Source organism: Micromesistius poutassou (genome assembly GCF_964030765.1).
Source record: "Micromesistius poutassou genome assembly, chromosome: 10".
Taxonomy (NCBI): Eukaryota; Metazoa; Chordata; class Actinopteri; order Gadiformes; family Gadidae; genus Micromesistius; species Micromesistius poutassou.
Window position 1 is genome coordinate 5,359,867 of NC_140280.1, and position 65,866 is coordinate 5,425,732.

General features: G+C 50.1%; 4 protein-coding genes across 4 annotated transcripts in view; 1 reads left to right on the forward strand and 3 right to left on the reverse strand.

Annotated features, from left to right (window-relative positions):
- The first annotated feature begins 6,332 nt into the window (after nucleotides 1-6,332).
- Nucleotides 6,333-19,003, forward strand: coro6 (coronin 6). The gene is made up of 11 exons (XM_084473764.1): nucleotides 6,333-6,579; nucleotides 8,553-8,752; nucleotides 10,323-10,445; nucleotides 13,868-13,997; nucleotides 14,659-14,837; nucleotides 15,446-15,565; nucleotides 15,785-15,889; nucleotides 16,618-16,763; nucleotides 17,180-17,237; nucleotides 17,474-17,701; nucleotides 18,440-19,003. Exons 2-11 carry the CDS (start codon nucleotides 8,555-8,557, stop codon nucleotides 18,560-18,562), a joined length of 1,410 nt encoding a protein of 469 aa, XP_084329890.1. The 5' UTR covers nucleotides 6,333-6,579; nucleotides 8,553-8,554; the 3' UTR covers nucleotides 18,563-19,003.
- Nucleotides 19,004-20,561: 1,558 nt separating this feature from the next.
- Nucleotides 20,562-31,398, reverse strand: LOC311353879 (von Willebrand factor A domain-containing protein 7-like; the record flags this gene model as incomplete). Its single annotated transcript, XM_084473680.1, has 16 exons — nucleotides 20,562-20,969; nucleotides 21,125-21,418; nucleotides 21,602-21,858; nucleotides 22,432-22,524; nucleotides 23,133-23,279; nucleotides 23,739-23,871; nucleotides 23,954-24,136; nucleotides 24,220-24,336; nucleotides 25,035-25,147; nucleotides 25,412-25,587; nucleotides 25,730-25,916; nucleotides 29,015-29,149; nucleotides 29,239-29,332; nucleotides 29,421-29,693; nucleotides 29,801-29,887; nucleotides 31,027-31,398. 16 exons carry the CDS (start codon nucleotides 31,396-31,398, stop codon nucleotides 20,562-20,564), a joined length of 3,069 nt encoding a protein of 1,022 aa, XP_084329806.1.
- Nucleotides 31,399-43,302: 11,904 nt separating this feature from the next.
- LOC311353979 (serine/threonine-protein kinase TAO1-like) lies at nucleotides 43,303-56,478 on the reverse strand. Its single transcript, XM_084473761.1, has 23 exons — nucleotides 56,343-56,478; nucleotides 56,041-56,104; nucleotides 53,589-53,736; nucleotides 53,020-53,255; nucleotides 52,548-52,619; nucleotides 51,677-51,778; nucleotides 51,321-51,366; nucleotides 51,135-51,231; nucleotides 50,850-50,963; nucleotides 50,411-50,502; nucleotides 49,993-50,086; nucleotides 49,833-49,914; nucleotides 49,409-49,573; nucleotides 48,835-49,056; nucleotides 48,530-48,652; nucleotides 47,952-48,188; nucleotides 47,390-47,518; nucleotides 47,153-47,236; nucleotides 46,906-47,025; nucleotides 46,294-46,533; nucleotides 45,761-45,973; nucleotides 45,481-45,663; nucleotides 43,303-44,022 (listed from the first exon to the last, which is right to left on the reverse strand). The coding sequence occupies exons 4-23, from the start codon at nucleotides 53,149-53,151 to the stop codon at nucleotides 43,555-43,557; spliced, it is 3,015 nt and encodes a 1,004-aa protein (XP_084329887.1). The 5' UTR covers nucleotides 53,152-53,255; nucleotides 53,589-53,736; nucleotides 56,041-56,104; nucleotides 56,343-56,478; the 3' UTR covers nucleotides 43,303-43,554.
- A 2,756-nt stretch (nucleotides 56,479-59,234) lies between these two features.
- Nucleotides 59,235-65,866, reverse strand: part of smg6 (SMG6 nonsense mediated mRNA decay factor) — a gene marked incomplete at its 5' end in the record, with an annotated part of 13,135 nt that continues 6,503 nt past the window's right edge. The window contains 7 exons of the mRNA XM_084473681.1: nucleotides 59,235-61,459; nucleotides 62,605-62,683; nucleotides 62,982-63,208; nucleotides 63,609-63,753; nucleotides 64,178-64,339; nucleotides 65,149-65,325; nucleotides 65,792-65,863. Of these exons, the coding sequence (XP_084329807.1) occupies nucleotides 61,329-61,459; nucleotides 62,605-62,683; nucleotides 62,982-63,208; nucleotides 63,609-63,753; nucleotides 64,178-64,339; nucleotides 65,149-65,325; nucleotides 65,792-65,863 (993 nt within the window). The 3' untranslated portion in view covers nucleotides 59,235-61,328. The remainder of the gene's footprint in view (nucleotides 61,460-62,604; nucleotides 62,684-62,981; nucleotides 63,209-63,608; nucleotides 63,754-64,177; nucleotides 64,340-65,148; nucleotides 65,326-65,791; nucleotides 65,864-65,866) is intronic.

The window sequence follows — 65,866 nt, forward strand, 5'->3', positions numbered from 1 at the left end:
CCAACTGTTACTCATAGCCATTCAAATTAACAAATTAATTAATGATTCAAATTAAATTAATGATTAGAATTACATTCTGCGCCAACGTTATATTCGTTGTCTAATTCTCTGTGAATGTCTAACCTTCATTACCTAATAATAACACGTCCATCTAGCCTCAGGGAGTTTCAGTCGGTCTCTTTTCTCTGTGGCACTAAGACAAACACCGCCACCTAGTGGTGACGCGTCGTCCTCTACAGAAGCGTAAATTCTGATTAAGGTTTAAACTTGCGGGAATAGAACCATTTTCATTGGTACACTGTTCTGTTCTAACTTGGCTCCTTTATAACTCTGGTCCTTCCTCTTCCAGTCCTTTCTGAGACGACGGAGTCGACTGAGGAGGAGTGGCAGTCCATCGCTGACCTGGCCGCTGCCTGTCGCAGCATCCTGGAGGCGCTGTCCCGGGAAGGTGAGGAGAACCGTTCAGTGACAAACAGGGCCACCACGATGGGCTAACAGGGGCTAGTCTAGGGTTAGGTCATAATGGGTTGATGTGGATTATTGTCTTTCTGTTAGGGCTCGTTTGTGGGTTTTAAAGAGAATGAGGAAGATGGTGAAGATGATGGTTTTTAGTATTGAGTATTATTTGTATATTTGATTCTGCCGTATTTATTCTGTCTTTTAAACAATTGTCTCCTTAAGCACTTTGTACGCTGTCAGACGAAGTATTTGTTATGATGATGATGATGATGATGATGACGGTGTTGATGATGATGATGTCGTGTTCTGCAGACCGTAAAGCAGCCGACCAATCGGGATCCGACCCGTCGGGACGGCAGGCTGAGGGACTCTAAGGACAGGTGGGTGGAGCTGTTGCCACGACGATGTCAACCTTTGTGTGGAGCTGTTGCCACGACGACGTCAGCTTCTGTGTGGAGCTCAAACCAGTGTCTCCCTTAAAGACCAAGGGTCTCCTACTGTCCTGTCTGGTTTAGACTGGTTCTGACTGGTTCTGGGCCGGTATGGACTTGTTAAGACAGGTTTGGCAGGTCCAGACTGGTTCAAAATGGTAGAGACTGGTTCATTCTGGTTCTGGACCAGTATGGACTTGTTGAGACTGTTTGGGCCGGTTTGGACATGCTTGTAATGTTTACTGTTGTTATGATGTTGTGATCTCTGTAGAGGACACAAACACACACGGGCACACACACATATACACACAACCACACACACACACACACACACACACACACACACACACACACACACACACACGCCAATACATCAACACTTTGTTCGTAGGCTCTGTGTAAATGGGCTGCATTCAAGATTCATTCTTAATTAGATCCACGTGTAATTGATTAATTGATAATAGAAGAGATGATTGATGTCTTCTCTGGTGTGTGGTCTCCACGTCAGGAAGTGAGAGGAATTCTTTATCTGAGCATGATGATATATATTATATATACATAACGATCACATCAGTGATGATGACGATGAGGATGGGGAGGTAGATAATCAATAATGACGATGGTGCTGAGAGTGAGATGAAGGGGATGGTGATGGTGATGAAGGTGGTGATGAAGGCGTGTGTCCGTGTTGCAGTGACTCCCCAGGCCACCTGGAGGAGAAGGTTTCCCAGCTGGAGAACATGCTGAAGAGACTGCAGGACGACCTCCAGAAGGTAAGCACCTCCCGGCCCTCACAGCTCCAGTGATAAGGTTCAACCAGCCAATCCCCCCCCCCCCCCCCCCCCCCCCCCGCCCAAGACAATATCCATCTTTAGTGGACATCTGTGGTGTCATCAACTGCCCCGAGCTTTGAGGAAGAACCTAGCTGAACCTCTATGACCAATTAGTAGCAATATTCAATATGCATGTCAGGGCCACTAGCCCTACTGGTGACCACTAGCCCTACTGGTGACCACTAACCTACTGGTGACTACTAGCCCTACTGGTGACCACTAGCCCTACTGGTGACCAATAACCCTACTGGTGACCACTAGCCCTACTGGTGACCACTAGCCCTACTAGTGACTACTAGCCCTACTAGTGACCACTAGCCCTACTAGTGACCACTAGCCCCTGTTGACTGACGTGTTGTGGTGTCTTTCTGTCCCCAGTGCTGCGTGATGTACTGCTCAACAGTATGTGTCCCCCTTTTACTCCCCTCCTCCCTCCCCCCCCCCCCCCCCCCCCGTCCTCACTATGTAGCTCCCAGCCTGCTTACTACAACCCTCACTTACCCCCCCCTCACCTGTGTGTGTGTGTGTGTGTGTGTGTGTGTGCGTATGTGCGTGCATGTGTGTGTGTGTGTGTGTGTGTGTGTGTCTCTCTCTGTATGTGTGTGTGTGTGTGTGTGTGTGTGTGTGTGTGTGTCTCCCTACAGTGATGCGGCGGTCTTCTTCTCTGCTGTGTTGCAGGAGCAGGAGGCGAAGGCGGCGCTGCAGGCCGAGGTGCAGAGCCTGAAGCAGAACAACCAGCGGCTGCAGGCCGAGTCCCAGAGCACCGTGGCGCGGCTCATCAAGGTCACCGAGCTGCTGTGCAACGTCAACAAGCCCTGCTAGCCCCGCGCCATCCCCAGCCTGCACACGCACACACCCACACACACATCAGTGTGTGTGTGTGTGTGTGTGTGTGTGTGTGTGTGTGTGTGTGCGTGTGCAGGCACCACCCCCCCCCCGCCCCCCCCTCCCCCCCAACCGCTGCCGTCGCTAGCCTGCATACGCACGAACGAACGCACACACACACACACACATACACACACACACACACACACACACACATACACACACACACACACACACAGACATGTGTGCGTGCGCATCCACGTATACACGCTTGGAGGTACCTGCAGATGCACGGCGGACACACACATAAACACACACACACACACAGCCTGATACAGAGCCTCAACAGAGACCAGAAACAGGCCACACACACACGCACACACACGCACACACACACACACACACGCACACATGCACACACATGCACACACACACACACACACACAGAGAAAACAAACAGACCCACTCCAGTGGTCCGGATCCCGGGCCCACGGCCCCCCAGGAAGAAGAGGTGTTCAGACTGACTCCTCCAGGAGGAGGAGGAGGAGGAGGTGGTGTTCACACTGACTCCTCCAGGAGGAGGAGGTGGTCTGACTCCTCCAGGAGGAGGAGGAGGAGGTGTTCACACTGACTCCTCCAGGAGGAGGTGCCGTAGCAGACTGTATTCATGCTGTACTGTGGACTCGCCTCCGGGCCGAACAAGTATGCAATCAAACTCCAGATCTCAACCACCTGACGCATCAGAGACCGACCAATGGGAGCGAGGCCTGCTGCCGTGGCCTGGTGTGTGTGTGCGCTAGTGTGCGTGCGTGTGTGTCTGAGTGTGTGTGTTAGAGAGAGAGAGCTGCACATACGTGTGCACGCGTCTCTTGCCATGCTTCAAATACTTGACAAAGCAAACGGCACCTGCATACAAACTAAATGGAGGCTACTATTTAAGGGACTCTTAGAGACGCATGTGTTAACTGTTTGAACGACCAAATCTGTAAATATCCCACCTCTAATGTATAGTAGTATTCTTTATTGTTCCTCAGAGAACTCTTGGTGTGGTTCTGGTGTGGAACATCAGAAGGTTCTGGAACGAAAGGGGGGAGGTGTCATGGCCGCCTCTGCTTCAAAACGAGATGCAGGCGGACGTTGTCTCAAAGGACATTAAGCATTCTTCACTTCTCAATAGTACTGTAATCGACACATTTATCTGTCTGTTGGTTCAAAACGTTTGCCTTCCCTACAAAAGATGGGAGAAATGCAATATAGAAAATCACTGGAAATAATTAAACAAAAAAAATAGATTTTGTCTAAACGAATGGTATTATATTTAGTATTTAAGAGTATTTTAGATGAGGATTGGAAAGGCGCATACCGATAATGATTGGCTGATCTTTGTTTCCTTCAGTGTGGCCTGTAGCCGTCTCTCTCCTCAGTACCGTAGCAGCCATACTGTAGAAGCGCGACCCCTACTGGACAAATACACCAACTGCCGTTAGGCAGCTTTCCTATCCGCTGGAAAAAAAAATTGCTTAGGCGTCTGAAACCGACACCTTTAGCTAATAGCAGTACAGGCTCATTGTATTTAAGTATGTTTTGTGTCAAGATTATGATCAAAGTGACTATTTCGGGTAACTCTTTCAGTATGGCTTATCAGTGGTAGCGTTGAGGGCAATAGGAGAGGGCCTTGTCATTCTTATTGCGCGTGTGTGTGAGTGTGAGTGTGAGTGTGTGTGTGTGTGTGTGTGTGTGTGTGTGTGTGTGTGTGTGTGTGTGTGTGTGTGTGTGTGTGTGTGTGTGTCGTTATTGCACTTCGTCTTTGTATTAAACGCATCGGACAAGGCCCACTTGATTTCGCCTCCCAGGTGATGCAGTCTGCGGACTATTGATGCGGATCGCAGAGATCAGTCCTTCAGACCACCTTACCTCACTGTCCACTCCCCTCCTCCCCCACCCTCTCCCCCAACACCTCACCCTGCCAACCGCGGCAATAAGGAGGAAATAGGAGAGGATTCTGAAATCTGCTACGCCAGTGCCAACCCCCCCCCTGCACCCCCCCCCCCTCCCCCTCCCCCGGCAGCTCTTCCTCACTCCGCCGCCGTGAAGACCACGGAATAAGAAAATAGGAAACCGAGCGCTCCTAGGCCTATATAAGAAAGCTCATTGAATCCTGCAGCTTCGGCACGCCACCACAAGGGGGGCGCGTCAGACCCTCGCCACGCAGACCCTCGCCACGCTGCCCCCTGTCGGTCACCGTGTGCATCACTCCTCGAGATGTTAGAGAGTCACTGTGAATACCTGGTACCAGCATATTAAGATACAGTATATTCAGATTAAATGATACAGGAAAAAGTCTAAACTTTTATCAGTATGTGAGGAGATGTTCATGGTGATTGGTGATTGCTGACTGCCCCCCCCCGCCGCTATTGCAGAAGGATGAATATGCAGCCAGCGGAAGTGTTGGTACACAGACGGGTATAGGAGTGTGTGTGTACAGTTAGATTGTAGGGCGTTGGTCAGCATGAGAGACACTTCCAGCTACCTTCATGTACGTGTATGTATACAAAAAAATGTAACTTATTAATCATGCAAATGTGACATTTCTTGTAGCTGTTTTAATTTAAAGAAGGGGTGGGGGGGGGACACATTGAGGGGACAATGTTGATGAATTAACGCAAACAATGTAAAAGGTTTGGATTTGGTTACTATGCTTTTATTTTGTAGACGACCCATGGACCGCCAGGAAGACACAAATGATGAGTTCAACAATGTTGTTTGCAAATAGAGTTTCTTGGTCAAAGTGACTGTGGTCCTCTTCCTTGTCTGATTGGAACTCCACATTAACGAGGTTCATCTGCAACCTCGGACTCTAGTGGGATGGCCTCTCTTCAACTCTTCAACTCTGCACCTGACAGCTGGTGATGAAGGGTTAGGGTGAGGGTGAGGATTAGTAGGGTTAGGGTTAGTAGGGTGAGGGTCAGGGGGAGGGTTATGGTTAGTAGGGTGAGGGTTAGTAGGGTGAGTGTTAGTAGGGTGAGGGTTAGGGTTAGTAGGGTGAGGGTTAGTAGGGTGAGGGTTAGTAGGGTTATGGTCAGTAGGGTGAGGGTTAGTAGGGTTAGGGTCAGGGGGAGGGTTAGTAGGGTTAGGGTGAGGGTCAGTAGGGTGAGAGTGAGGGTTAGCTTACCCTGTCCGAGGTCCAGGACACGGCTGAACCGTCACACCTCTTCTTGAACTCCTGTAGTCTGATTGTGAAGCGCGCGCCGTGGCCCCTGATGCGGACCCGTCTGCACGGAGGGGGAGAACGCTCAGTGAGGATCACCGGCAGAGCCGACCTCTGGTCAACACATCAACACACGCGTTATTTTCATAACAGTGAGAAATAGAAAAGACGACTTGGATAAATATGGATTTTAACATGACAAGTTGCTGGAATAGAATATCACTTGGATGGTCTTTAGTGTGATATGTAAAATAATTATTTGTGACGCCATCGTGAATAATTCCTCAAAGTTTCAACCTAAATCTAGAAAGCGTACTAAACGTAGCCGGATATTTCATAAGGCGTATAAGTCTGGACCCTGTCACTTCAGACCCTCAACCAATCAGAGGTGGAGGTGGTGGAGGTGGAGGTGTGATCTCGGACGACAGCCTCGGACCAGCCCCGGTGCTCGGTGGGCTCGGTGGTACTCGGTCGGTGGTGCTCGATAGTATTCGGTGTTACTCGGTGGTACTCGGTCGGGGGTGCGCTCCATGTGGGCGCGGGTCCTGCCGCTGGGGCGCGACAGGTTGCCCTCGCGCTGACATTCTGGGCGGTCGGTTCGGAAATAGACGCACCGCTCAGAGTGTCGCTCCCACCCCCTACGACCACAGTCCCTCTCTCCCCTGCTCTCCCCCTCCTCTCCCCTACTCTCTGCGGTGCGTCACGGAGCTGCTGAAGTGCGTCTGTCCACGCGCTCCTGAACCCGGGCTGTAGTTCCAGTTTACCGGTAAACAATCGAGATCAGGCGGACTCGGAGCCAGGAGCTTTATATTCACAACCTGAGGTGAGTTGTCTGTGCACTATTGGCTTCCATCAGCAATTGGTCTGCAGTTTAGTACAGTAGTAAAGTAGAAGTGCGTTCGCTTCTTTTGCCGCACTGTTCAGCAATCCGGTCCCCGAAGGAGCGCTCACTCTGTAACGGACTTTTGTAACCGGACCTCCGGAGCAGCTGCAGACCTCGTCCCGGGGCAGGTTGGAGGGGAGACACACCTCCCCTCCCTCCACCCCAGTCCGGGTCTATAACATGAATGATCCATGCTCAGAGCTTTATAGACCTGTAGTATCAGGAGCAGACAGCGAGGTTCTCATCGGAGCGACAGTCTAGGTCCCGGTGGTCTGTGGCCGGAGGAGGGTCGTCTGACATGTCTATATTAGGAACGTTTCCCTGTGCGTCTCTGAGCACAGTTCTCTGTCCGACCTGAATCGTGAATTCACTAAAACAAGTGAACCACAGTCAGACGTCAGGTGTGATGGGCGAGGGTCGATCACAGGACGTTTATTATTGGAGCCTCCATGATACAGCAATGCGTCCATAAAGCGACCGACGTCAATACATGAAAGTCCCTTCATTACTGGGCAGGCTCCTTCCAGGAAAGAAGGCAGAGGGTCGGTGTGGCCGACAGCTCAGCGTCAGAACAACACACGGATTCAAACCTTCTTCTGTGTGTTTATGCTCAAATGACTATAACTTACAAACACACCATACCCTCACATTATATCATGTTTTACGTCTGCTGGGCCTCTCTAGATCTAAAATAATGCAAGACTGGGAAGACTGGAGGCCATTCTCTGTGTACTCCATTCCTCCCAGTATGCTCTATGGTTTGGAACACTGGGAACAGAGGGACATACTAAACGTCCCCAGCCTTACATTATAATCGAGTCGTAGTCTCCAGGCACCTGGTCAGTCTAATATCTGATCACATGGTGATGCTGGGACAATAGTCTAATAATAGCTGCTGGGATGCTCTCACGGCCAGAATGCGTCCTGGTGTTGTTTCGGGGTCCACCGTTCGTCCCACTGCCGTGTTGCCCGGGGCAACAACAAGTCATGGAGATGATGGAAACAAACATACACTCAAAAGACTGTGTGTGTGTGTGTGTGTGTGTGTGTGTGTGTGTGTGTGTGTGTGTGTGTGTGAGACACACAGAGAGAGAATGTGTGTATGTAGCTTAGTACAGAGATGATGGACACAAACACAGACTCCAAAGTTTGTTTGTGTGAGAGAGAGAGAGAGACATGCCCCCCCCCCCATGCCTCTCTCTCACACACAAACACACTTTTGGAGAGTGAGAGAGAGAGAGAGAGAGAGAGAGAGAATGAGATAGAGAGAGTGAGTGAGTGAGAGAGAGAGAGAATGGGTGTATGTTGGTTAGCATATAGTCAAGCACTTCTTGTTGCTTGTTTATAAAAAGCGACCAATGACCAAAAGAGTCCCCAGAGTTCTCCAGTTCTGTAGGACGCTCTTCATCCCCATCCGCTCCTCCCTCTGTTCACCTCGGCAGAGCAGACCGCTCCTCTGTTCACCTCTCACTGAGCGGACCGCTCCTCTGTTCACCTCTCACAGAGCGGACCGCTCCTCTGTTCACCTCTCACTGAGCGGACCGCTCCTCTGTTCACCTCTCACAGAGCGGACCGCTCCTCTGTTCACCTCTCACTGAGCGGTTCCTCCCTCTGTTCACCTCTCACTGAGCGGGCCGCTCCTCTGTTCACCTCTCACTGAGCGGACCGCTCCTCTGTTCACCTCTCACTGAGTACTTCCTCCCTCTGTTCACCTCTCACTGAGTGGTTCTCACTGAGTGGTTCTCACTGAGCGGTTTGTTTCACTCGCTCTCTGGGGAACCGTTCTGCCATCGCTCTCATTTCTTCTGACATCCCTGAAGTTCTGCCTCATCATCCTGCAGCGCTCTAACTGTGTGTGTGTGTGTGTGTGTGTGTGTGTGTGTGTGTGTGTGTGTGTGTCTGTGTGTGTGTAGCGATGAGTCGCAGCATCGTGCGTCAGAGCCGGTTCCGCCACGTGTTTGGCACGGGCGTGAAGGCGGAGCAGGGCTACGACGACATCCGCGTCTCCAAGGTTACCTGGGACAGCAACTTCTGCGCCGTCAACCCCAAATTCCTGGCCGTCATCGTGGAGTCCAGCGGGGGCGGGGCCTTCCTGGTGCTCCCCCTGTCCAAGGTCAGCGGGGGGGGGGGCTAAACCAATCAGCATGATGGTCTCTGTACGGGTCACTGGTTTACCGGCGGCGGCAACGTTTCCAAACATTACCGGCTGTTTGAATAAAGAACAAGAAACCAAAGCATTGACTGACTGGATGGATGTTGTACTGCCTGGTGCTTTGGTTGACTGACTGGATTGATGTTGTACTGCCTGGTGCTTTGGTTGGCTGACTGGATGGATGTGGTACTGCCTGGTGCTTTGGTTGGCTGACTGGATGGATGTTGTACTGCCTGGTGCTTTGGTTGACTGACTGGATGGATGGATGTTGTACTGCCTGGTGCTTTGGTTGACTGACTGGATGGATGTTGTACTGCCTGGTGCTTTGTTTGACTGACTGGATGGATGTACTTTCTGGTGCTTTGGTTGACTGACTGGATGGATGGATGTTGTACTGCCTGGTGCTTTGGTTGACTGACTGGATGGATGGATGTTGTACTGCCTGGTGCTTTGGTGACTGATGTGTGTTGATGTGTTTGATGATCACTGTTGACTGTGAGTTCAGAGAGTCGCACGCATGAACCGTCAGATGGGCTGACCTGGGACCTGTAGTCCCCCCAACCACACAGAGAGAGAGGGAGAGAGAGAGAGAGAGAGAGAGAGAGAGAGAGAGAGAGAGAGAGAGGCAGACGGGGGGAGAGGGGGGGGGGGGTCAAAAGGAGAGAGAGAGAGTCAAAAGGAGAGAGAGAGAGAGAGAGAGAGAGAGAGAGAGTCAAAAGGAAAGAGAGAGAGAGAGGGAGGGGGGGATAGAGAGTCAAAAGGAGAGAGAGAGAGAGAGAGAGAGAGAGAGAGGGGGGGGGAGAGAGAGACAGAGACGCAAGGAAAGAGATAGACTGAGAGACAAGAGTGAAAGATGGAGGGAGACAGAAGCAGTGGGAAAACTGCAGTCAGAGAAAGAACACACACACACACACACAGAAAGACATGGTCATATTTTAGAGAGCTGGTGGACAGACGGGTCTATTTATACCCCCTGACCCCCTCCCTGACTACTCTACTGGTCGTCTGTAGGGCCACAGAAAATCTCCCCTTTCACCGCCTCGTCATGCAGCTATTAATACACACTCGGCAAGGGTGTGTGTGTGTGTGTGTGTGTGTGTTATAATAGGACCCTGATACACGTGTTCACACCAGTAAGGAGGAGTATCCCTGAAGTTAAAGCAGGAGTATAGAACTTGTACATCGTGACATCACATCAAAATGGCCGCCACCACTTGGAGCCATTGCAGCATTGGAACCTTAGTTATTGTGTTGGTAGTCATGTTTTTTGGTCATTGTTTAGTAATTTATCGTGGAGAATTTATCATACGAGACGTAGCAAAAACAAATTTTCATTAGCCTTGATTATGCTACATTTACTTATATATGTGTTGATATGTACCTGATGCTAACATGATGCTAACAGGCTGCTACTCTCCTGTATGTGTTGATATGACCCTGATGCTAACATGATGCCAACAGGCTGCTACTCTCCTGTATGTGTTGATATGACCCTGAGGCTAACAGGCTGCTCATGTTCTGGGTGCTGTAGGCAGGCCGGGTGGATAAGAACTACCCGCTGGTCAACGGCCACTCTGGACCCGTGCTGGACATCGACTGGTGCCCTCACAACGACAATATCCTGGCCAGCGGCTCAGAAGACTGCAGTGCCATGGTATGGACATCCTCTTGGTGTGTGTGTGTGTGTGTGTGTGTGCAGTGCCATGGTATGGACCTCCTCTTGGTGTGTGTGTGTGTGTGTGTGTGTGTGTGTGTGTGTGTGTGTGTGTGTGTGTGTGTGTGTGTGTGTGTGTGTGCGCAGTGCCATGGTATGAATGTCCTTTATGTGTGTGTGTGTGTGTGTGTGTGTGTGTGAGCTGGATAGATGAAGAAAATGAGAAGAGGTATCCAAGAAAGATGTGTGTGACATTTACCGTGTGATGAGCAAAAATGTAGTGGGATTTACTCTGTAATATAAGTTTTATTGCGCGTCCATCAACTAAACAAACAACAGTCAATGAAGCTGAAAAGCAACACAATAGTTGGGAAGAATAGTTCACATTTAGCAGCAAGCTTAACATGTGCTTGATATGTGAATGTAGTGCTATTGAAAATAGTGCACGCAATCATTAAGATCAAATTAGTTGAACAAAAAACTAGCCGTTTTATCATTTATTTCAGCTGCTGCTTATTTTCAAGACTTCCTTTCCTGCATTACAGTAAAATCGTTTAGGGTGTGAATAAAAACGTAAGAAGCAGACATCAACTCAGTTGAAAAGAACAATATAGATACACAAAAATCAATCTCTTTTATTTTCTTTGTCTCCATTTTCATGCACCAAAGAAGTGTTTCCTCCAAGCGGACCCTTCTGACCACTAGCAGCCTTTACTCCTGATTAGGGCTGCACGATGTATATCGTTTTTTATTTAAATAACAATGACTTATCTACAAGAGAAATCTGTCATATATAAAATAATTGACTCAGATTAAGGGTCTGTTGCTAGGGAGTGACATGCAGGCTCTGCATGCACAGCGAACCACCAATCACTGATCAGTTTATGTTCAGATAACCAAAGCATAGCCAGCCCCCGCTAATCGTAGAACAAAATGAGCAAAAAGAAGATTGAATTCCAAAGAGTACAACCACGTCAGTTGTATGGGATTACAGAAAAGACGACTTTGACCAAAAACAGGAACTTTGTCAAGAGTACCTTGCAATTGTTGCCACAAAAGGCAACGTGATCAATTTATTTTCCCATTTAATTTGCCCCCTTAAAGCTCTGAATAACGAGGGTACAACGCTATAAGGCATCACTCAATGGAACTACCGGGAGAGGACCGGGGAAGCTGGGAACCTCCCTGGAAAATCAGGAGGGTTGGCAAGCATGAAGGCCACAGACTTTCTAAACTTCCGGTCGGCCGTTTGGACACTAGAGGGTGCCAAGCTGTTTCCAAGAGTTCCCCACATTCCATAGTATGGGGCTGATATGAACAGAGCTTCATTCTATTCCAGTCAGGAGTCCAGAAGCTCAGCTGATTGTGTTTTCTGTTTCTGCTGTGTACATTCTGAGTCGAGGGGTCACTGATGGGATCGCCACATCACGAGTCCTCGAGGAATCACATCTGTTCATATGTGTTCTGGATTGACTGTTGAGTCTATGTTCCTGTAACGATCAAAACACTGGACGGACAGGACTGCGGTCTGAGCTCACTGCCACGCCCTTCAGACCCTGCAGACTCAAACATGTGTCCATCTACGTGTGTGTGTGTGTGTGTGTGTGTGTGTGTGTGTGTGTGTGTGTGTGTGTGTGCGTGCATGTCTGTGAGTGTGTGTGTGTGTGTGTGTGTGTGTGTGTGTGTGTGTGCGTGCGTGCGTGCGTGCGTGTGTGTCTGTGTGTGTGTGCATGTCTGCGAGTGTGTGTGTGTGTGTGTGTGTGTGTGTGCGTGCATATGTGTGTGTGTGTGTGTGTGTGTGTGTGTGTGTGTGTGTGTGTGTGCACGTGTGCACGTGTGTGTGCCACCATCTTAAGGCCCCCATGTGTTGGGCGGCGTTACAGCAGCAGACAGACGCTGTTCTCTCAGAGCAACAGCTGTCTGAGCAATGTGCCGTGTGGTGGAACACATTTGTGGGACTTTGTGTGTGTGCGTGTGTGTGTGTGTGCGTGTGTGTGTGTGTGTGTGTGTGTGTGTGTGTAAAATAAATAAAGTTTTCTTTATTAGTCCCACACTGGGGAATTTCACTTGTTACAGCTGCTCAAGAGTCAAAAGTAGAGGAACAGAGTTATTTGCAGCTGATAAATATTATTTTTAATAAAAATATATAATATAAATAAAAATGGTACACCTTTCATTCATACAAATATAACCATGATAGTTAATAGCACAACATAATTCTAAAATGTAATACATGGTATGTAGGATTATACAAAAATATTTAATATTGCTGTAAATTCACAGAGATTGGAAATTGGAGGGATTGGATTACAAAGAATACAAGGTGTTTGTGTGTGTGTGTGTGTGTGTGTGTGTGTGTGTGTGTGTGTGTGTGTGTGTGTGTGTGTGTGTGTGTGTGTGTGTGTGTGTGTGTGTGTGGAGGTGGGTCCACAGGACAGACAGGTTTCCCTGTAGCTATAGTGAATGTTGTGTAACGATGATGTCATCCTCCACACATCACACAGGGATTAACGGCCCGCTCAAAATGGCCGTCACAGATTGAGTTCATGCCTGTGCGAATGAAATGGCTAGGGATAAAGTGGTGTGTGTGTGTGTGTGTGTATTTAAGTCAACACAATGCAACCAAAGACAAGCAGCATTACATGATACAAAGAAATGTCAAGATTAGACCCATGCAATTTGATATCCATGAATAGTGATCGGCAGCTCAATCATGAAACTCTTTAAACTCGCTTTGTATAAGATGAATAAAAGGTCCCATAGTGCTCACAACAACACCATATGTACCATTATGTAAGGGATAATGTATAGAACGCTGGTCATTATCGGGAAATAAGCCCCGACAGGGCGAACAGGACACCGACGCGCAGCGGAGGTGTCTTGCTTCGCTCTGAAGGGGCTTATTTCCCAATAATGACCGGCGATGTTCTATACATTATCCCGGCTACCTGCTCAAACAAAAAAATAACTTCACACGGTGTGTCTTTTTACAATTTATTTGTTACCAGCATTTGTAGTGTTGATCAGCAGAGAAATAGTGCCCAAAGACGTCGACGTCGCTTAGCAACCGAGTACGCTGGGGTTGATAAGTTACCGGACTACTTGCGGAGTGATACGAAAGACATGAAAAAAATCCACTTTCCTTGACAGTGGTCATTATATGCTTAGTCATTATTGAAAATAATTCACCACCGGAAGTCGGGAAGGCCCATGCAAGTGAATGGGAGCGTTCCACTGCATTGAGAAGAGCTGTGTAATATATGTATATATATACTGTATATCTGCACAACATGCATCCACAAAGGATCACATTAGTTATTTAAATGTCATTTGACATTGACGATGTCAGAAACGACTTCAGACGGGGTCTAGGAGCAGTGTTAACAGACCTCCTCCCCCCCCCCCCTCCTGGTGTGGTCCAGGTGTGGCAGATCCCAGACCAGTCGCTCAGCCGCCCGCTGTCGGAGCCCATCGTAGTGCTGGAGGGCCACTCCAAACGGGTCGGCATCGTCAGCTGGCACCCCACGGCCCGCAACGTCCTCCTCACTGCCGGTACGCGCGCACACACGCACACGTAAACACGTAAACACGTAAACATGTAAACAGACACGCTCACACGCACGCACACAAATGTAGGCAAACATGCACATGCAAACACGCAAAAATGCGCACGCAAAAATGCGCACACACTCACGCACGCGCGACTCGCAAAAACGCACGCACACGCACGCAAACACACGCACTCCCTACTGCCCGCAACATCCTCTTCCATGTGTGTGCAGGTATGCACACACATGCACGCACACAGACACACAGACAGACACACAGACCACACACAGACAGACACACACACAGATACACAGAGATATACAGAGATACAGACAATATTGTCGGGTGAGAGTGGTCTGCACCCCTTCCTGTCCACACCTCAGTCCTAGGCTGGGCCTGATGTTGGAGGGTAAGTTGATCTCGTCATAAGGCTGTGAAGACCAACAGCAGCAGAAGGTCTAATAATGTGGGCTCTGCCTGAGCACACAGGACCAACAGGTCACCTAACCCTTACCCTAACCCTAACATCCTTCTTAAGTTAATGGGACTCAACAAAACAACACCGCTGAATGACAGCAGAGAGGACAGCGTGTCCATGTTGTGTGTACACTTCCTGATGCCCCTCCTCCTCCCTGCTGGCTCCGCCCCTGCCCCGCCCCTCCAGGCAGTGATAACCTGATCATCGTCTGGAACGTGGGGACGGGGGAGCCCCTGGTCTCCATGGAGGACCACCCGGACCTCATCTACAACGTCAGCTGGAACTACAACGGCAGCCTCTTCTGCACAACCTGCAAGGACCGCCGCCTGCGGGTCTGCGACCCCCGCAAGAGGGAGGTGGTGGCGGTCAGTGTTCCGCCCGTCGCCGTGGGGACGGGGACCTCTGGGTTAAAGCTGCACTATGTACCTGTTCTACCCCAGCCAGCGACACAAAGAGCTGAGCTGCAGACGTTCTCTAAGATCAACCCCTCGGGGTTCCTTCTGATGCAGCTCTCACTGTAGCTGCCCTCCCAGCTTCTAGAGGCTGCTGACCGGGCTACTAGAGTCATAGAGGCTGCTCTAGAGCCCGACCTGTTCCTGACGAGTTGCCGGTCGGGACCTTGCATGGTTGACTGTGCAATCGGTGTGTGTGTGAAGGTGTGAAGTTGTGTGTCAAAGTCAAACAACTCCCTCTAAATATAAATGTAGAGGCTGCAAATGGCAATACTTGAATAGTGCAGCTTTAAATGATTGATCACTTCTGAAAAGAACAGATTGATGTGAAGATGAGGTTTGGGGGATGACTGTACTTGATGATAAACCAGTAACTAGTTATCTCTATACCATTCATGTATTCATTACACTCACCATTTAATGTCAACGATTAATAAATATTAAAGTTCAGAAGTACCTGTAAGTAGTGTACAGACCATCATCACTCGGCTAGTAATGTCTGTTCTGCTGTTGACCAATAGGAACGGCTCGCTCCACACGAGGGCATCCGGCCAATGAGAGCCATCTTCACCAAAGACGGAAACATCTTCACCACAGGCTTCACTCGGATGAGCCAGAGAGAGCTGGGGCTGTGGGACCCGGTAGGACGCTCATAGATATATAGTACAGCAACGGGAAATATATGGGAAATACACGGGATATACATGGGAAATAACTGCTATAGTCATAGTAAATACATACTAAGTACTATGTACTTAGTATGTATTTACCATGTATTTACTATGTTTGTTCTTTGTTAATACACATATTTACTACTTCTAAAGACACTTCTAAACACTCCCTTGGTTCTTTGTCCCCAGACCCACTTCGAGGAGCCCATCGCTCTGTTGGAGCTGGACACGAGTAACGGAGTCCTGCTGCCCTACTACGACCCTGACGCCAGCATGGTCTACCTGTGTGGGAAGGTACCGCACAGTGGGTTAGGGTTAGTAGGGTTAGTAGGGTAAGGGTTAGTAGGGTTAGTAGGGTTAGTAGGGTGAGGGTTAGTAGGGTAAGGGTTAGTAGGGTTAGTAGGGTAAGGGTTAGTAGGGTGAGGGTTAGTAGGGTGAGGGTTAGTAGGCTGAGGGTTAGTAGGGTAAGGGTTAGTAGGGTTAGTAGGGTAAGGGTTAGTAGGGTGAGGGTTAGTAGGGTGAGGGTTAGTAGGGTGAGGGTTAGTAGGGTAAGGGTTAGTAGGGTTAGTAGGGTTAGTAGGGTGAGGGTTACTAGGGTAAGGGTTAGTAGGGTTAGTAGGGTAAGGGTTAGTAGGGTGAGGGTTAGTAGGGTGAGGGTTAGTAGGGTGAGGGTTAGTAGGGTGAGGGTTAGTAGGGTAAGGGTTAGTAGGGTTAGTAGGGTAAGGGTTAGTAGGGTAAGGGTTAGTAGGGTGAGGGTTAGTAGGGTGAGGGTTAGTAGGGTTAGGGTTAGTAGGATTAGGGTGAGTAGGGACACATGGTGTCCCTACTCACCATGTGTCCCTATGTGACACACATGGTGTACCTGTGTGTGTACTCATCCTCAACTAACATATCACTCAGAATCAGAACTGGCTCTGAGGCGCTCCTTACCCGGACCTCACCTGCTCTTCATCAACAGTAGGAGGCGCTACTGGGCCTGGTAACAATGGAGTGTGTGTGTGTGTGTGTGTGTGTGTGTGCAGGGGGACAGCAGCATCCGGTACTTTGAGATCACAGAGGAGCCGCCCTACGTCCACTACCTCAGCACCTTCAGCAGCAAGGAGCCCCAGAGGGGCATGGGCTTCATGCCCAAGAGGGGCGTGGACGTCAGCAAGTGTGAGATCGCCAGGTAGGACCCGCCCCCTTCCTTCCGCCCACAGACACCCAGAATGCATCTGGGTGACTACACAGCAGGAGGCATCGCAGCGAGGTTGCACACCTGTGACGCTAAACGTTCACACTTCCTCTCCTCCCTCCCTCCCTCTCCTCCCCTCTCTTCCCTCCATCTCCTCCCTCCTCTTCCCTCCCCCTCCTCCTTCCCTCTCCTCCCTCCCTCTCCCTCCCTCTCCCCCCTCTCTTCCCTCCCTCTCCTCTCCTCTCTTCCCTCCATCTCCTCCCTCCTCCCCTCTCCTCTCCTCCCTCTCTTCCCTCCCTCTTCTCACCTCTCTTCCCTCCCTCTCCGCCCTCTCTTCCCTCCCTCTCCCCCCTCTCTTCCCTCCCTCTCTTCCCTCCCTCTCCTCCCTCTCTTCCCCCCCTCTCCTCCAGGCTCTACAAGCTCCATGACAAGAAGTGTGAGCCCATCACCATGACGGTGCCCAGAAAGGTAAGTTCTGCACACACACATGCACACACACACATCTCTACTGTTTCACTGTGGCCTAGGCTATCATTGTTAATGTGTGAGGTTAGTAGGGTGATGGTTAGTAGGCTTAGTAGGGTGAGGGTTAGTAGGGTGATGGTTAGTAGGCTTAGTAGGGTGAGGGTTAGTAGGGTTAGTAGGTCTACTCCAGCCCTCCTCCAGATCCAGCCCAGTAACCCCCCCCCCCCCCCCCCCCACAGTCGGACCTGTTCCAGGACGACCTGTACCCGGACACGGCGGGGCCCGACCCGGCCCTGGAGCCCGAGGAGTGGATGGAGGGCCGGGACGAGGAGCCCACGCTGGTCTCCATGAGGATGGGATACGTGCCCCCCAAGAGCCGTGAGCTCAAAGTGGCCCGCAAGAACGTCCTGGACTCCAGACCCAGCACCCGGCGCAGCGTGTCCGCCTGCGACGCCAACAGCCTGCCGGTAGGTCAGGGTTCAGGGTCAGCGGGGCTGGCTCTCTGGGGCCGCGGGACTGGCTCTCTGGGGCCACGGGGCTGGCTCTCTGGGGCCACGGGGCTGGCTCTCTGGGGCCGCGGGGCTGGCTCTCTGAGGCTGTGGGGCTGGCTCTGTGGGGCCACGGGGCTGACTCTCTGGGGCCGCGGGGCTGGCTCTCTGGGGCCACGGAGCTGGCTCTCTGAGGCTGCAGGGCTGGCTCTCTGGGGCCGCGGGGCTGGCTCTCTGGGGCCGCGGGGCTGGCTCTCTGGGGCCGCGGGGCTGGCTCTCTGGGGCCGCGGGGCTGGCTCTCTGGGGCCGCGGGGCTGGCTCTCTGGGGCAGGGGAACGGGGGTCTTGGAGGTCACATGTTCTTTTGATTCTCGTCAGTGTTAACGTCTCCTTGAAGGTTACATCAGTTCACTCGTCTTGTTCTGCTCGTCTCCTCTGAACCACTCTGCCCTCAGCCTGTCTCTCCTGCTCCCTCAGTCTGTCTCTCCTGCCCCCTCAGTCTGTCTCTCCTGCTCCCTCAGTCTGTCTCTCTTGCTCCCTCAGCGTCTCTCCTTACCTTCCCTAAACCAGCCTGTTTGGTCTGATTTCACTGTTCTCCATTTACCGTCGTACTGTTGATCATCCAACCCTCCTTTCCTTTCAAATCTCTTTCCTTTCTACCTCTCTTCCTTGGCTGGTTTCCTCCCCCCTCCCTCTCTCTCTCCCTCTCCTCCCCCAGCCCCAGGTTCTAGAGCGGCTGCTGGAGGAGCTCCAGAACCTCAAGTCCACCGTGTTGTCCCAGGAGAAGAGGATATGCGACCTGGAGAACAAGCTCTCCCAGTACACCAACGGCACCGCCTGACCACACCCACCAATTAGTCTGAGTTATATTCATATTTGTAATAATCCCAATGGATCTGCATTGACCCCCCTCCCCTACATTACTCTATACTCATATTCACACCTTCCCTTCCCAGCTCATCTGGAGAGAAGAGATCCATATTCTCATTGTTTGAGAGGCGGGCGGACTGGGAGGAGTATATTGAGGACATGTTTAGGATTTGTTAAACATTTATCAGTTGGAAAATGTCACACACCACACACACACACCACACACACACTCCGGTCCCATAATTTAATAACTGAATAACACAACGTTTTCAAACCTCAGATAATATGTAAATAGTGATACAGCAAAAGGAGAAGTACAATCAAAATTTTAAAAACCTAAATGATTTTTGTGTGTTCCATAAACAAATGTACATGAGACAAGTCGTAACATCAATAAAAACAATCCTGTTTTTCTAAAGAGACCCCTTGCAATCTCTTAATTCTGCTGTAGTGACGTTTTCTGGGTTCTTCGTAAACCCGCTTTGAGTGAAGAGACTCGCCGCCTCCTTTCAGATGCTGGAAGAGATGATGGCCAGTGTGTCGTTCAGGGGCAACGCGGGCATCAACAGGAGACAGTTAAGGCCTGCATTACAACAGTCTGTATGAACAGGAGACGGTAAAGGCCTGCATTACAACAGTCTGTATGAACAGGAGACGGTAAAGGCCTGCATTACAACAGTCTGTATGAACAGGAGACGGTAAAGGCCTGCATTTCTGACGAAATTTGAGACCCCCTTCAAATTTTGCTTTTGAGGCTTTCAGGGGGTCTCATGGGGCCTGGCCGAGCCCCCCCGATTAACCCATGAGACCCCCTGAAAGCCTCAAATTAACCCGATTAACCCCCCGTATTTCGCACACTGATTACCACAGTCTGTATGAACAGGAGACGGTAAAGGCCTGCATTACAACAGTCTGTATGAACAGGAGACGGTAAAGGCCTGCATTACAACAGTCTGTATGAACAGGAGACGGTAAAGGCCTGCATTACAATGCCTTCATCAACAGGAGACGGAGTTCCTCCAAGGCCTGCATTACAACGCCTTCATGACACAGGGCCTCAGAGCTACAACCCATCCCCAGGTACGATGGTGAGGCTGACAACATTCCCCAATTAATTAATCTCTGCAGCAAAATTAATTTTCTACATTTAACCTACCTTCTAAAGACGCAGTGGACTCCCACAGTGTAGTGGACCAAACCCCGTTTTGGACACCATGGAGAACCCTACCCTTAACCCTAGCCCTAGGACCAGGTCCTGCTGTTAACCCTACCCTTAACCCTAGCCCTAGCCCTGGGACCAGGTCCTGCTGTTAGCAGCTAACCACTGACCCCAGAGGGTCCGGCTTTGATCCCACGATGCCGTTCCTCAACGTACGAGTATAGAGAATAAAAAGTTTAGTTTAGTTTAGTTTTGTTTATTTGTTTAGCACAAATACAACATCTGTGCAAGGCGGGAGCGAAGCCTATGCAAGCTTGTACAGAGTTCCACGGCTATTGCCATATCATGATACAATTGACATGCAGGCTAAACATAAAAATTGGATCCACTAAAAAGAAGCATTGTAAGAAAAAAACAAAAGCAAAACATTAAAAAAAAAGATACAAAATCTGTCAAAAATGTGTTTCAGGTAGACAGTAGATGTTTCCTCAGTTGCTTTTTAAATGCAGTGTATGATTAAATAGATCTTAGCTGAGGGCTTCATTCACTCCAAAGCTTCGGGCCTCTAAATGTAATGTTAAACTGGTGCCTAGATGTCCATGTGCGTGGTAGGAGTAGGTTGTTGTTTCTGTGTCTCGTATGGTATGTCTGTATGTCTGATGTAGAAATAAATATGTTCTGGAGATTGACTGGAATATCTAGTTTTCTATATAAGAACTTATGGACATGTTTGATATGCATTCAAAAGAGGAGATGATAGATACCTGGACACAGCCCCTCTACCGAACCCAGACCAGGACCCAACCCAGGATCAGACCCAGGCCGGCCAGACCAGGACCAGAGCCAGGACCAGAGCCAGGACCGAGCCCAGGCAGGACGGGGTGAGGGTGGCCCCCGGGGACTGGGCCGCGGGGTTTGGGCCATTGATTCTGTAGGGGCAGGAGCCCACGTTGCCCACGCCGTCCACCGCCAGCAGCTCAGCCTCCGGGGAGCAGCAGGAGGCCTGGTAGGTGACCCTGCTGGTGTTCTGCCCCCCCGAGCCCAGCCCCACCACCGTGGAGTCCAGGGTGCCGTTTCCCTGCAGCAGGGCAAGCCGCGCCACCCCCGACGCGTCCGCCACGTCCACCACCAGCTCCCAGACCCCCGCCAGGCTGCAGTTACCCTCGCAGGCCCCCTCCAGACGGACCAGGGTGCAGGAGGGGGGCTGGAAGTCTGTCACCTGAAGGGAAGAGGAGGAGAGAGGTCAGAGGAGAGGAGGAGAGAGGTCAGAGGGGGGCCTAAACCTCTTTATATATACAGTATATATATATAGGCCAGGCAGCAGTAGCGCTCCACCATCACAACAGCGTTGCCGTGGTGACGGCGTGGCGTTACCGTGTTGACGACGGAGTAGCGCTCCACCGCGTAGTTGGCGTCGGCTCCGCCCGGGGCCTCTGCCTGGATGGTCAGGGTGACATCACTTCCTGAGGGGGTGTTGAGGGGCGCCGAGAGGGTCACCGTCCCGTTGGCCCCGCCCCCAGCCACCAGCTCCAGGCGGGTGGGGAAGGCCGTGACGAAGCCCCGGTCGTCCGTCACCTGGATGGAGAAGTTGCCTCCCACATCGGCCGTCGTCACGGTGAAGCGGACCAGGAATGGTGTTCCCGGAACAATGATGTTGTCCGACTCTGACTACGGAACAGAGGGACTGTCAAGTCAGTTCAGTCACCTCTAATATATACAGTCTGAGTCAGGTTAACCTGTGATATATACAGTCTGAGTCAGTTTAACCTGTGATATATACAGGCTGATGAGTTCTGTTCATTGGTTAAGATGAGTTCTGTTCATTGGTTATTGGTTAAGTTAAAGCCTCACCCTGACGGTGATGTTGGAGCTCCGCAGGACAGTGGGCGCCTGCCTCTGGAAGGCCCCCCCGGAGGCCCCGCCACGGCCCATCACGCGGACGCCGAAGGCTCCCGACGGCACGGCGTCAAAGCGGGCCAGGACCTCGCCCCCGCCCCCGGGCTCCAACCGGCCCCTCACCGCCTCCCCGCCCAGCGGCTCCACCAGCGCCACCTCTGTGATGGAGGCCTCGGAGGCCGTCAGCGACAGCAGCAGGGTCCCGCTCTCCCCTGGGGGTGAAGAGCCAGGCTTGGAGCTCAGTTCATTAATGACATTAACTCTTTTTATTTTCTAATACTTAAAATGTGCCCTTGATTCTGGTTTCACTCACCTTACCTGTTGTTAAGGTGAGTGTTAAGGTGATGTTATTGATCCATTAAAAAGACACCATCAATTCATTTTCTAGGACATTTGTATGTTTATCTACTTCTTGTACATTTCAAAAGTGTTACATTTATACGATTACAACAAAATGACCTTTGTGAAACAAATGTAATCTATGTTCCACATGGAATAGGGGGGTCAGTGTTAGAGGTGGTTAGGGTCAGGGTCAGGAGGGTGAGGGTCAGGAGGGTGAGGGTGAGGGTCAGGAGAGTGAGGATCAGGAGGTTGAGGGTCAGAAGGGTGAGGGTCAAGAGGGTGAGGGTCAAGAGGGTGAGGGTGAGGGTCAGGAGGGTTAGGGTGAGGGTCAGGAGGGTGAGGGTCATGGTCAGGAGGGTTAGGGTGAGGGTTAGGAGGGTGAGGAGGGTGAGGGTCAGGGTCAGATGTGCATTACCTCATTAACAGGAGAGCGGCCCTCTTACCTGCTCTGGGCCGCGCCCCCAACACGTCCAGCCCAGAGAAAGGGCCTTGGGACAACTCCACGAAGTCAAACAGAAAGTCAATGTCGCTCTGGCCTGAGGGAAATACGGTCAGTAAGTACACCAATTAGTAAGAACACCAATTAGTAAGAAAACAAATTAGTAAGAACACCAATTAGTAAGAACCCCAATTAGTAAGTATGCCAATTAGTAAGAACACCAATTAGTAAGAACACCAATTAGTAAGAACCCCAATTAGTAAGTACGCCAATTAGTAAGAACCCCAATTAGTAAGTATGCCAATTAGTAAGAACACCAATTAGTAAGAACACCAATCAGTAAGTACACCAATTATTAAGAACACCAATTAGTAAGAACAATTTGTAAGTACACCAGTTGGTAAGTTCACCAAACAGACATGAACATAGACATGTGACCATCCACCAGATGTTTCCTTGACAATGCAAAAAAAAACATGCTCAGAGATCCGCAGAAGGCAGAACACCTGTTGCACACCAGCAGCCATCTCCACACTGAGGAGAGCTCCCCTCTCCTCACCTGCACACTGATTACTCAATGTGCAACACACACACACACACTCCACAGGTGGTTTAGGCAGAACATATTTAAAGCATGAGCAAATTATTAATTTAATTGTTTTTGTAAGTACATGCACCAAAAGCATACAGCCTCAGGCGTCTTACCTGTGACCTTCAGAGTGTAAGGGTTGGATGACACCAGTTTCACAGTCCAAACTCCCACTTGGGATTTTAGTTGCAACGTCTTCAAATTTCCTACAGACCGGTAAACACCTAATGGTCCGTTCTGCACAGTACTGCTCTGAGACTCGCCTGTTACAAATATGTTGGTTAATAAGTTGTATGATTAGCCTACAAACATCCAATACTTTGTCCATACTAATAGGATAAGGTGAAATGCTGTATGTTATTAATGGTAGTAGTAAAAGGAATGATAAGCATAGGACGCAATCTTCCTCTAGATCCGGTATCTGAGTTTAAGCAAAACTAGTTCCAGGATAAATATGGGGCAAGGCTGACAATTGGCCATGGCAATCAGATGGCCTAGTTGGCCTAGTAGTCTTACTTGCATAGATAAGCATCCAGGCTAAGCATGCAGCCAATACGACAGACAATAGGCCAAGCGTCTATGTTTCTGAAGGGGTTGAGTGGGGTTAGGTCGAGTGAGGTTCTATTGGCGGTACCTGAGGGGTTGAGTGAGGTCGAGTGAGGTTCTATTGGCGGTACCTGAGGGCTTGAGTGAGGATCTATGTGAGGCTCTATTGGCGGTACCTGAGGGGTTGCTGATGGTAAAGCTCAGGGAGCCTCCAGTGATGTAAACAGTCAGACTTCGTACTGACTCGTCCACAGTGAACGAGAAGGTCTCATTTCTCCCTGGGCTCCGGGAGGCCTGGAGAAGAGTCACCTGGGAGAGAACACAACAGAACTCACGCCTCGGTGTTTAAGCTCAGCTGGCCACTGGAGGCTGATGACATGCTTTGTGTTACCAGGGAGGCAGCGGAGGACTCAGTTATAATGCTGATGGCTTCAGATAGCTCGCTCTTCGTTACTTCAATAGCCAGACCTCCTGAGGACTGAGCTAGCTGCCTGTACAGAACAGCTTCAGGTGAGGAGCCTGGGCTGGGCGGGCCACTGTTCGCCTCAGAGGTGCCCGTTAGCATGAAGTTCACCTAAAGAAGGGATGGGTGTTTAATGGATGAACTACAGGTTCCAGACCACAATGTGTTCAAACATCACCAGGGCAGCCTCCTACCACAGTCTGGGTCCTCTCCAGCAGGGCGATCACCGGGCCTTTAAGGTTTGCGTCTTTAGCAGATGCGTCCGTGAAGAGGAAGATCTCAGAATCTGAGGGTGCTGCCGTCAAAGCCAACTGTAACACATGGAGGATTCAAAGGGGTTTGTGGTGGAAAAATCGACATGTTGTTCATTTTATAACTTAGGCCTTGTTTTCTATATTCGCGTATTGTCTTGCCATCCTGCCTTTCCCCAGAGTCGACTATTTATTGACCTTTGTGCTTGATTCAGCCACCTCACCAAGGAGTGATGTCGTCAAAATGTTAACCCATATGCTCTAGTCAGCTGTCCCACCTTCCTCTTCAGAGTCAATCAAAATGTTAACCCATGTGCTCTGGTCAGCTGTCTCACCTTCCTTAGAGTCAACCAATAATATAACCTTTGTGCTTGGGTAAACCGGTCACAAAGGAGAAGACATCCTCTTAGGCACTCTTCTCCTTGATAAGAACACAGGCAACTCTGTGTCTTGGGTAAACATTACTTGATTTGATTATTGACATCTGCAATGTGGGAAGGATCTGAAACGGTATAAATAACTCTGTCAAACTGTATGTCTGGACTCACTCTGCTAGAGAGGAGTCAAATGTATGCATGCATTAAACCTAGGATAATTGTCTGCCAAGTATTGTGTGCTTTTTTGCAGTGAGAAATCTAATCTGTCCTAGACGCAATATCCGTTAAAGGAAATTGCCACAACAGGTTGCAGATAGGACTTCCTCCAATCTTCAAACCTAACAACAGCAGATTGGTGAGGCCCGTGTTGGCGTGCAACACCTTGAGAGCAGAAAGGCTCATCTCAGGGGAGTCACCGCCACCGCTGGCCGTTAGGGCGTTGACTCGAGTCTTGAAGGCTTTTGCGTCGGTGGTTCTCGTCAGCGGCCCAAAGCCTGAGGTTTGGATTGAGACGGGGAACAACACCACTGAATGTCAACACATGACAGATGACATTGGAGTTGTGAATGTCACAAGATTCCAGGACATGACATGTGTGGAATGTTTGAATTACCACTCCTTTTCTTCAGAACCCGTTTTACAGAGGAAAGAGATACCAAAGCAGAGACCAAACATTAGATAACAACAAAGACATACCAAAGCAGAGACCCAACATCAGATAACAACTGACAACATTCCACGTGCCAGTGGTGTCCTACCAGGATCACTGAAGGGAACGAGGATGTAGGCCGAGGGCTCGTTGGGCGTTCCCTCTCTACTGGTCACCAGTGTCTCCGTCGCCGCCTTCACTGCCTGCAGGTCATCACTCATGCTCTCTGTGGTGTCGACCACAAAGACCAGTGCCTTGCTGGAGCCGCTGAACACGCCCATCATCCTGAGGCCAGCATGGGAGACCGCAGTGGAGAGGCCAGCATTAACAGGCTTCAACAACAGTAAACCATCTCTGAGGTCCGGCAGACCTCCTACTGTAGGAGGTCCTGGCCTGAACCCTCCCTGAGCCCCGGTAGGCCTCCTACCGTAGGAAGTCCGTGTCCCCGGCGGCACGGCCCACGTCGGCCAGCAGCGCGGCAGTGGCGGCGGTGGCCAGGCGGGCGGCGGCGCTGTGCAGGTGCCCGTGGCTGGCCGAGTACGTGTCCTTGTTGATCCCCCCGCTGGGCTCCAGGGTGCTGGTCTGGTCCGGCCCCCCGCCGTGGCTACACTTCCCTGTTCACCGTTGAGTGCGGAACAGAAAGGACTGTTAACTTAACAAATGGGTAAAGATTTGTTATCGGCCGAATGGAGTTTGGACTAGGTGAAAGACAAAGAGAAAGGTATCAAAGGGAGTCAAGAAGGGTGGAATTAGAGCCAAAAAAGGGAAAGGGAAAAGAATAAACACTGCACACTTCCCTCTATTATACTAGCCAATGTGAGCTCTCTGTGCAACAAAACTTATGAACTGCAAGCCGATGTCAACTACATGTATGAGTATCGGACCACATCTGTTCTGGCATTTACTGAAATGCTGAGCGATGCAAATGACAAACTGCATATTGATGGATTTGAATCCCCCATATGTCTAGATCGAGATACCATGCTCACAGGCAAAAAAAAAAAAAAAAAAAAGTTTGCTTATATGTCAACAAGAGCTGGTGCAGGACAACTGTTGTTTGGGAAACAGTGTCCAATGACATTGAACTGCTGGCTGTTTCACTGCGTCCCTTTTACTTACCGAGGGAATTTCCACAACTTTTTTAAATTCTAGTCTACATTCATCCCAGAGCTAAAGAATCCTCAGCCATTGACTGTATTAGAAAAACAATAGATAAACTTGAACTTATATCCCCAGACGCCCCTAAATTCATTTAAGGTGATTTTAATCAATGCTCAGTAGTCTGATCTCTTAAAGGTTTTTAGCAATATATTAACTGTCCCACGCGTTCAGGAAAGACACTGGATAAATGTTATGGATCAGTGCCAGAAGCATATAAAGCCATCCCCTTCTTGGTTTTTCTGATCACCTAAGGAAGGACATCAAGCATTGGACTGCTGACAGCATCGAGAAGCTGCAAGGATGCTTTGAGACCACCGATTGGTCCATACTGACATCGTCTTCCAGTGTTCTAAACAAGCAGGTGGACACAGTATCATCTTATATCTCTTTCTGTGTGGATAATATTATACCTACTAAGAGGGTTACAATATTTCCTAACAACAAACCCTGGGTAACCAAGAACCTAAAGGTTCTTGGTTATTTTGAACAAAAAAAAGAGGGTCTTCTTCACCGGCTCTGAGATGGAAAAGAAAGAGGTCAACAGAGAGGTCAAGCGTGCAATAAAAAAGGCCAAATTGAGATATAAAAACAAGGTGGAGAGAACATTTGCCCAGGGCAACCTCCACACTGCATGGCAGGGCCTTAAATGTATGGCAGCAGTTAACTCCAGTCCTGGCAGTGGCAAACCCATACAGCAGGCCTATTCAACTAGCGGCCCGTGGGCCGTATACGGCCCTTCTTATTTTTTTTCTGGCCCGCAAGAGGTTGCCTGCAAAAAAAAAAAAAAAGCCTTTTTTTTTTTTGGTTTGCATTCGTTTTATTTATCATATTACAGTGTAATATATAATATATTATAATATGTAATATATAATATTAAATCTGTTATACACATGCCTATAAGGCTCTGTCTGCTGTCACCTATTGGCTCAGTCAAGCTCACGTTGCATTTTATGCTGGCGGGCCACGGAGAAAGTCACTTAAGCTAGGCTAACAACACGCTTCAAGATGTCTCTCTCCAAGCCAAAAAAACGTATGATTGATTGTGAAAATCGCCAATTCAAAAGCGAATGGACCGACAAATATTTATTAACAAAAAATGTTATAATGACAAGATTAAAAGTGAAGAAGGAATGTGTCTGACAAGTTTATTCCATGTAGTAGTACTATATCTATTAAGTTAACACTACTTTAAGTACGATTTATTTGGAGCGATTTATTGACATAGTTTTACTGTGTTTAATGTGTGGCCCCTGAACCCCCAGTGTTTTTCCTTTTTGGCCCACTTGTTAAGGAGGTTGAATAGCCCTGCCATACAGGTTGCAGGCTGCAGCACGACCTCACTACCTAATTGCCTGAACATGTTGACCAGGGTACTGGTCAACAATACCTTTTCTGATGTCCGGATCACGTCAACAGGTTCACCACAAGGATGTGTCCTCCCTCCTCTACATCCTCTACACCGATGACTGTAGGTCTACTCAGCCAAACTGTCACATGGTGAAGTTTGCTGATGACACAGTCGTCCTGTCTCTGCTCTCAGACTCCCTCCATGATCACAGCTCAGCTCTGCAGGAGTTTGTGGAATGGTGTGAGATGTCCTGTCTAGAGCTGAATGTGAGTAAAACCAAGGAGATGATAGTGACCTTCTCCGCCAAGCGGAGGCAGTTGGCTGTGGCAGTCACTATCAACCATCCAGGGGAAGCCAGTTGAGGTTGTAGAGGAGTATAAATACCTTGGGACTATCTTTGACAACCAGCTGAAGTTTTCCACCAACACAGAGGACATTCTGAAGAAATGCCATCAGCGGCATTATCTGCTTAGGAAACTAAAATCATTTGATGTAAGCAAGGACATTCTAGCTACTTTTTACTATTCACTCATTGAAACTGTCATAACATTTTCCTTCACTTGTTGGTTTTACTCCATTAGTCTTCAAAATAGAAACCGCTTACATCAAACTGTTAAAGTCTGCTCCAGAATTATTGGACACCCCCTGAGAGCTCTGTCTACACTATGCGATCAGCAGACCTTGAAGATTGCCTGTAGGATCTTCGTGATCCATCGCATTCTGTCTTCATCATTCGAGTGGCTCCCCTCAGGGCGCAAACTCTGCTGTCCTGGCTGTAGGACCCAGTGGAGGAAGGTGACCTTTGTCCCCAGGACTGTTCTGCTCCTAAACTCCCAGCCCTCCCTCCACCCCCAAGTACACCACACATTAGACTGATGATGACTGATGCACTCATCCCATCCCCCTTCCCCCTATTTTATATATTACTATTTATTTATACATTTATTGATGATGTACTGTATATGGTGGAATATGCTGCTCTTTGTGCCATTTAATTTCCCCTTGGGGATGAATAAAGTGCTTTGAAACTTGAAACTTGAAATCATGACATGACTATGTGTCCACCCTGGCCCTGACCCCTGACCCTGACCCAGGAAGTACAACACATGGTACTAGTCCCCCTGACCCAGGAAGTACAACACATGGTACTATTCCCCCTGTAGAGCCGGAGGAAGGCACCCAGCTATCTGTTGATGTCCTCACCGGGGGGTTTTGTAGAGACCAGCGGCACGATGGTGAAGTACCCCGAGGTCAGGACCCCCTCCCGCAGGACGTCCTCCAGGATGTTGTCGGAGCAGTCCTCGCCCACACAGCTCCGGCAGGTGGGCCGGCTCTCCGCTGGGGACAGAGCGCACATGGTTAGGTTTGGCTCAGTTGAGTATATGTTCAGTCTCTGTTCCCGAACACGGAGCCCGGGATCCTCTCACCTGCGATGTTCCCCAGGTCAGCGTCGGCGCGGAGCAGGCTGGGATTGGGCAATCGGTTCCCCAGTTCCACCCAGTTGCTGTGGCTGTAGAAGTCCTTTATATCACAAAGATGATGAAATGGGGGGCCGTGGGTATCACAGAACATCAGTATGTTGAGTCTGGGGGGGGGGGGGGGGTAGTACCTGTAAGGGGTGCAGAATCTCTCCCAGCATCTCTCTGGCTGTCTCGAAGTTGCCCTCTCTGTTGCTGGCCTTGACGGCCGTCAGACCAGTGGCGATGATTCTCCTCCCACCAAGAAACATCTCGTCGTCGAAGTGGAAGCTGGCGTTGAGGGGGTGGCGGAGATCCACCTGCACGTTCTTTAGCTTGATGCGCTTGATGGCCTTGCGGAGACTCTTGGAGGAATCTGCCGAGGAGCATGCCACTGCAACGGCCCCTGCAGTCAGGGGCCGTGGCTACACACACACACACACACACACACACAACACACACACACACACACACTTGAGTATGTGTATTTTAACATTTTAAAGAGATCAATTCGCAGGCGACCCATACTTACAGGAAAGGTAAAAACTGTTCCCACAGATTGTGCAATATCGCGGCAAGCCAGAAGCGTAGCACTTAATATTGCTTCTTCAGTTATTTCCTGGTGATTCAGGGAATCCCCGGGCAATATGGCAAAGCCGAGAGCCCCGGGGTTCAGCAGAACGCAGCAGACAGCGAAATACGACGATGCCCTCATTTCTTAAGACAGCGGTGAACCTCCAGGAGAGCAGATGGACTATGGATCACGGTTGGAGACATAATGAATGTGGTGTCGCCAAAAGCGCACCACGCCTCCGCCCACGCCATCCTAATAAGGTGTAGCAGCATTCCATTTAAACGTGAGAAAATTACTTTCAAATTTCTGTTTCATCCCATACCGCTTTTGTCCGGAATCTCTTATTTTTATAAAATGTTTACATTTCTACTGTGTATTGAAAATTCGCCGCGCCTTTGAAACGACCACACTTAAAATATGTCGCCAGCCCGGTTTTCTAATAGCTTATTGAGCGCCTCTCTGCCTTCACGCCGTCGCGATGGGCTTGTGCTGACCACTGACCCCTGCTGTACTGCATTGGCCACTATTGCCAACACAATAACAATACAAATACATTGTAGGCCTACTGCCTACGCATAAAACAATTCCAGGTAAAAAGATGTTGGGAAGTTAAATCGGTATTAAAGGTGTCCCTTTTTCCCCAACGTGCTGATCAGGAGTGATAAGTCATCACAAGCCTCGCCCTGTGACAGTGCCTACCAGTTGGTACAGATCACTGGGTAGTCTCGGAGACTGGTCTATCCGGCACACATGTGGGTGGAGTCGGTGGACACAAGATTTTAAACTGTGCTCTAAATGGTAGGCTATTAAAAAGCTATTCAAAAGGTATTAAAAAGTATTTCAATTACATATTGGAAACCTGCAGATACACTGATCGGCCCAGAGCTCCACCACTGTTGGCTGATCTGAGCGCAGTCGTTATGAACACAAAAACTAAGATTCTCGTCGGAACCTGAAGAAAAACAAGCAGACCAGTTCCCCAAATCATCAGTTTTATCAAATACCGTTTCATCAAAGACTGTACACTAACAGACAAACCCATGGTCAGTAAACAAAGATACAAATCCATTAAATCAATCCCACCCGTTTACAATTCACACACACATGCTGCTATTGCAGTAGACAGAACCAGCGGAACCAGCAGTCAACGCTGAGCCAGCGCCACCAAACCCATCATGGCGGACTGCCAGAAGTAATAAGGGCGGGGTGTTCTCGGCCCCATCGTCGCTCCAGAGGTCGGCGGCACTCCAGAGGTTGGCCTCACTCCGGGGGTCGGCGTCACTCCGGGGGTCGGCGTCACTCCGGGGGTCGGCGTCTCTCCGGGGGTCGGCGTCTCTCCAGAGGTTGGCCTCACTCCGGGGGTCGGCGTCTCTCCGGGGGTCGGCGTCACTCCGGGGGTCGGCGTCTCTCCGGGGGTCGGCGTCACTCCGGGGGTCGGCGTCTCTCCGGGGGTCGCCGTCACTCCGGGGGTCGCTGTCTCTCCGGGGGTCGGCGTCTCTCCGGGGGTCGGCGTCACTCCGGGGGTCGTCCTCTGAACGGTTAATGGAGAGATTCATTTTGGATTCATGTGTTCAGAATGCAGATAGCGATCTGGAATGACCTTTTATTTAGTATTCCATCCTCGAAGTTGTTATTGATTATATCAATCATTATATTATATAGGCCTACAGTACATATATAATATTACACGGCTCTTCTCAATGCTGGGCCTTCCCGACTTCCGGCAGTCAATTATTTTTCGATAATTGATCGTTGCATATAATGGCCGCTGTCAAGGAAAGTGGATTTTTTGCCTCTGATTCACGTCTTTCGTATCACTCCGCAAGTAGTCCGGTAACTTATCAACCCCAGCGTATTCGGTTGCTAAGTGACGTCAACGTTTTTGCCGGACTATTTCTCTGCTGATCAACACTACAAATGCTGGTAACAAATAAATTATAAAAAGACACACCGTGTGAAGTTATTTTTTCATTTTGGCAAGTAGCCGTGTAATAAGCGGGATAATGTACATATTATATATTATATCAATCATTCTGGATCAGCTGCCTCATCCACTATCTCAGATGTGTTGTTTACAACAGTTTAACTCAAAGTGTCTGTAAGCGACATTATTTGACCACATTGCTTACACCATCTTCAGTAGGAGAGTAATAATAAAGCAATAATAAATTAAATGTGTCTCATGTTACCAACACAGCGGGAATCATCCTACTAATCAGTTAATTACCAGCAAACCAAGTCAATCAATGGTTAGTAACCTTGGTAACGATAGAAAATCTCAAAACGAGGTAGTTGGTGTCGTTGCTCCCCGGGGCGCGGGCCTGGAGGGTCAGGGTGACCGCGGTCCCGCTGGGGGTGGCGGGGGGCGCCCTGAGGGTCACAGTGCCCTTGGCAGAGCCCGTCCCTTCCCGGGGCAGGAGGCGGGGGAAGGCTGAGGCGAAGCCCCGGTCGTTGGTGGCCTGGATGGTGAAGTGTCCTCCTGATCCGCTGGACTCCAGCCTGAAGGGGACGGAGAAGGTCTCTCCGGGCTCCACAAGGCCGCCGCCCGATGAGGTCTGAATGGGTGAGGGTCAGAAGAGATGCAACAGGATTATCTCTCTCTCTAGCTGTCATCTAACCAGTGGCCACTCAAAGCACTTCACAATTATGGCAACATTCACCCATTCATACACACATTATAGCCACGCCCCCTCACCGCTATAGCCACACACCCTCACCGCTATAGCCACACCCCTCACCGCTATAGACACGCCCCCTCACCGCTATAGCCATGCCCCCTCACCACTATAGCCACACCCCCTCACCACTATAGCCACGCCCCCTCACCACTATAGCCACACCCCTCACCGCTATAGCCATGCCCCCTCACCACTATAGCCATGCCCCCTCACCACTATAGCCACGCCCCCTCACCACTATAGCCACACCCCTCACCGCTATAGCCACACCCCTCACCACTATAGCCACACCCCCTCACCGCTATAGCCACACCCCCTCACCACTATAGCCACACCCCTCACCTCTATAGCCACACCCCCTCACCGCTATAGCCACGCCCCCTCACCACTATAGCCACGCCCGAGGCTCTGACGCGGCCCTGCGACTGGCGTTGGAAGGCGGCGGTTGGCGGCCCCGTTCCGCCGGCCCGCCCCGTCACCAGCACCACGAAGTCCCCTGAGGGGGCGGAGTCAAAGCGGGCCAAGAAGTCTCCTCCCCCCAGAGCCTCCAGGGTACCGTTCACCCCCCCTGACCCGGCGGCCTCCACCAGCATGACGGAGGTCAGTGTGCCGGGGTCAGAGGTCAGCGAGTCGGGGTCAGAGGTCAGTGAGGCCGGGTCAGAGGTCACCGAGCCGGGGTCAGAGGTCAGTGAGGCCGGGTCAGAGGTCACCGAGCCAGGGTCAGAGGTCAGCGTCAGTAGCAGCGTCAGGTTCCTTCCTGAAGGAACCGTACCGACGAGATGAGGGATGATAACACCATACTGTATATAATATATATATATATATCATGATATATATATATATCATATACATATATATATACTAAATATAATGTATATGATATTATATATATAGGATATACATCAGCATATTGATCAAGGTTTACCAGCTGCAGGACGGTTCTCTACAACATCAAACCCTTCAGAAGCTCCCTGGAAGAACTGCACAAAGTCAAAGAGGACGTCGACTCCACTCTGACCTGGGAATCAGACCGGGGACTGCAGGTCAAGACACTCACAGGGTTAAGGTTCACGATGGACAGTTTGGATTCATTACATTCATGGACATTCATTTTATATCTATAAAAATAGATAGCAAAATAAAAGCCGGCTTGTCTTACCTACGATCTTCAGGGAGTAAGGGTCAGCTGAAAGCAGCATGATCTCCCAAACTCCAACTGATGGAATCATCTGCAAAGTTCTGAAATTACCCACAACCGTCTCCGTGGCTACAGAGTTATTAGGGCTGTCCATACTTTGTGAAACACCTTGAAACAGATAATCAGAGATCAATTCAAGTGACAGATAATCACAGATCAATTCAAGTGACAGATAATCACAGATCAATTTAGGTGCAGACTAATAATCGTTCATGGATTGAACAATGTTGACATTGTGTTCAGGGTATAATCATCCCTACAGATGCAACTACAAGAACATATTCCATTTACACATCGTGGGAAATCTTTATAAATGCGAGCGTTACATCCTAAGAAGATGTAATGTAGCCCCGAGTTAAGGACACTCCCAGTGATAGAGTTACCTGAGGGGCTGGTCAGGGTAAAGTTACGGACACTCCCAGTGATGTAAGCAGTGAGGTTTCCCACTGACTCGTCCACAGAGAAGGAGAAGGTCTCATCTCTCCCTGGACTCCTGACGGCCTGAAGAAGAGTCACCTGAGAGGAAGAGAACACAACAGAAGGTGTTGTTTTATGTATTTAAGCTCAGCTAGCATTTGAACCTGATCCACTTGGATGATGGTGCTACCAGAGAGGCTACAGAGGTTTCTGTGACGAGGGCCATGGCCTCGGAGAGCTGGCTCTTCGTCACATGGATGGCCTGACCTCCAGAAGCGTGGGCCAGATCCGTGTAGAGTTGGGCTTCAGAAGAAGACATTTGACCAATCTGACCAGTCTGGTTCTGCCCGCTCACTTCCCAACGGTGACGTAACGAGAAGAGGAACGGGCCAGTGAGCATAAAGTTCACCTTAAAAACAAACGGCAGTTCGATGAGATAAGTCAAATGTTTTTAAGTATATTAAGACCAGTATTGGACGCAACCTACCACTGTCTTGGTCCGTTCCATCAGTGCCACCACTGTGTCTGTTAGATGATGGTCTTTTGCAGTTGCATCAGTGAAGAGGAAAATCTCTGAACCAGGGGGCGCACCCGTCAAGGCCAACTACAAAGGAGAGCAGAGGTGGGAGTGAGTATAGCTTCTGATTTCACCAACAACAATGAGAACAACAGCAAGCTGATCTGAGTCTCTCTGAAAGAGCATCCAGAACCAGCGCACCTGGAGCCCCGACAGGGCCAGCTCAGGGTAATCTCCTCCACCAGCGGCCGTCATGTTGCTCAACCAAGCCTTGAAGACGTTGGGGTCTGTGGTCGTCATAAGGGGACCGAAGTCTGTCCAAGATCAGATGGACAGAAACAAACCAGACAAAATAACTGCTTGTAAATTATTCTGTCTCGGTTGAGTGGATTTCCATTATGCTCTTAGTTTGATAAAGATATGTTCATTTGCAATCAATCAATCAATCAGTCAACCAAGCAATCGATCAATCCATGAATTCTTTCTCTCTCCCATGAGGATGAAGGGTCGCTCCATCAGACAAAGAGGAACTATGTTTTAAACACCCGCTTCCAAGTGGTGCAGATAAACACAAAGTAGTGTGGTATGGGCACAGAACAATGACCACACAGCCTCCTACCTGACCACAGCCTCCTACCTGACCACAGCCTCCTACCTGACCACAGCCTCCTGACCACAGCCTCCTGATCACAGCCTCCTACCTGACCACAGCCTCCTGGTCACAGCCTCCTACCTGACCACAGCCTCCTACCTGATCACAGCCTCCAACCTGGACCACCTCCTACCTGGATCATCTCCTTCTACCTGGACCACCTCCTACCTGGACCACATCCTACCTGGATCATCTCCTCCTACCTGGATCACTGAAGAGAACGAGGAGGTAGAGCGACGGTTCATCGGGCGTTCCCACTTTGCTGTCGATGAGCGCGGCGGTGACGCTCTTCACAGCAGCGATATCATCACCCATACTTCCTGTCGAGTCGATCACAAAACACAGAGCTCTGTTGGATCCCTTGGAGATGCCCAGCATGCTGAGAGTGGAGAGGAGACATGAAGAAAGGAGCATTCACTGTGAGATTCCTTCTAGACCAGGCAGTCTTTATGGTCACCACACCACATGACAGGAATACCCAAACAAAAATAATCTGATTGCAATAACATTTGAGCTGCTTGCCGAGATGATGCAAAAATCTGGTTTATATAATATAAATATACATAAATATATGTAAATATATCTATCATATCTCTACTTTATCCCTTCTGACTAGAGTGAGTTCTGGGAGGGGTGTGGTGGGGGCCACGCCCCTGGATAGAGCCTTAAGTGCACCTTAAGGGTGAGACTGACTCCAAAACAAACGAATAGTGAACAGTCTGCGTACCGAAGGAAGTCTGTGTTCCCGGCCGCCCCACGGATGTCGTCTAGCAGCTCGATGGTCGCTGTTGTAGCGAGCCGGGCGGCGGTTTGGTGCACGTGTCCGTGTTCGGCCGTCGGCTCGTCTTTATTGATCCCACCTGTCGGCTCTGTGTTTCTCGTTCGGTCGAAATCCCCTCCATGGCTGCACTTTCCTGTTCCACAAAGTGACCAATTTTAAAGGAGCAACATAATGTCCTTCATTCCCAATAAAGTTAAACACAGGACGAGTTGATTCCATTGTCTTGACTCCACTGAGCTCAGAACACCTTAAATCCATCCATGTTGTTTTGTTTAAAGGTGCGTGTGTATGATTTGGCTACATCTAGCGGTCAGCAGATTGCAACAAACTAAATACCAACCTGTGTCTGATTTGTTATTTTTGCCATATATGTCTACATATATGTTTACATATATGTCTACATATATGTCTATATATGTCTATAGAGAGAAGAGTATAAGAGTCGGGGTTCACTGCTGGTTTTCCACGTGTCGTGTTGTGTTGAAGTGAAGGAATTTTGTAATTTAGTCTGTAAAACTATTGGTCACAGTTTACATAAAAAATGTAAAACACTTTCTATCTAGAGCCCTTTTCTCCATCATGGGTTACTGTAATCATTGAGACATAAAGGTTCATTCTAACAGAACCAAAAACCCCTTTTAATGGAATAATACACCAAATAAAACATACTTATGAATATTAGATTTAATTTCTGCCAACTCCGTTCTGCTAGATGCTACTCAATTCTGCAACTTCATTCTAATAAAGGGATAAAATGTTTCTTCTTACAGATCTACACTCACAATATCGCTCTTAAAGCTTCAATGAATGCAATATATTTAAAGACAAAGGGAGAATTTACCAGCTGGTTTGGATGAAGAAAGGAGGCCAAAATATCCTGAAGTCAGTATTTGGTCATGAATAATGTCTTCTCGGATATTGTTGGTGCAATCCTTTCCAACACAGTTTTGACAGGTGGGCCTGTTCAAATCTGAAAAAGTTTCACAACAAAACAAACGGCCAAGACTTATTAATTTAATGTGTCTTTAGGGACTTAAGGGTTTGATGGATTGATAATAATCGATTATTACCTATGTTTCCAATCTTGGTGCCAGCTGTGATGAGGTTTCGGTTGGGTTCCACATATCCCAGCTCTACCCAGTTACTGTGGCTGTAGAAATCCTCCAGATTAAAAAGAAAAAGTAATTATTATTATTATTATTTAAAATATATAAAGGAATGTGTTATTTAACTTTTGTGACACTATATAATATTGCTTCTAATTATACATTGACTACTGTATAAGTATTGAAGTTGAGCCCTTTATAAGATATTAATACTAGAAACTTTATCCAACGCTGCACATAACCACGGCGACAAAACCTTTTAATATCAATCAGATCTGATATCAGATCATTTTCTGTGATCAGGTTTCAGACTGCCCACCCAGATCAGGTCTGATCCAGATTGAGACTTTACAAGCTGACCGTATGTATCCATGCTTTAACTATATAGCTCTACACACATATATATATATAGCTCATATAGATCTACATATATATATATATATATATATATATCTACTGGACACAAGAACAATACTTAGTATACTGGAAGTAGAGACATTAAAGCCATTTCTTTAAGAAGTCTGTTTAAAACTACTTTTTAAAATATTGTGTTTATTATTACATTTGTGAAGACAGTTATAATAAGCTAATTTATATTTCATTCTTCTTTATATTTATTTTATAATTAATGATTAATCTGCCCAGTTCATATTCCTACAGTTTGAACTACGACATTTAAATAATTGGTCTAAATGATAAGATTTGATATTGTTTTAGAATGACTTTATACTTTATAGGCCATATAAGCCCATTTGTGATACGAGACAGAACATTTGAATGTATTGTTCTTCAGGTAGCCATATATGATGTTATTATTGTATTATTATAGAGACCTGCAGGGAGTGGGTGATTTCTCCCAGTTTCTTCCGGGCGGAGACGAAGTTCTCCCGCCTGTTGCTGGCATTGATGACCTCCAGGCCGTCCGTGATGAAGCCCCTTCCGGCCTCGAACATCTCATTGTCAAAGTGGAACTCGGCATCGGACATGTGTCTTATGTCCACGCGCTTGTTCGTCGTCTGGATCTCTCTGATGGCTTTGAGGAAACTCTTTGTTGATGCTGCAGCGTCACACGCTCGAATCACACGCGCCACTGTTAGATGCGACGGCTGAGCAAGCAAGCACACACACACACACACACACACACACACACACACACACACACACACACACACACACACACACACACACAGTGTAAATGGTTTGACTTGAAGGCTGAAGATGCTCCGTGTCGGACAGATGGTTCCTCACCGGCAGGGTGAAGGCCCGGCCCTCAGCCTCCGCCAGGCTCCGGCAAGTCCGGACAACGGCGTCCAAGACCGCGTTCTGGGTGATCCCCTGGTGGGTCTGGGGGGTCTGGGGGATCTCCTGGTGGGTCCGTGGGGGCTCGGTGATCCTAAACGCTATGGCCCCTGTCAGAAACACGAGGGCCAGCGCCCTCCAGCACTCAGTGGACCTCATTCTCAGGCTGCTTGGGACAACCTCAGAAAAAAAACTTTAAAAAAAACCTGGATATTTTATTACAAAAAGATATGTTTATATTATTTTATGAAATGCTTTGAGGCTATTTAAAAAATATCAATCAGATCGATGGCATATTGTAACCTTACATCCGTTAGCTCCGTCCCCGAAGTAACTCAAGAGAAAATAGTCTGGTTTCATAGTTCATCAGACCGGCTCACACAACCCGCCCAACGAGTCCGACCCCACCAAAACAGATGCTGAGCTGTGTGTTCTGTATAGAGAGAGAGAGAGAGAGAGAGAGAGAGAGAGAGAGAGAGAGAGAGAGAGAGAGAGAGAGAGAGAGAGAGAGAGAGAGAGAGAGAGAGAGAGAGAGAGAGAGAGAGAAGGAGAAAGAAAAAGATAAAGAGACATGGGCAGTGCACTGTGGTTGTAATCCTACCTCCATTCACCTCCTAATCCCTCGTTCTCAGTAAATCCTCAATGCAGCAACATGGACCATCACTATAACCCATTAATAAAACTAGTTAGTATATACTACATGTTAACCGATGACGCAATTTGATTTGTTCGGATATTGCACTCAGGATATTGCACAATATCCCGAGATTGGGATCTCAAACTCGGGAAATTGTTTTCGGAGCACACATGACGGTCGTCACGCTAATAAAAACAAATATATCCCGGAAAAAAGTGTTATCTTGTTTATTTTTGGAGTGTTCACGTGTAGTATATACTAAAACAATTATTCACCTCAGGCTCTGTGAATCACCTTTGGTGAATAATTGTTGAATGTACAGAATGTCACCACCTTTAATGTAACGGTCGCAGTACTATTTCAAAATCAGGAGCCTGTTATACAGTTGGAGTGAATAGTAGTTAGTTAAGGTCTAATGAGTTGCTGTTGCTGATTGAAGTGAATAGTAGTTAAGTTCTAATGAGTTGCTGTTCTAATTGTTTCACTGGAGATCACCAGAGAATGTCTAATATGAAGAGAACTGGCACTCTCTGGTGACTTCCAGTTTCTGAACTGACATCTCTGTCCATGTGAGGGCACTTGCCAGTGAGTGCAGAATGAATGGGAGTCGACGGGGTTTCACCCTCAAATTCCACTTTTCTCAGGGTGTAATTTTTTGTCAAGTAATTTGAGAGTCACATTCAGAATCAATAACAAGGGAAATGGTTAGTCTGTCCATGAATAATAGCGCTGTCTACTGGCAGGGGCTGGACGTACAGGGGTCTGCCCTAACAGGGGTCTGACCTAACAGGGGTCTGCCCTAACAGGGGTCTGACCTAACAGGGGTGTGCCCTAACAGGGGGCGGACCTAACAGGGGTCTGCCCTAACAGGGGGCGGACCTAACAGGGGTCTGCCCTAACAGGGGGCGGACCTAACAGGGGGCGGACCTCACAGGGGGCGGACCTCACAGGGGGCGGACCTCACAGGGGGCGGACCTGGACGTGAAAATAAAACAACCATGGAAGGGCAGCTTAAACAGGGAGACCAGCAGGAGACAGCAGGGGAGAGCCCAGCAGAGGAGAGACCAGCAGGAGACAGCAAGGGAGAGACCAGAAGGAGACAGCAGGGGAGAGACCAGCAGGAGACAGCAGGGGAGAGACCAGCATGAGACAGCAGGGGAGAGACCAGCAGGAGACAGCAGGGGAGAGACCAACAGGAGACAGCAAGGGAGAGACCAGCAGGAGACAGCAGGGGAGAGACCAGCAGGGGAGAGACCAGCAGGAGACAGCAGGGGAGAGACCAGCAGGGGAAAGACCAGCAGGAGACACACACTTGCCGAGGCGACAATTATGTCAACAAAACAAAATGACAAGAATACCCAGACGGGGGTTTGAATAATACTTTGACCTTAAGAAGTCTACATTGGAAACAAAACCCAACACAAACCAATGCTAATGCTAATGCTAACACACCACCAGTAGCCAGGGGCCATGAAGGCTTTGGAGGAAATAGGCCATCAGTCCGGGTTCTGTCACACTGTCCATCAGCCAATCATAACGCAGCATTCATGCTAACGGGCTGTGTATGGAGAGGATTGGACCAATCGGATGCTATATTGGATAGTTGTACTCATGGTATTAATGTTGATGTAACTGTTCCATAATGGTGAACTTTATGGAACAAAGATGAGGAATGGAGACGCATGACCACACAATAAATACTAAAATGACTTTATTACAGTTAGTTCTTAAGCCAGTAGCCCCCTTCCAACAAAAAAATAGTAATTACAAACTAAATATGACATGTATCCCCTAAACTTTAATTTACTTTATACACTGTAGATCACTTAGTCTTAGCATGTCTTCTGTCGGACATTCTGCTCATATTTTGTGTTGCACATCACTCATCAGTTGAATACCGGTTAATGCCGGTTAATGCCGGTTAATGCAGCTCTGGAACGAGGGTCAGAACATGAGATCCACCAACGACAGGAGAGAAGGCAAAAGGAATGCGGATAAAACAGACGTAGAGATGCAGACCTGTGGCCCCTTCAGCCAATCACAACACAAGGCGGAGCCTCCATCAGTGCCGTCAGTGAGCTGTCCATCAGAGCCGTCAGTCGGCTGTCATCAGAGCCGTCAGTCAGCTGTCCATCAGAGCCGTCAGTCAGCTGTCCATCAGAGCCGTCAGTCAGCTGTCCATCAGAGCCGTCAGTCAGCTGTCCATCAGAGCCGTCAGTCAGCTGTCATCAGAGCCGTCAGTCAGCTGTCATCAGAGCCGTCAGTCAGCTGTCATCAGAGCCGTCAGTCAGCTGTCATCAGAGCCGTCAGTCAGCTGTCATCAGAGCCGTCAGTCAGCTGTCATCAGAGCCATACATAAACAAGAGAACTGAACTGAACCAGACTGGCTCCTGCATTTGTTCCGGTTCTGGTTTGCCCCAAGAACAGCAACAAAAACATTTTGAAATGAGGTGGAAAAGAAAAGTGGACTTTAAAAGAGGCTCATCAGAGCAGCCATGTTGAGGGTTAGGAGGGTTATGGTAAGGGTTAGGGTTAGGGTTAGCCCTAACCTCAGGTGGCTAGGGTTAGCCCTAACCTCAGGTGGCTAGGGTTATCCCTAACCTCAGGGGGATAGGGTTAGGGTTATCCCTAACCTCAGGTGGCTAGGGTTATCCCTAACCTCAGGGGGATAGGGTTAGGGTTATCCCTAACCTCAGGTGGCTAGGGTTAGGGTTATCCCTAACCTCAGGTGGCTAGGGTTAGGGTTATCCCTAACCTCAGGGGGATAGGGTTAGGGTTAGCCCTAACCTCAGGTGGATAGGGTTAGGGTTAGCCCTAACCTCAGGTGGAATGAAGAGGAGGCAGGAGAGTGAATCAGTCCAAACCACTTTAAATCACAGGAACCCTTGGGAGATAAGGTAAAGAACACCTTTGTTTCACAGCCATGTTTACATGCGTTTTCAGATCAATTTTACTTTTATTTTCTACAGAGGTTATCGGGCGATTGTCTGTCAGATCCGCCCTGGGGTAAAACAGGCCAGTTGGTCCCACCGTCCAGACCATCTCCTCCTACCAGTTCAGCCAGGACAAGACGTCTCTAAGGGTCACCTGTCTGCATACAGCCCCACTGGGGCCCCTTGGAACAACGTGAGGCCCCTAGGAACCACGTGAGGCCCCTAGGAACCATGAGGGGGGGGCATAGGAACCATGGGGGCCCCTACGAACCAGGGGCCTGTCAGGAGCTCATCAGATCAGCCATGAGGTATGGGTATTCTTCAGTTCCATGTTGGTCCTACTGCCAACATCTCAAAGAGTACATCTCAATACTCTACAGTATGAACACATTCTCCTGTAATCCACTTCTGTTCTGTTCTCCTCACAGGGTTCATCTCAACACTGGGACTAGAAGGGTCCAATAGGCCGGATGGGGCCAGTGGGGGCCAGCAGGGGCCAGTGGGGGCCAAGCAGGGGCCAGTGGGGGCCAGCAGGGGCCAGCAGGGACCAAGCAGGGGCCAAGCAGGGGCCAGTGGGGGCCAGCAGGGGCCAGTGGGGGCCAGTGGGGGCCAAGCAGGGGCCAGTGGGGGCCAGCAGGGGCCAAGCAGGGGCCAGCAGGGGCCTAGCAGGGGCCAAGCAGGGGCCATGGGAGGAGGGGTCGGAGGTGAGGTCTGGCTGGGGCAGGTTGGTGTTGGTGGTGGTGGTGGTGGTGGGGCAGGGTGTTGGTGGTGGTGGTGGGGTCAGGGTGGTGGCGTCGGTGGTGGTGGTGGGGTGGTGGTGGTGGTGGTGGGGTCAGGGTGGTGGTGGTGGTGGTGTCAGGGTGGTGGTGGTGGTGGTGGGGTCAGGGTGGTGGTGGTGGGGTCAGGGTGGTGGTGGTGGTGGTGGTGGGGTCAGGGTGGTGATGGTGGTGGTGGTGGGGTCAGGGTGGTGGTGGTGGTGGTGGTGGTGGTGGGGTCAGGGTGGTGGTGGTGGTGGTGGTGGTGGTGGGGTCAGGGTGGTGGTGGTGGTGGTGGTGGGGTCAGGGTGGTGGTGGTGGTGGTGGTGGGGTCAGGGTGGTGATGGTGGTGGTGGTGGTGGTGGTGGTGGTGGGGTCAGGGTGGTGGTGGTGGTGGTGGTGGGGTCAGGGTGGTGGTGGTGGTGGTGGTGGGGTCAGGGTGGTGATGGTGGTGGTGGTGGTGGTGGTGGTGGTGGGGTCAGGGTGGTGGTGGTGGTGGTGGGGTCAGGGTGGTGGTGGTGGTGGTGGTGGTGGGGTCAGGGTGGTGGTGGTGGTGGTTGTGGGGGCAGGACCGAGCAGGCTCTGCATCTGGGGGGGAGGGGGGGCGGGGTCACGTCAGAGGAGCGCCCTGCACCACCGGCCATCACTCACAATTCAGCCGTCATCGTGCGTGTGCATTTGTGTGTGCGTGTGCGTGTGCGTGTGCGTGTGTGTGTGTGTGTGTGTGTGTGTGCGCGCATCAGGTGTAGGAGAGGGGTGACCCGTTGGAGATGTGGGAGGTGATGCTGGCGCTCCTGCTCATGCCCTGTTGGCTCCTCCCCCCTGCGGAGCTCCTCCTCGCGGCCTGCGGGCTGCTCCTCACCCCCGCCGGCCCTCCCCCGCTGCCCCGCCGACTCCCCCCTCCGGGCTGGTGGAGGCTCCAGGGGGGGGGGCCCCCAGAGAGCACGGGGTGGCCCCAGGGCTGCTGGGAGCTCGACGCGCCCTGGTGGCGGTGTCCGGCTCCGCCCCCCCAGTGGCCTCCCCCCGCCCCCGGGGCCCCGCCCCCCCAGCCCTGGGGGTCCGGCGCCGCGCCCGTCAGCACCATGTTGCTGAAGCCCAGGCGCATGGACTCGCAGTCGAAGGCCTCGCCCTCACGGGCCTGGCGCTCCAGCAGCCAGCGGATCCGCTCCAGGCGCTCCTTCTGCAGACACAGCATCTCCTCCTCGATCTGAGGGGACAGGGGTCACCACGGCAACGCCGCGTCATCACAACACGACAACGCCACGTCATCACCACACGACAACGCCACGTCATCACCACACGACAATGCGTCGACTCAACGATCGGTTCTAGACTCGTGCTGAGGTCGACTCTAAAAATTGAATCTTTTTTAGATATGATATGCTGCCCATAAGCGTAGTTGAGGGGAAGGGGTTGCGCGATCTGATTGTATTTCTCGAGCCATGTCGCCAAACTATGAGTGTCTGTGCGGCTGGAGAAGATGTAAAGCGAAGCAGCAGCTTCCCTCCTGAGATCCTGTCCTTCGTGTCCTACATCGCCACCGATGCTCGGACAGTGTTGAGTACGAGTCGTACGGGACTGCAGCGTTCACTTTTTTACTGACTTGGTTGTGCAGAGTGCCATCCTGCAGACCGGTCAATACCAGAGAGGCACACTGTGGAAAACAGGAATTTTCGTTTCCAAATATTTATTTAAAAACAAAAATATCTGTTTTAGTGTGAGTATGTTAAATGTAATGGTTTTATATCTTAAACAAATTCCGTTGCAAAGCGGAGGCACATTAGCCTGGCTCCGCCCACCCACCTACTTCCGCCCAATTTCATTTTCCCTTCAGTAGTCAGTCTGGGGCTGGGGCTTGTTAGTGGGATTTTGCCCGAACAAATTTCTGTGTGACCAATCAGCGAACAGAGGAAGTGGCTGAGAACGATGACGTCGAAGTAGCGACGTATTGTCAATGACAAGACCCAGTCTCGACAGTTGACTGCAAACATTATCTCTGTCCTTACTATCGAATATTAATGTAGAATTTGTAATTGTTCCTTTAACTCTAAAATTAGATGAACAAAACCTGCAGCTATCGTTGACAGACATCTTCACGCTTCATCTTGTTTTGTTTGTGTACACAGCCTGCGCATGCGCGCAACGTAGTTTCCGGCCGGTCCCGGCGTATGACATACGTCACGACCAAACGCTATTGCGATTGGTTATGGCAGATCCAGAGTGGCACTGGGCAGATCCAATAGTTTTAAACTTCAACAGACACCCGCCTCCAAGTGAGTGAACGTTTGCCAATTACAGCAGTTCCAGACCTTCTGTACAAATGAAATGAAGTACGATGGTCTGGTAGCACCAGGCTAGAGGCACGCAGCATCAATATCCTAAAAAGTTACATTTCGCCTATTGTAAATTGACATGAGACATTGTAAACGTTCACAATCCGACTCTATGCTCTGTGATTTTTTGTTCATCATCACTTCTAATAACTTAAAAAATGAGCGCAACCATTGAAATATGACGGGCAGGCCACTGTCTTAAAGGAAAGCACAGAGTGCTGCAACTGCTCTAGTCACGGGGCCAAATAATATTTAATATGAGAGAGAGGCAAAGAGAGAGGCAAAGAGAGAGAGCGACAGAGACTGAGACAGAGACAGAGAGAGAGAGAGACCTTCTGCTCCAGCAGTGCCCGGCGCAGGGACACCCTCTGCTCCAGGTCCCTCCTCTCCTTGTCCTGCTGTCCGTCCGTCTGCATCTTGATCTTGCTCTGGTAGGCGTTCAGCAGCTCCAGCTCCTGCTGCAGCTGCATGCGCAGCACCTGGCCCTCCCCCTCCTGGGCCTCGTCCAATCGGAGCTGGGGAGGGGAACGCACCGTTCAAAACAGGAGTTGTGGGGGGGGGTCAGAGAAGGACCGGGGGGGGGGGGGGGGGGGTCAGAGAGGGGGGTCTCACCGCCTGCGTGGACAGCATGTCGTTGATGGAGTGGTCGTACTGCTCCCCCAGCACGGCCAGCTTGCGTGTCTGCTCCTCCTTCAGCCTCTTCAGCAGCGCCTTGTGCTCGGCCCGGGGCACCGCCTCCAGCCGCTGGCTCCTCAGGGCCTTGAACTGACGCGTCTGCACCTTACAGGCGTCCTGGAACTGACGCTTGATCTGCAGCTCCTTGGACTGGAGAGGAACACACAGACACATGCACACGCACATGCACACACACACACACACACACGCGCACACAGACACATACACACACACACAAACACACAGCTTAGTCTTATTTTGTGTGTGCAGCTCTTGGGGGGCTGCTGTCTCCAGGCTCTTGGGGGCTGGTTACCTTGGGGCCTCGGCGGGTGCTGGTTACCTTGGGGCTCTTGGGGTGCTGGTTACCTTGGGGCTCTTGGGGTGCTGGTTACCTTGGGGCTCTTGGGGTGCTGGTTACCTTGGGGCTCTTGGGGTGCTGGTTACCTTGAGGCTCTGGGGGTGCTGGTTACCTTGAGGCTCTTGGGGTGCTGGCGGACCTCCAGGACGTGCTTGCGCCGCAGCTCTCGCTCCCGCCTCTTGTTGTACTCCAGCTGGTTGGTGAGCTCCGTCTGGTGCTGCAGGCGGAACAGCTCGGCCCGCGCCCGCTGCACCGCGCCCAGCTGCCGCACCTCCAGCTCCTGCATGGCCTCGTGCTGCCGCAGCAGCAGGGCGTGGTCCAGGTCCCGCTGGGTCTGCCGCTTGTTCAGCTCCTGGGAGGAGAGGAGACACATGACCGAGGAGACAAGGAGAGGACACGACTGAGAGAGAGAGAGAGAGAGAGGGAGACACATGGGGACGAGGAGAGGACACGACTGAGAGAGAGAGAGAGAGGGAGACACATGGGGACGAGGAGAGGACACGATTGAGAGAGAGAGGGAGACACATGGGGACGAGGAGATGAGGAGAGGACACGAGCGAGAGAGAGGGAGACACATGAATGAGGGGACAAGGAGAGAACATATGAGAGAGAGAGAGAGAGAGAGAGAGAGAGAGAGAGAGAGAGATGGGGACGAGGAGACAAAGACAAAGACAGAGGGATACAGAGGGAGACAGAGAGGGGGAGACGGAGGGAGGCAGCGTACCTCTCTGGCCAGGTCCTGCTCCACGTTGTGCTTGGCGATGAGGATCCTTCGCTTGAAGCGCCGACACTCCAGCTCCTGGTACTGCCTCTGTCTCCGCAGGAGGTTAGCCTCCTCCTCCGCCTGCAACCCCACCAGGACACCACCATAACACCACATTAACACCACCATGACACCTGTCTGATCATCCTATTAGTTCAGCAGTAACGAGGTCCCTGTCTGAGCATGTGGAGATAAACGTGGGACGGACCTGGAAGTGCTGGATGTTCTCCTTCTGCTTGGACAGCCACTCCTGCTTCTCCTTCTTAGGAGTTGACTGGTTTTCCTGAAGCTCCTGGAGAACAACACAAGACTTTAGGAAGAACCCAACCTCTGCAGCCCGTGATGAACCAGGTAAGGAAGAGTGAGAGGGGAGTGGGAGTGAGACCAGGGGAGGAGGACCAGGGGAGGAGGACCAGGGGAGGAGGACCAGGGGAGGAGTGCTCACCTCTTTGAGCTGCTCCTTGCGTAGCTTGTACTCCCGTTTCTGTGACTCCAAGAAGCTGCTGAGCTCCTTCTTCTGCTGCAGCTGGATGTGCTGCTGGAACTTCTTCTCATCGTTGGTGAACGTCTTCACCTGGACCACAAACATAAACATATGATACTTACAGACAGACCAGGACAGACAAGAACAAGGACAGACAGACACAAACCAGGACAGACAGACAGACATGAACCAGGACAGACAAACACACACGAACCAGGACAGACGGGAAGCAGGACGGAGAGACAGACACGAACCAGGACAGACAGACAGACACGAACCAGGACAGACAAGAAGCAGGACAGACAGACACGAACCAGGACAGACAGACATACACAAACCAGGACAGACAGACACCAACCAGGACAGACCAGAACCAGGACCTAGGACCAGGGGGACCTAGGACCAGGGGAACCTAGGACAAGAGGACCTAGGGCCTGGGGACCTAGGGCCTAGGACCAGGAGGACCTAGACCCCAGGACCTCGGGCCTAGGACCTAGGCCCGAGGGCCTGCTGCGGTACGTACGTCCTTGTCCATGGTGGCCTGGTGCTTCTTGAGCAGCTTGTCGATGTCCTGGCTGAAGGCGCTCCTCTGCGCCTCCAGCTCCTTGTCCAGCCGGCCCCGCTGCTCCTCCAGCTCCGCCCGCAGCTTGTTCTCCAGCGCCAGCAGCTGCTTCTGGTGCTGCCGCCGCATGCGCTTGTAGCCCGACATCTGCTCCCGCAGCCCAGAGTCCTGCTGGTGCTCCTGCATCTCCCGGGTCACCTGGGCGGGGCATGGGGCGGGGGGGGGGGGGGGGGGCAGCCGTTAACTCAGGGAGACCAGTTATATATAACTACACACAGGGGTGTACAGAACTTCTTTTAGTGAGTTACTCAGATGAGTACCAGGAGATGTTGTTTGGTACGCACTCCACACGTAGCGTTGTTTTAATACCATCTGATCTTATGAAACTTACCCGGTTTCACAAATCCCATTTTCAATACACAACTTTTTTTTTTTTGCTCAGTAGGTCCAGTAGGGTGGGGTTCAGTAGGTCCAGTAGGGTGGGGTTCAGTAGGTCCAGTAAGGTGGGGTTCAGTAGGTCCAGTAGGGTGGGGTCCTACCAGAGAGGCCGTCCTTATGGTGGCAAAGTGCTCCCGGTTGCGGTGCTTCTTGGGGCCCGGTGGGCGGGGCTCCGAGGGGTCGCTGGGGACCGCCTCCTCCCCCACCAAATTCTCCTCTTCCTCCTGGGGGGGAGACAGAGTGAGACAGAGTGAGAGTGAGAGCGAGACAGAGACAGAGAGACAGACAGAGACAGAGACAGAGAGACAGACAGAGACCAGTACAGAGGCTGGTGCTCTGTACTGGTCCTGCAGTACTGGGGAGGCCGAGGCCAGGGAGGTAAGGCCGGCCTCCACCCGTTACCCACCGGCTTGACGTGGATGACGGAGTTGCTGGACATGACGGTGCTCTGGCCCTCCAGCAGCTCCTCCTCCGGGTGGAAGTCCTCCGGGTGGAGGTCCTCGGAGTGGAGCTCTTCCGGGTGGAGGCTGGTGACGGAGCTGCTCTGGGAGCTGGCGCTGATGGACATGCTGGGGATGGACTGACTGCTGCCCACGCTGCCCCCCCGGCCCCCCCCCGCCTCGGGCTCCTGGGACAGGAAGCAGAGAGAGACACCACGGGACAGGAAGCAGAGAGAGACACCACGGGACAGGAAGCAGAGAGAGACACCACCGGACAGGAAGCAGAGAGAGACACCATGGGACAGGAAGCAGAGAGAGACACCACCGGACAGGAAGCAGAGAGACAGACAGACCAGGGTCACTCCCGCACGCCGTTATACATCTTGGGACCAGTTTCCCCGAGTACCCCCCCGTCTGCTGGAGATGAGTGAACTCATCCTGTGTTTACATTCACTGCTGCCTGATCCCAGTTACAGACAGTGACGTGAAAATGTTCTGCACACACACACACACACACTCACAGAACACACTCACACACACCTCGGGGTCCCCGTGGGGGGCCTCGGCGGCGGCAGCGGCCTCGTGGAACAGCAGCTTCTTCATCTTGCGGTACTGCAGGTTGTCGAGCTCCCTCACCGCCTCCTTGGTCCTCAGGACCAGCTCCATCAGCACCGAGTCCGGACGCTCCCGCTGCAGGAAGGCATGCTGGGGGGAGGAGGAGGAGGAGGAGGGAGGGAGGGGGGAGGGGGGCGGAGGAGGAGACCAGGACATGGAGAGGAAGGGAGGAGGAGGCAAGATGGCCGATGGTGGGAAGCACGATGGAGCAAACATTAAAATACAGAGACAAGTTATGAGTTAATAAATACAATATCTACAGTTTTGTTATTAGTGTGTGTGTGTGTGTGTGTGTGTGTGTGTGTGTGTGTGCGTGTGCGTGTGCGTGTGTGTGTGTGTGTGTGCTTACACCCAGCATGTCGTCAGAGTGCGGCCGATCCTGGGGAATTTTCTGAAGGCAAGAATCGACAAAGTTTCTAAAGAAATCCGACCTGCAAAACATTCAGAAACGAGGGGTCAGAAACGCATGTGTGTGTGCGTGTGTGCGTGTGCGCGTGTGTGTGTCTCACCAGTCGCTGGACTGAAGGGTGGGGTTCTCGTTCTGCGCGATGTGGTACAAGGCACTCATTGCATTCATGTTGAACAGCGGAGGCTTCCTCTCAGCTAGGAGAGGAAGAGACGTGCTGTTAGCGTTAACAGTAGCTCTGTCGTTAATGGGCTGTGAGCATTAACAGTAGCTCTGCTGTTAATGGGCTGTGAGCATTAACAGTAGCTCTGTTGTTAATGGGCTGTGAGCATTAACAGTAGCTCTGTTGTTAATGGGCTGTGAGCATTAACAGTAGCTCTGTTGTTAATGGGCTGTGAGCATTAACAGTAGCTCTGTCGTTAATGGGCTGTGAGCATTAACAGTAGCTCTGCTGTTAATGGGCTGTGAGCATTAACAGTAGCTCTGTTGTTAATGGGCTGTGAGCATTAACAGTAGCTCACCCAGCTCGATGCAGGTGATCCCCAGCGACCAGACGTCCACCTTCCCATCGTACTGCCCCTCGTCCATCGCCAGGATCACCTCAGGGGCCATCCTGGAGGCGTTACAACAGACCCCACGTTACAACAGACCCAGACTGACCCAGCGTTACAACTGACCCAGCATTACAACAGACCCAGACTGACCCAGCGTTACAACTGACCCCGTGTTACAACTGACCCCAACTGACCCAGCGTTACAACTGACCCAGCATTACAACAGACCCAGACTGACCCAGCGTTACAACTGACCCCGTGTTACAACAGACCCAGACTGACACAGCGTTACAACTGACCCAGCATTATAACAGACCCGACGTTACAACTGACCCCGCGTTACAACCGACCCTGTGTTACAACAGACCCAGACTGACCCCAGCAGTACAACCAGACCCAGACTCACCAGTAGGGTGTTCCAACAAAGGAGTTGGCGGGAGACGCTATGGAGGCGGAGCCAAAGTCTGCCAGTTTAACCTGACCGGGCTCTGTGAGCAGGATGTTACCAGCCTTCACATCCCTGAGAGAGACACAGAGAGAGACAGAGAGACAGACAGACAGACAGACAGACAGACAGAGAGAGAGGTAGGGAGACAGACTAGTCTATTACAGACCTGCCACATATACTGTCTTGTTTCTCAGTTCAACAAATATGAGAAAAATCACTGAAATAAAACGACTACTGACTCACCTGTGGATCATGTTGTGTGAATGGAGGTAGGCCAACCCCTGCAAAGCACCATGGGTAATGGCAGCAATCTCTACCTCCTGTAAGGGTTTTTTATGAACTGCAGGCAAGAGGGGAGATGATTTAAACCAATGACATCTCTATGATCGTCAGCGATTACAATGTGTTTTAAATGTGGTGAACGCTCACCTTCCAGGAGGTCTGAGGCCGAGCCCAGACAATACTCCATCACCAGCTGCTCCCCAGGGAGACAACAGTCAGTCTGACCCTACATCCACCTTCCACCTCACTACTTACTTTAATGTTGGAATCAAACATATTTGAATTGTACTATGGAGTCAAGACCTGTGTGTGCTCATGTACGAGTAGGTGCACGAGTGAGTGAGTGAGTGAGTGAGTGAGTGTGTGTGTGTTTCTGTGTGCGTGCGTGTTTGTGTGTGTGAGCTTGGGTCTGTTTTTGTGTGTATGTGCACATGAGTGCAGGGGTGTGTGTGTGTGTGTGTGTGTGTGTGTGTGTGTGTGTGTGTGTGTGTGTGTGTCCTCACCCAGGCCGTGTGCTCCCTCAGGAAGCAGCCTTTGTACTCGATGCTGTTGGGGTGACGGATCCTCTGCAGGAACTTCACCTCCTTTATGATGTCCTGCCATTTCTGTTGAGGACACAGCGTGTTAGGGGGTCCATCCCCCTGCTCTGCTTTTTCACACTACTGTCATCACAGGTAGTCTCAAAGGGCTTCACACTAGGCCACATCAGACCACATCCCATAAGGCCTCTCATATCAGAGACACAAACACAGTGCGTGTGTGAGTGAGTGAGTGAGTGAGTGAGTGAGTGAGTGTCTACTGGAAGAATACATTTCAGGATGGGGTCTGAGGAAACCACTGCACAGCAGCAGGGCAGCAGGGGGGAGAGAAGCATTCATCACGCAGAGAGAAGGACCAGCCAATCAGACGGCCCGGTTCTGCCTCAGCCAATAGGATGCTGCCCTCTGCCTTGTAGTCCAATGATGATGTAGTTTACATCCACTAAAGCTTTTCTTATGGCTGATATCGGCCCTCCTTCGCCCCGTGATGCGGGGCTGTGTGGGCGCCCGTGTCCTCACCCAGATTTCTACCGAGGTCGGGTCTTAGCCCGGTCTGTAGCTCTACTCTCTGAGGCTTACCCATCCACGCCTCCATCAACATGATTGGTCAAAACTAAGACGACGCGAAAGAAAGTGAAATGCCCCTTTCCGATTGGGGAAAAAAAAATAGATAATATTCTGAACACAGATGGAGGCTCCAGAGCTTTTCTAGATCCTTTATTGTGTAATGAACACCAAGGGTGCCAAACTTAGCTCATCGCTATAGTTTAGGATTTAAGTCCTCTCCACCAATAGGATGTTGTTGTGGTTGCGGTGAAGTCCAATGAGGACTCACCTCATTGGACTGTTTTCCATTGTAGGACATCTTCTTGATGGCCACGACCTCGTTGGTCCGCACATCTCTGGCCTGGAGGATGTGGAACAACACAATCAGTACAGCCTCCAGGGACTGGAAACATGACACAATGTTTTAATACACGTATTCATACAGAATAGAGAGACATACTATTCTGCTTATTAAGAAGTTCATTTTGTAAAAAATATATATTTATCTCTCCCCACAGTCGGGTAGATGAAGGCAACATCATCGTAAAAGCTCTTGGAGAGATCCAACTGTCTAGAACCTTCTGGAGGCTAACCCTAACCCAATGCTACAGAACCGCTGCACCCCTTAAGGACTACAGACCCCCGTCTGCCTCTCAGGACCCCCGCCGACCGAACCGCTGCCCCCCCCTTAAGGGACTACAGACCCCCAGACTCTCAGGACCCCCACCGACAGAACCCAAGCGGGACTCGAACGGACGTACAAAGTAGACGGCGCCGAAGCTGCCGTGGCCGATCTCGCGGAGGTCAGAGAAGAGCTTCTCGGGGTCGTCCCTGAAGAAGAGCTCGGCCACGTCGGGGTCCTTCAGGCTGCCCGCCCGCAGCGACGACGGCATCCTGCCCGCCTCTGGACCGCCCCGGCCCCCCCGACTCTGACCCGCTACCTGGCCTCTGGGCTACGGCAGAGCGGGGGAGGAGTCATCTGCCAAACGGGAGGGGCCTACGGAGGGGAGGAGCCACAAAGAGAAGGGAGGAGTCAGAGTTCTGATTGGTCCATGTGAACCCCTCATTGTGCGGTGGTGTCGGGACTAATGTCGTACGTCACAATGAAGACTGAGTTCATTACACTCTCACACGTTAAGGGGAGCAGGTTGGTGTGGAAATTGGTTAAGCATAATGTGGCTTAATAACCACTTAATGTTGTAGTTTTAAACTCAAAAAATATCATCTATAAAATATAAAAGAACATGTTGGGAGGATATTAGTCTTGTTCCCACAGTCGCACCGCGGCTCGTAACCGACTGGTGTCGGGGTCCCGGGAATGGAAACCTACCCCACTTCCTCCAGGCCGGAGAACGGGAAGAGGGACTGATAGTCAGACACTGCAGAGGAGTCCGGGCGTTCCGGGCGTTCTGGGTGCTCTGACGAGGCTCTCAACTCTTCCTCAGATGGGAAGCCGTAAAAAACTTCTTGGAAGCCGTCTGAAAATCACACAGTATTGATTGATAAGGAGAAGTAAGTATTGATAAGGAGATCCCGGGCAAAGACGACTTAACCTACAGTGAGGATGAGCTGTAAACCTGAAGGATGAGCTGTAAACCTGAGGATGAGCTGTAAACCTGAGGATGAGCTGTAAACCTGAGGATGAGCTGTAAACCTGAAGGGGCTTTAAACCTGAAGGGGCTTTAAACCTGAAGGGGCTTTAAACCTGAAGGGGCTTTAAACCTGAAGGGGCTGTAAACCTGAAGGGGCTGTAAACCTGAAGGATGAGCTGTAAACCCGAGGAGCTGTAAACCTGGAGGAGCTTTAAACCAGAAGGGGCTGTAAACCAGAAGGGGCTGTAAACCTGAGGAGCTGTAAACCTGAGGATGAGCTGTAAACCTAAAGGAGCAGTAAACCTGAATGATCAGTAAACCTGAAGGAGCTGTAAACGTGTTTACAGGCTTCAAGAATCAACAAACTGCTTTATGCATTTTTTTTTACCAGCTGCAAAATGAACAACATGCAAATAACATTTGTGCAGATAGAATAGGGGTGGTTGGCCAGGATGACCCAGCTCCTACTGAGAGATCAATAGACCAATAGCACAATAGACCAATAGATCAATAGACCAATAGGTCAATATAATGGATGACCCCTCAGCTCAACTAACCTTCACTAAAATAGGGTGTTGTATGCTCGAATAATCCCGGGGCACGTCCACAACGTGTGTATGTAGATGTAACGCAGACTCCTCCCCAGAGGACGGGCTGGGACCAGAACCTCTACTCTTGGGTTCTGCTACAGGCCGACGCTAGTGGCCCAGCAGCACTGGCCATTGATTTGATGTCTCCTTCTAAGTAATAAATGGCCTCCTAGCCGGTGGGCGGCGTCTGGCGGCTCTAGATTAGCATCGCGGCAGTACAGACTCACTGTATCGACCGCTACACTTGCTGATTGTGTGTTCACGCTAAAATTGAGTTGTATATGCATATATTCATATTCCCAGTAGGCTATTAAAATATGTCTGTTACATTGAGAGATGGTGGATTATGATATTGTTGATATGGTTTTTTAATTTTCTGAATATTTTGTTATAACACACACACACACACACACACACAACATGACATTTCTACTACCAGAACGCAGAGTTGTCTATGAGGGATTATGCTATTGGCTCACCAACATAAACACAGAACAAAGCACGGTGCTACAGGTATGGACGGCAGTGACACCGGCCCTCTGGTCCCCAGGGAACACGCTGTCCCGCAGCACCCAGAGCGGAGACAGCTCCCTGAGCTCCCAGACTTCCCAGGATCCAGACCCCAGACTCAGGACCATGCCCCAGACCCAGGACCAGGCCCCAGACCCAGACCCCAGGACCCAGCACCAGGCCCCAGACCAACTACATTTGTTTTGTTCATTATTAACCAGCACTTAAAACCACATATATGAGGCCAGATTGAATCTTATGTATTAAACCACATGTACATGTGACGGTACATTCATGTACACATGTGACGGTACATTCATGTACACATGTGACGGTACATTCATGTACACATGTGACGGTACATTCATGTACACATGTGACAGTGCATTCATGTACACATGTGACGGTGCATTCATGTACACATGTCACGGTGCATTCATGTACATGTCATGGTACATGACTATTCTATCCTTAGTCTGAGGGAGTGGCACTTACAGCTAGCTACATGAAGCTAAAACAGCTGGCTGCATGAAGCTAAAACAGCTGGCTGCATGAAGCTAAAACAGCTGACTACATGAAGCTACAACTGCTGGCTACATGAAGCTAAAACGGCTGGCTACATGAAGCTAAAACAGCTGGCTAAATGAAGGTACACACAGCTGGCTGCATGAAGCTTAAACAGCTGGCTACATGAAGCTAAAACAGCTGGCTACATGAAGGTACACACAGCTGGCTGCATGAAGCTATAACAGCTGGCTACATGAAGCTACAAACAGCTGGCTACATGAAGGTACAAACAGCTGGCTACATGAAGCTAAAACAGCTGGCTGCATGAAGCTAAATCAGCTGGCTACATGAAGCTACAAACAGCTGGCTACATGAAGCTAAAACAGCTGGCTACATGAAGGTACAAACAGCTGGCTACATGAAGGTGCAGTGATCACACCCGAGAAGACACGACTCAAGGCGATCCAATACAAGTTCTGGCCAACTTCCACTAGCATCCAGCGGCTCGTCCAGGCCAGCCTGCCGGCCGGCCGGTAAACTCCGCGTCCGGGGAGCAGCAGCACCAACATGTGGGTCAACTCACCCGGTAACAGACTCGAGTCCGGAGGGCGAACCGTCCATGTTCTGCTGGATCCAGACTGAGGTCACTGCAGGGGAACGAGAGAGGGAAGATAAATCAGTGCGATCCAGTAAAACCACACAGCGGAACAGCAAGCGAACAGAAGCGACATGTCCTGAAGACAGCTGGTCCTCCAGAGCCCCTCAGAGGTCCAGGTCCTCCAGAGCCCCTCAGGGGTTCTGGTCCCCGGGTCTGAGAGGACCGCTGCTAGGGTTAGCTGCGGCTGCAGTCCATCCCAGAAGATGGCGACGGAAGGAATCACCTACCGCCGTGAGGGGAGCAGAGTCCTCCGGCTCCCTGTCCTCCGGCTCCATGGTAACGGAGGTTAGGTCCTCATGACCTGACGGAGGCGGACGAGCTGCTGCACCTTCACTGTGTTGTGATCACCCCCCTCCCTGCTCCTCCACCGCTGCGACCTCCAGCCCGTACACACACATACACGCACACGCACGCGCGCGCACACACACACACACACACACACACACACACACACACACACACACACACACACACACACACACACACACACACACAGCGATTAAACCACTTAACCTACTACAATCATTAAGATGAGTATGATTGTTTAAACACACATATCTCTCTCTTTCTCTCTCTCTCTCTCTCTCTCTCTCTCTCTCTCGCTCTCAGTCTCTCACTCTCTCTCTCTCTATGCGTGTGTTTGTGGTCATCATGTACATACTAGCTGAGCTTCTAATCTGATTAACAGTTGCATTCTAAGTTCAGCCTCGACCATAAATAGAAGGCTCAAGACTTACATTTTAAAAGGCAGCAAGTTACCCATTGGGCCGATGTATACAATTACTATCATGATTATTAATGAGGACACTTTCCCAAATGTGCTCCCTTACACCTGATTCGCTTGGTGTGTTTAGACTCCTTTCACAATAAGGGCATATAGAGCTAGTAGCCTATATAGAGAAATAAGGGTATCTAGAGCTGTCATGCATTTCACTTCTGCCAGCCCTCAAAAAACATCATGGCTATTTCGTAGGCATATTACAATGTTGTTGTTGTTGTTGTTGTTGTTGTTGTTGTTGTTGTTGTTGTTGTTGTTGTTGTTGTTGTTGTTTTTGAACTCAAAATGAACTGCATGGGCATCAAGTTGACACATATGGTGTTTCGATTAAATGTGCACATCATTGGGGCTAAATGTAAAACGTTAATGCAATCGTTTTATTTGTTGCAGTAAAACATGCAATAACCCCTACAATGCCTTTATGGGTTAACTGATGAATTGAGAATGAATACATATAAAAATGTAAACACACTTATGCAATGTAAACACACTAAGTGTAGGATTAGTGATAGAGTGGTCTGCCGTGCCCTGTGAATATGGAGCATGCTTTGCAGTTTTCAACACGGCCATGAAGAGGTTAAAGATGAGCGTTTCACAACAAGCTGAAGACCGGAACACCAATCACTTTGCAGAACAGGGATCTGTGGACTGTGATTGGTCGCCCGGTAGCCCCGTTGTAGTGGTGATGTGAATCAGAGCTGTATCCAGGCGCAGCATGGACCAGTGTAAATGATGTGGAAGGATAGGCTGCAGAACACACACACATACAGACACGCAGACGTTGCCAATTCTAATGTGTTTATAGGATTTGAGCATCTAATGGAAATATAAAGATACGCATATTCGAAAAGCACACTTTCTGCTTAGGTAGTCGTCTGCAGATATGAAAACAATTATACCAGACCAAGATTGTATATATCATTGCATGGTAAACGATTTGTTAGGGTTTTAATAAAAAGACAATTTATCCATCTATATGAACCACCAGGTGGCGCACATGCATCTCTTCTGGATTGCCTTCTAGTGAGAGGAATTTAAATCAGAACTGCATGAGTTATCAATTTGATAATTCGAATGTGAACAGGCCATTAAATCAGAGTGTTCTTTACAAATATTAGAAATAATAGTTATCAGGCATGCAAACTGGTTTGGGGTGAAAAAGGTGAGAATGATGCGTGAGCCAAGGAAAACACAGACCCACTAGGGGGTTCCAGGGTTATAAAAAATTATTTAAAAAAAAAGAATATAAAAAATATATATTAAAAAAAATCATAAAAAAAATCATATAAATAAATATTATAAATAAAAAATATATAATATAAAAAATAATAAAAAAAAAAATTTGACCTGCGCACGCATATTTTTTTTGGACCTGCGCGCATGTAAAAAACCTTCCGCACGCAGGTCCAAAAAAAAAGATGCGCGCAGGTCCAAAAAAAAGATGCGTGCGCAGGTCAAATTTTTTTATTTTTTATATATAATTTTCTTTTTTATATATTTTTTTTAATATAATTTTTTACATTTTTTTTTTGTTTTAACTCCCCGGAGTTTATTTTTTATTTATTATTATTTATTTTTTTTGGCGTCCTCCTTGGTCTGTTGTTGTTCTGGGATGCACTAGCTTTATTTGCACTCAGTAGCCCATCCTTGTCGGAGGCCTTCTGTACCTGTGAGGTAGAATGGAGGGGGTCTCTCATTCACTCCCGTCTCTCACTCAAACATACGCGCACACACAGCTCCAAGTTGTCTCTATAGTCTATACTATATTTCTGCTCCTTTCTCCCGTCATAAGAACAATACTGTATGTAACCGTGGCTATCTGTTGCGTGGCTTTCCCACTAAGATAGCTTTCTTTATAAAACATAAGTATTCATTTTTAGTGTTTCTCTTGTCACAGAAACCACAGTGAATCCTGTGTTTCTGTGCCCCGCTGTGGTGTCGACAGCACAGAGCTCCGGTACCGTTACAGGACAGCGGTGGTTTCTTTCAGCTTGTATTGTATTCCAATTTTAGCGAAAACAAACATAACATTAGCTTGAAAGAAAAAAAATGTTTAAGGATGCTTATCTTTACGTGAATTTTGGGATGACTCGTTTGCCAATGACTTCAAGTTCAAACTGTTTACAAAGGGACACTTGCTTGCGACGCAGCAAGCGCCTGCTAGTTGACCTGCCGGGTGGGACGATCAGTACTTCCAAAAATAAAGAGCTTAGTTCTGATTCTACCTTTGGGCTTTGTATGATTGTTCTGAAATTATACCTTTGAGGTAAGTGAGGCTGTTTACACATGAAATGACAACAGAAATACATTTTCCATGTGATCATTTTATTATTCTTTGACAAATGGAAGAAATAGTTTTGAGAAAAAGAGCAGTCCATAAAAGCACCAAAGTAACGCAACTGGTGTTTAACCATACTAACCAGAAGTCTAAACAGTAACCAGTAGACTGACCAGACCACATGCTGTGGCCCAGACTGCTGATGCTGAAACCATCTGCTGACTACATTGGCTACAAAAGGTGTGCTATTAAAATCATGTAGGTAAGCAATCAATCATTTCTTAACATGCACTAGATTATATATATTTTTTGAAGCCAGACAAAAATGTGATACGTAACAAAGGATGCAGCTTCTGCAGATTCTTTAGTAAGTAAAGCATACTTTTATTTCTTAAGCCAGAGAACTGACTGAGGTAATTGAAATGAATGAGCTAATTGAACTGAATGAGCTAATTTAACTCTGGTGATGGGTGATGCTCGAATTAATGAGGGTGACACTCAAACTGAAGAGAAAGGAAGACAATAATGGGAAATGGGAAACAAAAAGTCAAGGAAATCGACTTCTATGTGAGCCAAACCTTTTCCAACTAATGTACACGACTAACAGAGGAAGAGACATTTCCCAAAGACGTCATCCGCAGCCCCGCTACCAAATAATAAAGATCTAAAAAGACTCATCTAGAGGGAAAGTATTTCAAATCAAAGAACGGTAAGAACCGCTAGAAACCTTTTGTTCAAACTGAAACCAACCAGGGAGGTTGTAGGATCCACGAGATGAGGTCCAAAGAACTGAATCAAATCAGACTATAAAACATAAACACCTCTGCTGATGGAGAGAAATCACAAAACGTCGTAAACATAGAGAAAAGAAAAGCACACAGATGAGCAGATAAAAATCAAATAACAATCTCACATGTTTTACAACATCGGAGCGATGACAGCCTCCGTTAACGAGGATAGCCTCCGTTAACGAGGACAGCCTCCATTAACAAGGTCAGCCTCCGTTAACAAGGATAGCCTCCGTTAACGAGGTCAGCCTCTGTTAACAAGGTCAGCCTCCGTTAACAAGGTCAGCCTCCGTTAACGATAGCCTCCGTTAACAAGGTCAGCCTCCGTTAACAAGGTCAGCCTCCGTTAACGATAGCCTCCGTTAACGAGGTCAGCCTCTGTTAACAAGGTCAGCCTCCGTTAACAAGGATAGCCTCCGTTAACGAGGTCAGCGACCGTTGGGCCTTCCTGCAGACACAGGAAACCAGGTCCTCCTCTTCATCAGTCTAGGAGGTGAAGGCCGGGAGGGCACGGTTCACCTCAAACCCACCACCTTCAGGTCGGTGGTCTTTCTCCCGCACACGAGACCAGCAACCTGCTGGTCTCGGTTGTTGTGTTGTTCTGATGTGTTGTGTTGTTGTGGTGTGTTGTTCTGTTGTCATGTTGTGTTGTGTTGTGTGCAGCCTCACGTCTCCAGGAGTTCTGAGGCCTGTGAAAGGTCACCATCTAAGCCACTACTGCTTGTGGTCCTAATCTCTCTCTCTCTGAGTGCTGCTCACTCTCTCTCTCCCCCTCTCTCTCTCTCTGAGTGCTGCTCTCTCTCTCCCCCTCTCTTTCTCTCTCTCTGAGTGTTGCTCTCTCTCTCCCCCTCTCTCTCTCTCTCTGAGTGCTGCTGTGCTCTCGTTCTACCGGAGCCTGAATCGACTCTTTCTAGTGATCTGAATCAAACTCTAGCTGTAGATGGACCAGGCCACACCCCCTCCAACCAAACCACACCCCCTCCTCTTCTCCGGATCGCACCGAGGAGGTGAGGGTCAGGCACGGAGGAGCCAGCAGATAAACACACACACACACACACACACACACACACACACACACACACACACTCACAGACGCTCATCAAGAGAGGGCAGATGGATAAAAACAAAACACTCTCTGAAACCTTTGGGATCAGTTACAACGCTTCCTGTGTTTGGAGCAGAGATTTCCTGCGCTTCACAAGAGGTGGCTCCTCCTCCTCTTCCTCTTCCTCCTCCTCCTCCTCCGCCCTCCCCCCTCCTCCTCCTCCCAGCGTGTCCTCTGCTCCTCCCAGCGTGTCCTCTGCTCCTCCGCTGTCTCAGCGGCGGGCGGTGTATGGGTGGCGGCCCCCCGGGGCCCCGGGCGGGCCCCTCAGCCCACCTGGGCCCAGCTGAGGAAGGCGGCGATGTCGCGGACCGGGACGTTGCGGGTCAGCGCTTTGACCCGCAGGTTACGGTCGTCTGTGAGCAGGACCACCTCCCTGTGCAGCCGCACCGGACCCCCTGTGGACCACAACAGTCATCACTCAACCCCCGGACCCCCTGTTTTGTTTCCATTGGCGACTTTGTTTCAGAATCAACAAACGTGACATGTGGAGTCCCACAAGGTTCGATCTTAGGACCCTCTCTATTCAACATCTACATACTCCCACTAGGGCAAATCATGCAAAATAACAATATTGACCATCACTGCTATGCTGATGACACACAAATCTATGTATCTCTATCACCAAATGACTATCAGCCCATATATCTGTTGTGCCAGTGCATTGAGCAAGTCAAAGACTGGATGTGCCAAAATTGAGGACAAAACCGAGATAATTGTATTTGGTGCTAAAACCGAAAGGCTTAAAGTTACCCAACACTGAAGGTGTTTGGTAACTTGTTGGGTAACTCTCTGTCCCTGAAAACCTTAATCAAAGCCAGAAATCTAGGGGTTATCATGGATTCAGATTTACATTTCGACAATCACATCAAATCAGTTACAAAATCTGCATATTATCACCTTAAAAACGTAGCAAGACTTAGAGGGCTCATGTCTACCGAAGACTTACAAACACTTGTACATGCCTTTATCACTAGCAAGCTTGATTACTGCAATGGTCTCCTTACAGTCTGTTAATTATCCCCAGAGTCAACACGAAACATGGGGAAGCAGGATTTAGTTACTATGCAACAAATAGCTGGAATAAACTCTGAGGATTTAAGACTTGCCCCAACTCTGACAGCTTTTAAAACAAGACTGAAGACTTTTATGTTTGCTTTAGCTTTCTGCTAAATCTTAAATCTACAATGCTTCTATTTTATATTTTATTAGTAACTTTGCCTTTATTTTCTCACTTTCTAAAATGCATTTATTAACTCTGCCTTTCTAAAATGTTTTTTTAAACTTTGCCTTTATTTTCTATCTATTTTACTTTTTACTTATCTATTATTTTCTTGTATTGTATGACTGTTTATATGTGAAGCACTTTGAGTCTGCCTTGTGTATGAAAAGTGCTATATAAATAAAGTTGCCTTGCCTTGCCTAGTAGTACCCTCAGTTGTACCCTCAGTAGTAGTACTCAGTAGTACCCTCAGTAGTAGTACTCAGTAGTAGTACTCAGTTGTACCCTCAATAGTACCCTCAGTAGTAGTACCCTCAGTACCTCTGGTCTCAGGCAGGACGTCCTTGTTGTCTTTGCAGTAGTGGAGGCAGCAGGACAGGATGACGTCGTCGTTGTTGCCCTGAGAAGACCAGACAGAGCTCCATCAAACGGCATCAGGACACCTGTGGGAGCCCCTGCCCTGTGAGCACCCCCCCCGCCTTATGGGAGCCCCGCCCCTCCCCCTGCCTTCACCCCGCCCCTTGCCCTGTGAGCCCGACCCTCGCCCTGTGGGAGCCCCGCCCCACCCCCTGCCTTGGCCCCACCCCTCCCCCTGTGAGCCCAGCCCCTCCCCCTGTGAGCCCCGCCCCTCCCCCTGTGAGCCCCGCCTCTCTGCCCACCCTGTGAGCCCCTCCCCTCGCCTTGGCCCCGCCCCCTACCTGCTGCCCGGAGGTGTCCTCGCTGCGGAAGGCGATGGACTCCAGCTGGTTCCCCCGGCTGGTCAGGGCTCGCAGCCCGGGCTCGCGGGCCTCGAACCCGCGCTCCAGGAAGGCCACGGCCTGCCGCGCCTTCTCCTGCACTGCCCGCACGTGGGCGCCGTTGCCATAGTTACCGCCGCCGCCGAAGCTGTCCTGGCCCTTGGCGAGACCGTCCAACTCTGTGATCACTGAGGGGCAGAGGAGGCGTGTTAGAGCCATACACACGCAGGGAACCTGGACCACACCCATCACCTGGACCACCTCCATCACCTGGACCACCTCCATCACCTGGACCACATGCATCACCTGGATCACATCCATCACCTGGATCACATCCATCACCTGGACCACACCCATCACCTGGACCACACACATCACCTGGACCGCACCCATCACCTGGATCACCTCCACCACCTGGATCACCTCCACCACCTGGATGACCTGGATCACATCCATCACCGCCCGGGTTCATGGTCCTCCCTGTCCTAGCATACCTCCCCCCAGGGCCTCACCTATCAGCAGCACCACCAGGATGTACCCAGGGCCTCACCTATCAGCGGCACCACCAGGATGTACCCAGGGCCTCACCTATCAGCGGCACCACCAGGATGTATGCGGCCGAGCGCAGCAGCGTGGTGAGCCCGTCGAGGTGGTCGATGAAGCCGTTGGTGTCCGGGACCAGGAAGTACGGCCGCACCTCTAGCTGCAGCTGACCGCCCGTCTGCAGCACCGCCTGGAGCAGAGGGGGCGGGGTTAGGTTACAGCTTCGTTGAGTGACAGCAGGCCTGCTAGCCTTAACCAAAGCTGGCAATCAATCACCGTGCGATGAGTGACAGTTGACAACCGAGCAATGGGATTGGACCAAACACTTGTCAGTTTAGGCCAGTGCACACAGTGTCATAACTACAAAAGACCACATACATTTTTGGGCAGAAGTACACGATAGATAATCTTTACACCACGGACTACATTGTGGTCTAAAGTGGCGCTTTATTGCCCGACGGGGACCTCAGAGGACACTTTATGTGGAGGACCTTCAGGTTCTGATAATTTCTAGATGAACACGAGAGGAGGAGTGAGAGAAGGCACCCCGACCACACCTGCTCCCAGAGGCCCCGGGTGGCGGGGGGGGTTGATGGCGGGGAGGCGGGCCTTACCTGTATCTTGTCCCGCCTCTTCTGCTGCTCGGCCAGCTTGTTGGTCAGCACGCTGCGCCGCGCCCGCAGCTCTCTGATGTCGTCCTCCGCGTCGCCGTCCTCCGCGTCGCCGTCCTCCGAGGCCGACAGAGACGACTCCGCCTCCACGATAACGTCGTCCCCCTGGGGGTCAGAGGTCAGAGGTCAGGGAAACTCTTACCTGCTCCTCTGTCATGCGGCCGTTGTCGTCGAGGCCCTTCTGTCCCGAGGACTGAGGACAGAGCATCGACCAGTCCAGAGTTGACTGTAACACGCCCCCCTCCCAGACGTTATTTAATCCCATAGGATGGAGCTGATTTAATCCCATAGGATGGATCTGGTTTAATCTCATAGGATGGAGCTGGTTTAATCTCATAGGATGGATCTGGTTTAATCTCATAGGATGGAGCTGGTTTAATCTCATAGGGTGGAACTGATTTAATCTCATAGGATGGATCTGGTTTAATCCCATAGGATGGATCTGATTTAATCCCATAGGATGGATCTGGTTTAATCCCATAGGATGGATCTGATTTAATCTCATAGGGTGGAACTGATTTAATCTCATAGGATGGATCTGGTTTAATCCCATAGGATGGATCTGATTTAATCCCATAGGATGGATCTGGTTTAATCCCATAGGATGGATCTGATTTAATCCCATAGGATGGAGCTGGTTTAATCTCATAGAGTGGAACTGATTTAACCCCATAGGGTGGAAATGATTTAATCTCATAGGATGGATCTGGTTTAATCCCATAGGATGGATCTGATTTAATCCCATAGGATGGAGCTGGTTTAATCTCATAGGGTGGAACTGATTTAACCCCATAGGGTGGAACTGATTTAATCTCATAGGGTGGAGCTGGTTTAATCTCATAGGGTGGAGCTGGTTTAATCTCATAGGGTGGAGCTGGTTTAATCCCATAGATTGGAGCTGTGCAGAACATCACCTCCTTCTCCTGGGACTCCTTCTTCTTCCCACGCTCCGTCCAGGGGTGGAGGGACGGGCCGGTCGCCATGGAGACGTATTTACCGCCTTTGAAGGCCAGCAGAGGCTCTTCCTGTCCGCAGAGTGCCTCCAGGAAGTACTTGAGCACCGTCACCCTCTTGCAGTCCGCCGCGATGCCCTGGAGACCAGAGGACCTCTTTAGAGAACTCTATACATCTAGATCTATAAATATAACATCATATCTATCTATACAACTCCTTAGGGCCCTATTTTAACGGTCTGAAGCGCAAGTATGAAACGGAAAAAACACAAGTTTCGGGCGCTGTTGCTATTTTACAGGAGGATAAATGAGTCTTGCAGGTGTTTGTCGGTCAGTGGTGCAATTGCTTTTTGGATCACTAAAATAGCACCAAGTATCATTTGTGCCGGAACACGGCTCTGCTTTTCTCCGACATGCCTCTCCAGGCGTAAGTGTAGTGGCGCCAGTTTACTGGGGGGGGAAAATCAGCTTTACGCTGGATGTGGGGGTCTCACCGTGGGGGTGTGGGGGTCTTACCGTGGGGGTCTCACCGTGTGGGTGTGGGGGTCTCACCGTGGGGGTCTCACCGTGTGGGGGTCTCAGTGTGTGGGTGCGGGGGTCTCACCGTGTCGGTGTGGGGGTCCGTGTAGCAGGGCTCCAGGGGGGCTGCCAGCAGGGGGATGAAGCCGGCCAGCAGCTT

Excerpts from the sequence above, each read along its gene's own strand:
- coro6 (XM_084473764.1), top strand. The coding sequence starts at position 8,555 with ATGAGTCGCAGCATCGTGCGTCAGAGCCGGTTCCGCCACGTGTTTGGC. Across the intron at positions 13,998-14,658 it reads CAACGTCCTCCTCACTGCCG|GCAGTGATAACCTGATCATC; the intron begins GTACGCGCGCAC and ends CCGCCCCTCCAG. Across the intron at positions 15,890-16,617 it reads TGGTCTACCTGTGTGGGAAG|GGGGACAGCAGCATCCGGTA; the intron begins GTACCGCACAGT and ends GTGTGTGTGCAG.
- LOC311353979 (XM_084473761.1), bottom strand. The coding sequence starts at position 53,151 with ATGCCGTCGTCGCTGCGGGCGGGCAGCCTGAAGGACCCCGACGTGGCC. Across the intron at positions 49,915-49,992 it reads ACCCTTCAGTCCAGCGACTG|GTCGGATTTCTTTAGAAACT; the intron begins GTGAGACACACA and ends AATGTTTTGCAG. Across the intron at positions 47,237-47,389 it reads GCAAGGAGCAGCTCAAAGAG|GAGCTTCAGGAAAACCAGTC; the intron begins GTGAGCACTCCT and ends GTTGTTCTCCAG.